The 53,869-nt window shown below is 37.5% G+C and overlaps 2 protein-coding genes across 8 annotated transcripts; both read left to right on the top strand.

The window, feature by feature from the left end:
* Positions 1–5,579: 5,579 nt before the first annotated feature.
* LOC136261420 (probable serine/threonine-protein kinase kinX) lies at positions 5,580–21,992 on the top strand. 3 transcript variants are annotated; one of them, XM_066055423.1, is made up of 5 exons: positions 5,580–5,806; positions 17,800–18,900; positions 19,042–19,323; positions 20,974–21,046; positions 21,726–21,992. In XM_066055423.1, the coding sequence occupies exons 2-5, from the start codon at positions 17,815–17,817 to the stop codon at positions 21,914–21,916; spliced, it is 1,632 nt and encodes a 543-aa protein (XP_065911495.1). In that variant the 5' UTR covers positions 5,580–5,806; positions 17,800–17,814; the 3' UTR covers positions 21,917–21,992. The 3 variants fall into 3 exon arrangements, with proteins under 3 accessions (XP_065911495.1, XP_065911496.1, XP_065911494.1); XM_066055424.1 differs by lacking the exon at positions 5,580–5,806 and adding an exon at positions 8,746–8,867; XM_066055422.1 differs by lacking the exon at positions 5,580–5,806 and adding an exon at positions 14,060–14,215.
* Positions 21,993–30,064: 8,072 nt separating this feature from the next.
* LOC136260852 (uncharacterized membrane protein YttA-like) lies at positions 30,065–51,597 on the top strand. 5 transcript variants are annotated; one of them, XM_066054740.1, is made up of 7 exons: positions 30,065–30,146; positions 30,204–30,262; positions 43,500–43,553; positions 49,438–49,512; positions 49,574–49,645; positions 50,668–50,721; positions 51,316–51,597. In XM_066054740.1, the coding sequence occupies exons 3-7, from the start codon at positions 43,500–43,502 to the stop codon at positions 51,514–51,516; spliced, it is 456 nt and encodes a 151-aa protein (XP_065910812.1). In that variant the 5' UTR covers positions 30,065–30,146; positions 30,204–30,262; the 3' UTR covers positions 51,517–51,597. The 5 variants fall into 5 exon arrangements, with proteins under 5 accessions (XP_065910812.1, XP_065910813.1, XP_065910809.1 ...); XM_066054741.1 differs by lacking the exon at positions 30,204–30,262 and having other exon boundaries at positions 30,079–30,146; XM_066054737.1 differs by lacking the exons at positions 30,065–30,146; positions 30,204–30,262 and adding an exon at positions 34,601–34,691.
* Positions 51,598–53,869: the final 2,272 nt, after the last annotated feature.

Raw genomic sequence — 53,869 nt, 5'->3', positions numbered from 1 at the left:
AAATTTACATTCATCAGTACAAATATTACACTGTGACATAGCTACATACCATCAACTGTCATCAAATCACTAATCTTTGCTTCAGGACATTAATCATGTAAAAACATAGTTAGTGTAGCTCATCTTCTCTGCTGTAAATCAACCAAGCCACAGGACATCCTGTGTGAAAAGTATAAATATTTACATAACCAGGCACTAAGAACATTAAGAAGTGTGGTTTGGGTTATGTAAATAATAAAATGTTTATGTAAACTACAAGCACACCACCTTGTAGTATGATTGCTGGTACAAACATACAATTATCAGTTCTATGCTAAGTATATTTCTAATACCTGTATAGCAGTAGAGTACATTTATGGAACTCACAGTCAATGAATGAGGCCAATTTATTCCAAACTCTACCTGTAACAACTGTTACCATATATATGTCACTGATTGTTACACACAGCAAGGAAAGTCATTTTTAAAAATTATGGCATCGTTTAATATTGTAGTAGTTTGACAGGTGGTCAATTACAAATATAGTGTGAAAGTATATGGGGTGCCTTAATTCTATATGTACTTCGTTGTGCATTTTGCAATCTTGTAATTATTGATAATTATAATAACAGAAATTATATTCTGTGCAGTACAATTATAATTTTGTCTTACCATTATGAAATTCATTTGGAACTACCAATGTTATTAACTTTGATTTGCTGGTGCATTGAACCAGGTACACGATCTTGGTTGAAATTTTTTTAAATAGATCCATCTGGAATTCTGTAATGATAGTCAATTAAAACTATCATCAGGTAGTAGATATTGGGCATTAGCAATTCCTTGCTGCTTTTATATTATAATTGGTGATGGTGACTCTTGGTTTAGTTCATTGACAAGACAATCTACTGAAATTGCATCATCTGTATGATAAATTCATTTAATTTTCTTTGTATGTTTCTGCAATCTTGGTGAGAAATTAAGTGCTTTCCAGTTGAAGTTTCTATGAAGTATTTCTCTTTTCATGACTTCCTATCCTACCATGGATGGCTGTATGATTGAAAGTAACTCATGTAGAATAGTATCTAATCAAAAACAGCCAAGCTGTAAAAAAAGGAGTGCGGCCCTTGAAAAGGTTATGGTGAAAAAAGATGTGAAATCCAAGGTGGCGGCCAAGACATGGCTGTGATGGTAGGCTAATGGTAAAAATTTTAATAATGACAATTCAGGTGAATTTGGTGCCGCTTGGTCTTGGGCACAAAATTCACCTGAATTGTCATTATTAAAATTTTTACCATTAACCTACCATCACAACCATTTCTTGGCCGCCACCTTGGATTTGGCAAGAAGTGGGGAACTTAAAAATTCTTGGCAGCGTTGTCACTGATGGGTCTCATTTGTTGTATTACCATAAAAAGAAACTGTTTGTTCTCAGTGATTTGAAGAAGTACTACAACATGATGGGATGATATGTAACTGTGCTTGATCTTCAAAATGATAAATTCAGATACCTTGATTCACAAGTAAGGAGGTTCTGCCCATTTAAAGGTGGCTTTCTTGCACTTGAGCATGATGTTAAATCACCAGGAACAACTTTCAACAGTTTTGATGCATCTGGTTTTAAGTGGGTCCACTCTTCAATTCCACCTCTTCTGAATTGTGATGTCAAATATCCAGTGCTTCAGAGCATGATGATAATGTGGTTCCCATGCATAATAAATTTGATGATTATTATAACTCCTAGGTCACCAGGGGCGGATTTAGGATTTATGAAAGGGGGGGGGGTTAACTCAAGGTACTAATCTCTTGGGTAGAGGGGGGTCTGGGGGCATGCCCCCCCCAGGAAAAGTTTGAAACATAGATGCTAAAATACTGCAATTTGGAGATATTTTCACATAAAATTCATAATAATTATTTTCTGCCTGTAGATATTTTATATACTACCTTTAGATTATAGGTATGGCTCTCTGAAGCATTTTGCTAATGGAAAAGTTTAGGTAGGTACAGACAACCAAGTACATGATGCACCCCTCTCACAATTGCACAACACTGAATATGTGCATGTTAGAATAATACTGTTGAAAGTGGAAAATTTTGAAATTTGAACTACAAGATTAAATCTGAGAGCATTTTCAATGAAAATTGTGTACTTGAATTAAATATTGCCATACACATTAACTACACAAGTAGATGAATGAAGCCCTTTAAACAGACCAATGCACTTCATTGTATGTATAGGTGCAGGCAGATTTGGAAAAATTCCATAACAGAACAGTGGCGGATCCAGGATGGGGCATTTGGGGCAAATGCCCCCCCCCCCTCTTCAAGAAATTGCATACAAGATCGAGATACTCTAATAGAGCAGTCAATTACTCTAATAAAGCAGTCACAATGTTCATGAGGCAGTGTAGCTTACCTATGAAGCTATAAATAGGATTTTATTTTACATAACAGACGTATATAGTTGGTAAGGATAACTAGCTATTATTGTCGCGACTTTTTTTTTTTTTTTTTTTGGTCTTCAACTGGTTTTCAGCAAGTTTTTTTGGTCTTCAACTGTTTTTCAGAAAGGTGCCCCCCCTCTTTCCAAACTCTGGATCCGCCCCTGCAGAACCAACTACATGTTTCCAGTGAATATTCTATTAGAGTAGTTAGCTGACTGCTCTATTAGAGTTTCTTGATCTTGTACACCTCCAATGCTGATCCGGGTCCTTGTTGCATAAACTTTAGCATAAATCCACTGATAATACCTTGGAAAGATGTTTATAAGGTGGTTTTATGAGTATTTGTATTATTAGTGATCATATAATTATGCTAAGACAAAATTTCATTGTAATCCTCAGCATATTGATCAAGTAAAGCCTAAATATGAAGGGGGGGCGTCATCCCCCAAAGCCCCCCCCCCCCCCCCCCCCCCCTGGATCCGCCCCTGGTCACAATGAGTTCTGTTTAAGGTATGACAGCAGTTCCAATGGAATAGGATGTTGTAATGGTGGATTTAAAGGACATGAATAGGAGTTTACTTAGACTAAACAAGAGATTTGGTCTTACACTCCAATTGTAAAGTGGAATCAAGGTCATATTGAAGTTTGATTCTGATCAGATGCATCACAAATAGATTTATAACACACTTTTTCGAACACTTTTTATCATCTGTAATAAAGTTGAGAGCAGATCTTGGTCAGGGAAGTCATTAATATAAGTAAAAAAATTGGAGTGGTCCTATAGTATACTACCTTGAGGAATTTCTGACAGGACAGGAAGTAGGTCCAAATACTGATTATTGACTTTAACACATTGTTATTAGTTTAAGAGGCAGAACTCAAAACACAGATTTCTTGAAATTCCAACTGCCTCTAATTTCGCTTCGATTCGCAAAAATCTAAGTATAGCACATCTGTTTATTTATTTATTTTATTAAGGATTTACAGCACAAGTGCTGAAGGCCTGTATATTGTCAAAAAGATAAGTAACTGCTGAACAACTGACTGATGTTTTAGAAATCCAAACTGCAGTGGAGAGATTACTTTGGGTAATTTTATTGTAGATTAGTCGCTCGAATATTTTAAATGAATTACATATAGTAGCAATATTGGTCTATAGTTTGTAACAAGTGCTTTTAGAAACTGGTAGCTATGATGCAATGAACACACCCTTCCAGTGGTAAAGTATTGCACTTGTCAATTTCATGCCCCACCCCTAATACAGGGGATTTGGGCGTGGTGTCAAATTCCCCACTGCTGGGGCAAAATCGGCTGTCAAATCCCCACTATGTTTCCCCCCCCCCCCCCCCCCCCCCTTAATAGGGGATTTGACAACACCTCAAGGATGACTAAGCGCATACTTCATGCATGCGACTAGTAGTAAACCTGCCCTGTAGCTAGTAAAATTATAGCAAGTGCGATTTTATTGTTTAGAAATGCAACTACCGAAAATCGGTCAGTGAATTGGACAACTGTCAATTGCCCCAGGGGTGGGGACAAGAAGCAATGTCAAATCCCCACCTGGGATGTGGGGACGCCCGGGACAAGTGCATATGTTTACGGAGAATAAGTGAGTATAAGTAGTGAAGAGGTTGCTGCTGCACAATATTCTAATATTTTAGGTCCAATTCCATCGTAGCCTTATTAGGATCCACTGATTGCGTTGATACCACCCGGCAAACTTGTGCTAGGTCACGTGATTCACCGGACGAGGTGTCGGATGATCATGCTCGCATTGTTGTAACTGACTGAGATTTAGACTGGAAAACGATTATAGAGTGTTTGTAACTTGGCGTAGGTGTATAATTTTGTACAGAGGTTTCGTTACCTTTATACACAAGCTAGCTACCGGCGTCGATTCTTCGTGAGATACTGAGTAACCTGAACCGAGGGGTCACCAACTCACGAAAAAGTGGTACGGATTTCAAAATCTTGAACAAATTTCTCAAGATTTCACGGGTTTCAAAAGATTTCACAAAATCGAACGAGAGCTGCAAAATCTGATTTTAAATTACAGGTTGGTGTAGAGTGATAAGTTCTGAAATCACCAAAAAGTAGTGAGAGAAAGAAACAGAAGTTCAGCAGGCATGTAAGAGCAAGCCTCACGAAATTGAGAGGAATTGTGAAGCCATATAAAACCAGGAGTAAAGCCTTGGCGTAACTATTAAATGAAACCTTACAAAACCAGAGCAACTCGCAGCTGAAGCCCTATAAACCAGGAAAAGGCCAATCATTCAGGGGAAATCCCGTGCGAAACCCCTCAAAACCAGGAGCAACTGTTAAAGCTCTATCTGGTGTGAAACCCCACAAAACCAGGAGCATCTCAGTGTATGCTTAAGTTGCTTTTGTAGTTGGTGTGTTGCTAAGTTTATGAAGTTTTGCTAAGTTTATGTTGCTAAGTTTGCAGTTTGCTAAGTAAATCCATTCTTACTTTTGTGCAGGAGCAGTTTGCATGAATTCCCCAGGTTTTGTTTGGCTTCTTTCCCAAGCTCCTGGTTTTGTTTGGCTTCCACAACTCGCTTAATGCAAATCTGAAACGGAGAGGAACATCGGATTTCATTCTCAATTTGATTCTCTCCTGGTTTTGGATGGCTTCTTTCCCACAGCTCCTGGTTTTGTTTGGCTTCCACAGCTCGCTTAATACAAATCCAAAATGGAGCGGAACATCGGATTTCATTCTCAATTCGATTCTCTCCTGGTTTTGTATGGCTTCTTTCTCACAGCTCCTGGTTTTGTTTGGCTTCCACAACTTGCTTGATACAAATCCGAGGCGAAGCGGAACATCGGATTTCATTCTTACGTTTGTGCAGGAGCAATCTGCATAGATTCTCCTGGTTTGTGTGGCTTCTTTCCCACCGCTCCTGGTTTTGTTTGGCTTCCACAACTCGCTTAATACAAATTCGAAACGGAGCGGAACATCGGATTTTATCGATATACTTTTGGACATTTGGACAGTTTGCATGGATTCTCTCCTGGTTTATGTGGCTTCTTTCCCACAACTCCTGGTTTTATTTGGCTTCCAGAACTCGCTTAATAATATAAATCCGAAACGGAGCGGAAAATCGGATTTCATTTTCTCCTGGTTTGTGCGGCTTTTTTCCCACAGCTCCTGGTTTTGTGCGGCTTCCACAACTTGATTATACAAATCCGAAGCGGAGTGGAACATCGGATTTCATTCTTACTTTTGTGCAGGAGCAGTTGAGTGTAAGCTACGGTACCAGAACGAGTATAGAATCAGAATCACGATAACAACATAAGATTTCGTACTTCAGGCAGGATTTTACTGGAGGTGTACGAGATTTCGAAGCAGTTGGTGACCCCTCGACCTGAACCCTCCGCCAAGAGTAAGTCAGTGACTTGATCGGTGCATGGTATTAGCTAAACCAATATGAGCATTATGAAACACCTGTAATACACAGAAAGCCGAATTTTGTACATGATAGGTATTAACATAGCTAGCTACATGAACCAGCCTCCCCTGTACCTTTTGTTTGTTATTTGTTCGGGAAAACTGATTTGGTCGGTCTAATTTGTCATTTTCCCGACCAAATGACAAAAGAAAAATACAGGCTGGCTGGCGAGACATGCCTCGCTACATCTTTGAAGCGGACAACACTGACATATTCAAATCTCTGCTATATAACTATTATTTTGCAATCAATAGCTAACATTATTTATTATATTATATCTGTGTATATTCTTCTGTTTGTGAAGTTCTCACAGCAAAATTAAATAATAATGCCTCAGTGTTAATCATGACCTAAATCATGACTAGCTAAATATTGTAAGACTTAAATTTAAAACTGGTATAGCTAGCTATGGTATTATTAAAGACAAATAGGCAATACTGCATGAGTGACTGAATGCTAGGGATGATGTATGTAGCTAGCTATGTATGTAGTTACATATTGCAGGACATGTGAGCGATCACGCATGGACAACTTTATAAGTATGCAAGTGTAATGGACGAGTATAGCTAGTTTCCTAACACTAAATCAATCCATAACTTGTGACAAGGCAATTGAAACAGAAGTTACATAGCTACAACTGAAGTCATGCTGTTTATTAATGCAGAGGGACTTCTGGACACTGTGCGTGGTTTCTTACCAGGTGCACTTGAATTATTCTGTTAAGATTATGACTCCCCACTATGCAGGCCTCTTTCAGTGTTCTTGTAGGTACTAGAGGCTACATAGCTACAACTGAAGTCATGCTGTTTAATAATGCAGAAGGACTTCTGGACACTGCATGGTTTCTTACCAGTGCACTTGTTAAGATTATGACTCCCCACTATGCAGGCCTCTTTCAGTGTTCTTGTAGGTCACTAGTGAGATAGTTTTTTAATAAACAGTAATATAATTAGACTTAAAAGGCACAATTCACTGTATAATGGTGATACACTAGGCTGCAATTAGAAGAAACAGTTTAATTCATTACATTGTCGTCATATGTATTATTGTGTAAATGCTATCCCACTAGAGACCTGTCAGAAGGCTTAAAGCTTGCATGAATACAGGGGGTCAGACACATGTAACTAAAATGTGAAGAATGCAGAAAAAAATCCCTGACCCAGTGGTCTCCAGCAGCATGCAGTCTGTATTATAGGCATGTGCCAAAAAAGCCAGTTCTACTAAGTATTTGGGTGTATATTTTGATCGGCATCTCACTTGGCAGGTTCATGTGGATTATGTTCTTGGTAGAGTTAGAAGGAAACTTTTTGCTATGAATCGGGTTAGGCCGGCTTCCTCTAGAGTTCTGCAGTTGCTATATCAAGCTTATATTTTACCGGTGTTGGATTATTGTGATACTGTGTGGTTACCATCAAATTCTAGTAGTACTCGTCATTTGGAAAGACTCCATTCTAAGTTTACATCATCTTTCCATTCCTCTGATAACTTTAACTTCCGATCATCTTTAACTGAAAAGCGTACTTTTCACACAGCTGTACAGGTTTTTAAAATTCTCAAAAAGATTTCCCCTCCTTATTTACATGGGATTTTTTCATATGCTGTGGATGTTACTGGTCGCTCTGGTAGAAATTTACACCGATTATTTGTTCCAAGTGTTAGAACTAATTATGGAAAACAGTCTTTGGCGTACAGGGGGACGGCCATATGGAACAGATTACCTAAAGCACTATACAGTGCTAAAACTGTGAATGGTTTTAAAACATTATTTTGTACAATGTAATTCTGTTTTGTTGTGTATGTATGTACTTATATTGTATTGTATTTTTTTTTTGTTGCGCTCTTAGGGCATAGCTGAAAAACAGCCTTCTTTGGCTGATGCTATTTTCCCTGATTAAATATCTTTTTTTTTTTAAATAAAAAAAAAAGAGCCACAGCTGTTATCTGAGATATTGTCTGCTTTCAACCTGTACTTAAACATCAACTTCTTGCCAGTAAATTTTTTTTGTGCATACATAGTGATCTTAAAACATAGCTAAAAGCAGCCTCTATGACTGTTTCCTGACAAACACAATTAACAAGTCATAGTATTCATGGCATATCTGGAATTTTTCTAATGGCTACTTTAATGTGTAGATCACCACTTTCTCAATAAAATGCAAACTCACAGTATTTACATATAGTGGATCACAAAGCTGCAGGAGAGGCAGATTAAAAGATATTATGTTGTCATCGTATATATAACTTTTTGCATGTAATGATGTCAAGGCAAAGCTGAAAGTAGCCAACATGATAACTGAAAGTGTCATAACTATTTATTCATGACATATTTGGCATTTCATGTGTAGGTTGTGTAAGGAACAGATTATCAACAGTGTATTTGGAGTAACATATCAAACAGTTCTATGCACCCCCCCCCCCCCCCTCCCTTAATAGGGGATTTGACAACACCTCAAGGATGACTAAGCGCATATATAGCTATACTTCATGCATGCGACTAGTAGTAAACCTGCCCTGTAGCTAGCTAGTAAAATTATAACTAGTGCGATTTTATTGTTTAGAAATGCAACTATCGAAAATCGGTCAGTGAATTGGACAACTGTCAATTTCCCCAGGGGTGGGGACAAGAAGCAATGTCAAATCCCCACCTGGGGTGTGGGGACGCCCGGGACAAGTACATATGTTTACGGAGAATAAGTGAGTATAAGTAGTGAAGAGGTTGCTGCTGCACAATATTCTAATATTTTAGGTCCAATTCCATCGTAGCCTTATTAGGATCCACTGAGTAGTATATGTTTCGTGCGTTGGTACCACCCGGAAAACTTGTGCTAGGTCACGTGATTCACCGGACGAGGTGTCGTCGCATTGTTGTGGAAAATGATTATAGAGTGTTTGTAACTTGGCGTAGGTGTATAATTTTGTACAGAGGTTTCGTTACCTTTATACACAAGCTAGCTACCGGCGTCGATTCTTCGTGAGCCTGAACCCTCCGCCAAGAGTAAGTCAGTGACTTGATCGGTGCATGGTATTAGCTAAACCAATATGAGCATTATGAAACACCTGTAATACACAGAAAGCCGAATTTTGTAAAGGTATTAACATAGCTAGCTACATGAACCAGCCTCCCCTGTATCTTTTTTTGTTATTTGTTCGGGAAAACTGATTTGGTCGGTCTAATTTGTCATTTTCCCGACCAAATGACAAAAGAAAAATACAGGCTGGCTGGCGAGACATGCCTCGCTACATCTTTGAAGAGGAAAACACTGACATATTCAAATCTCTGCTATATAACTATTATTTTGCAATCAATAGCTAACATTATTATATTATATCTGTGTATATTCTTCTGTTTGTGAAGTTCTCACAGCAAAATTAAATAATAATGCCTCAGTGTTAATCATGACCTAAATCATGACTAGCTAAATATTGTAAGACTTAAATTTAAAACTGGTATAGCTAGCTATGGTATTATTAAAGACAAATAGGCAATACTGCATGAGTGAAGAATGCAGAATTATTAATTGTATATATAACTTTTTGCATGTAATGATGTCAAGGCAAAGCTGAAAGTAGCCAACATGATAACTGAAAGTGTCATAACTATTTATTCATGACATATTTGGCATTTCATGTGTAGGTTGTGTAAGGAACAGATTGGCATTTCAGTTGGCATTTCAGAAGGCTTAAAGCTTGCATGAATACAGGGGGTCAGACATATGTAACTAAAATGTGAAGAATGCAGAAAAAAATCCCTGACCCAGTGGTCTCCAGCAGCATGCAGTCTGTATTATAGGTATGTGCCAAAGGAGCCAGTTCTACTAAGTATTTGGGTGTATATTTTGATCGGCATCTCACTTGGCAGGTTCATGTGGATTATGTTCTTGGTAGAGTTAGAAGGAAACTTTTTGCTATGAATCAGGTTAGGCTGGCTTCCTCTAGAGTTCTGCAGTTGCTATATCAAGCTTATATTTTACCGGTGTTGGATTATTGTGATACTGTGTGGTTACCATCAAATTCTAGTAGTACTCGTTGTTTGGAAAGACTCCATTCTAAGTTTACATCATCTTTCCATTCCTCTGATAACTTTAACTTCCGATCATCTTTAACTGAAAGGTGTACCTTTCACACAGCTGTACAGGTTTTTAAAATTCTCAACAAGATCTCCCCTCCTTATTTACATGGGATTTTTTCATATGCTGTGGATGTTACTGGTTGCTCTGGTAGAAATTTACACCCATTATTTGTTCCAAGTGTTAGAACTAATTATGGAAAACAGTCTTTGGCGTACAGGGGTACGGCCATATGGAACAGATTACCTAAAGCACTGTACAGTGCTAAAACAGTGAATGGGTTAAAAACATTATTTTGTACAATGTAATTCTGTTTTGTTGTGTATGTATGTACTTATATTGTATTGTATTTTTTTTGTTGTGCTCTCAGGGCATAGCTGAAAAACAGCCTTCTTTGGCTGACGCTATTTTACCTGATTAAATATCATTTTAAATTTTTTTTTAAAAAAAGAGCCACAGCTGTTATCTGAGATATTGTCTGCTTTCAACCTGTACTTAAACGTCAACTTCTTGCCAGTAAATTTTTTTTTGTGCATACATAGTGATCTTAAAACATAGCTAAAAGCAGCCTCTATGACTGTTTCCTGACAAACACAATTAACAAGTCATCAAAACTGAGTATTCATGGCATATCTGGAATTTTTCTAATGGCTACTTTGATGCGTAGATCACCACTTTCTGCAAACTCACAGTAATTACATATAGTGGATCACAAAGCTGCAGGAGAGGCAGATTAAAAAGATATTATGTTGTCATCGTATATATAACTTTTTGCATGTAATGATGTCAAGGCAAAGCTGAAAGTAGCCAACATGATAACTGAAAGTGTCATAACTATTTATTCATGACATATTTGGCATTTTATGTGTAGGTTGTGTAAGGAACAGATTATCAACAGTGTATTTGGAGTAACATATCAAACAGTTCTACGCATGGCTTCATATTGGTGGGGGGGTTGCTAGAACAGAGACTGATAGTCTCTCTTCCCCAACAAACTACTGAAAAACCATCATTAAAACCAATTATTCATGGCACACTTGAAATTTTTTGTTTGTCCATTTTTTGTGTTTGTCCAACTTTTATTCATGACATAATTGGCATTTTGTACTATGTGGGTAGTGACAGATTATGATGGGTAATTTGTTCTTTGTCTTCAAAGGCTTCTCTGCATGGATAGATATTTTGCACAGGTACAAGTATTCCAGTTCATATTCCCATGCACCAAGTTTGGGGCCTATTGCCACCTTCTTTGCCAGTTTGCTCCAACCTTTCTTGCCCCCTTTCTGCTTGCTAGAGCTCAGTTAGATCCAATTTTATGTAGCTCGAGCCCTATTTTCTTTGTTTCCTTCCATTTTCCCCTTTCTATTTCGCTCTTCTTCAGATTCCTTTAGAATTAATAGCAACACACATCTTGCTAGAATCAGAAATTGAAATTTTGTTGACCAGCATTTGAAACATATTGCTCTAAAATTTAATAGTTCCTAATCCTTGGATATGACTGTAGGAGCTGCTGTAGTATTGTCACTGTTTACTGCTACACATTGCTCTATACCATCAAACTGCTTAGACTGGTCCCCTGTTCCACAGCTTGAACAATGATACATAACAATATGCCATCTTGCATATATCACCACTGCTGCTAATTGTAATTCCGGCATCAACAGTAGCAGTAGGACAGTCTATAGATACCCCATCAATGATCTACTTCATCATATCCTACATCATTTCCCTTAATTCTGAGTCAGCTATGGTATTAAACTGGTGAAGCTATAGGGACATTGGCAAAAGCATATGCAATTATTACAGTTACATCAATAGTCCACATCACTGGTTATGGGACATAAAGACGAGAGGGCTATGATCTGTAAACATGAGGACAGGACATCTTGTGCTATTTAGGTACACACCAAAGTGAGGCAAGAGTCCCTTTTTCAATGATCAAGTAATTTATCCATTGTGGGTTGAATTTACAGGAGTAAAATCACATTGGTGTTAAATCTCTTGGGAATTACGTATATGCATTAGCACTGCTCCAGCGCTGAGGTTACTAGCATCAACCATGAGTAACTTTTCTGAAAATCTGGTGCTGTCAGCAATGACTCTCTATTGCAACAAAGCCTGGTAATTATCATCCCAAACATATACATAGACATACCAAATTCCCTTCTGGCCAGGTTGACAGTAAGATTAGCTTCAGCAAACTTGGTAAGTACTTCAGCTACTTGAGCTATGATAAGTAATCCCTCCAACTAGGGCTGTGGTCTACCACGTCATCAATGTAAGCTTCATAGTCTTCAACTCCACCTAAAAGCTTAGTAATCATCCTTTGGAAGGTAGCAGGTGCATTTTTCATGCAAAAAGGCATGACAGTTAATGGAACCTGCCAATAACCCTTTAAGAGATCAATTTTAGTTACAAAATATATACTTAACTATTCCAACTCTGTCAATACAATCTTCTATCCTTGGAAGTAGAAAGGAGTCTGTTTCAGTCAATACATTGAGTTTGCAGAAATCATTACAGAAGCAAAATGTACTATTGGGCTTAAGCACCTGAAATAGTTACTTTTTGGTTCAATATTGTTGATTTATAGCATGTAATCGATCTACATTTCCACTTGCTCCAATTTAGTAGGATTCATCCAATATAGATGCTGCATGACTGGATCTACATCATCAGAACAAATGTAGTATGACATGGGATGTTACTAAATACATTTCTCAGCTAGAGAAATTGTTGCTCCATCTCTGTTTGCTCTCCAGTGGACAACTCCTGTGGTATAGTTTAGCTTTCAGGTTTAGAGCCAGTTAATCTTGGCACATTATCTGTGTATATCCTTCTCTCCTTCCACAATGGATGCAGGCATTACAGTGCAGGGCTTCCTTTCGTGTTTGATACAGTTTCATGTTCATATCAATTGCTGTTCGTGTATTTATAATATGATGAAATCAACATCATTCAATTTTCTTTTTAATCACATAAGTTCCGAAATAACATTGTCTCAAGAATTTGATGGAACCTCTTAATTGCAACCTGGGACTCTGGGTGAAATGCACTGGATGTGTGTGTGTTGTGTGTGTGTGTGTGTGTGTGTGTGTGTGTGTGTGTGTGTGTGTGTGTGTGTGTGTGTGTGTGTGTGTGTGTGTGTGTGTTATTCAATCCCAGGTTGGTGCATCCCATGCTGGAACAATCCAGCCACAAAATTTGATCCTTGGTCAAACTGTGCATAGTTTTTGGTATATACACCAGCCAAAGTGAAGAATTTGATCAGCAGTTTAACTATGGTATTTACTTTAATGTCTGCCAAGTTAAGATAGTCTGGTATTCCTGCTGCAAGTCCATATGCAAGTATAAGAGGGTTTTTGGAACCCCAGGAAACCCCCTAGATATGCCTCTAAAAATTATGACATATGTGCTACCAATTCTGTTCAGTGATGCAGGCATGCATATTTAGGTTGAGTCTTGTGAGAGGCAAGCAGTACTTTATCACACTCAATTCCTAAGCTTGTTCTATCAGTTTAGGCTGGTAGTGAGGACTGCGCAATCTAAAAGTAAAAGGAGGGGGGCAAATACCAACAGTAATTACAAGAACATTGTGATTCTAATAGCCAGCATCATGCAGCATCAACCCATTTATTATTATACTGAAACTATATGCATTTCCAACTACTGCACTCCATATTCAACCTCAACATTCACAAACAGTGTGATGCACTGGCACAGAAAATTTTGACTTTTGTTGCCACTAAATTAACCTCTCTTAGCAACTAACTACCTTCTGGACATGGGAATCTAAAGCTGTACCTATCTCATCAACGTTATAAATTTAGTTTATCAAGTTGTGACCAGTTAGAACATCATTTGTAGACAGAAAAAAACTGCAATAACTTATTTGGTCATGTATACACTTCACACAAATATTTGCAATGATGTCATCTTATGTACCATGAAACCACCTAACTTCAAAGGCAAATTCCAGGTTACATATCTTATAAACCCTGGCTGGCCATGGTACATTTAAGTTAAACCATGGTTGGCTATGGTACATTTAAAATAAACCATGGCTGGCCATGGTACATTTACTGTACCATGGCCTTGATATCTGATGAGGTAAAGTTGTTTATTTTTATAAGAATCCTGGCAGTATTCGATTGTGGGAGTTTATTACGATACTCAAGTGATGAAAACCATGAACCCGATTTTGCATTTTACAGCACTCATACGAAGGCGATTCGACACCCTTACCACCCTATGAGTTGACAAACGGAAGTTTAAGGTGAGAACTAGTGTCATGGTTAATTTACAATCGCGTGTCCGCGTGTTTGATTACGTACCACGCCCACTTTTCGTGTATCACGAGGTAACCACTCTACAGCGAAGCTTACCCCTCTGGATGTTTAGAAAACATTGTAAACAGTGGTTAAACGATGTAGCAACTTTGAAACACTTGTTAAATCGCAAAATTGAGTGTTTCCGAGGTAGGCATTCCAGACCGATTTTTAAATTTTGGAAAAACGGGCTTTTTATATGCTCAATAGATAGAGTATTGATTGTCGATCTCAGAAATATAGTTTGTTGGGTTGGAATTAGCTACTTTGGCATGCACAGTGCTTAAAAACTGAAAAAAGGTACATTTTTTCTCCAGGGCTCCCCATACATTTTACAAGGAAAAATGGCACAATTGAATCAGGAAGCCATCTAGCAATCTGGACTATCTTGAAACTGCAGTTGCTCCTAGCTGCAAATTTGTACATGTAATGAGAGTAACTTCAGGTCTTATTGGATCTCAGCGATCTTTGTATGCTTTGTGGTGAGCAAATATGTTTCACCTACTGCACACTTCTCAATGCAGTGGTGTATACCCATAGGCAAGTGGCTATCTCAAGTTGGTAAAAACATCAAGTTAGCAACTTATAAAGTAAACAACTAAAGTGGAAGTGCCACAATGATGCAACAATACCTAAGGTGGAGTTGTGGTTTCAATTATGGCATTGTTATGCCGACTCTGAAGTGGTTTATACTTTTGAGCTGATGACACAGCCATCAGAAAATTGCTCTGGAGCTGAAAATCGCTAACCCGAGTGAAGTAACTACACACTTTAAAGTAAGCACCAGTGACTACCTTCCACCCGACAGTACGTTTTTTAAAGTTTTAAAGTATTCTACATACATTACAAGGTTTGAAAAGATTACAAAACAACACAGAACTTACTTATATGTAACGCACACGATAAAACTAAGATTTTCATGATGATCAGCGTGTGGACAAACCCCACAGCGATTTTCATCCTCATTGGAGCTCGGACGACGGAACAATCCCAAGTTAAACACGAGTTGTCATTTTGTGCCAGGGTTCTATTGGGGAATATACGGAGAATTTTTTAATTAAAAAATCTCGGATACTGGAATGCCTATCATAGGATTTTCCCGTTTATGTTAACAAACGTAACTGCAACGTTACTTGCTGCTAACCCATAATCGAATTTTACAAGACTCTATATAATAAATCCAGTGGATTGCCTCGTGTTGGCTTGGGTGATTAGTCGCCCACCACAGTAATAGCATACATGGTACATATCAGTTGTATCACGTGCCCTCGTGATTTGCCTGATATGTACACCCACGCTCTCGGGCAAATCACTCGGGTACATGATACAACTATTACATATACACTGGTACTACCATAGTATACAGGGCCATATCCAGACTTTTGTCTGGGTATGTTCTTTTAGAAGAAAAAATGAGCCTATTTGTATGGTGTGATGCAGGATTACACCAGGGTATGCGAAGCTAGGTTTGCACTTTGCGTGTGGAAACTAGGGGGGTCTGGTGGCATGCCCCCCCCCTCCCCCCAGGAAAACTGATACTAAAAGGTTGGATTTGGTGGCATTTCAGTCAATAAAAATAATACAAAATTTTAGACAGCTAATTCAAGCTCAAGACCAGATATATGGATACAAGGTATCTCTACTACTACTATAGTTATATCATCTGTGTCTAAATGTATTGGAATGTCACAGTGAATATGGATGGGAAAGTCTGAGCGCGCTCTCAGCAAGTGCAGTGAAACGGTCCAAAAAGTGCTTTAAGACAATGACATTTAGCTACACATTGCATGGAGCTGAAGTATGGATGCTATTCATGGTGAAAGCTCTAGTTTATATGATCTCACCATTGTAAATAAATTAAGCAGTTACATACAGCTTTTAAAAGAAAATGTAAAAGTGACTGTTCTATTAGAGCGATTGACTGCTCTATTAAAGTATCTCGATCTTGTGTTACAAACACTAAATAAGCTACTCGGATCACTTAATTTAGCTTGATATTGCTGGTATTTAGTAACAATTTGGACCTGTATACTAGGAATTATGGACCTTTTTGCTAAAATTGTGGACTTTTTCACCGGACTTTAATTAATTTTTACTAACCTTTTTTCCCAGAGGGTATTTCTTCAGAACCCCCTGAACCCCCTAGCTATGGGCCTACATGCACCATTTAAACCAACTTGTGACACTACCACTTTTTCCCTCTTTTCTTTGGCAACAGAAAAATCACTCACAATTTTGTCTCCTTTTCATAATTATCATACTCACTTTAACTAAAACATCAGTTAGCAAATTTGTTCTACTCAATGGCTGACAACAATGGCTGCTGTATTTAATTTACCATAGTTCACTTCTTCAGGAATTTGGTCATGTATATATACCTAGTGTGCATAGATATAGATACTCCATGTTTCTCAGCAATCTTTGAAACCAGCATGTTGTTATCTCTCACATACCTCATTGCATTATCATGAGGTGGTGTAGTTGTCATAATGCTCCAACAATAGTTGACATTGTTGTATGGTGGTCCATTTCAAATGCTAGGACAGCTAAGACCGACAAAAGGAGCTGCACACTTGCTATTATTATAAGCAATTGTTATAATACTACACTGTGTAGTACCACAGTGAATTTAACCCAACAATCATCACCCTTGTACTAACAATCCACAAAATTCATTTGAGGTGTGGCTTAAATTCAGACACTTAACTGTATGAAAATTTTCTTCATGTGTAGTAGCTACTGTGTGTGGATGTTTATCTTAGTGTCTGTATGTACTTGTCCTGTTTGTCTGTCCGTATGTATTTTGTGTTTGTATCACTTGGTGTAATGACAGTAATGTGCATGTGCAGTATGTGTGTACCTATGAGTCATGTTTGTATTATCTACCAACAGTGTTAGTAACGCATTACATAATATTATTAATTTTGTGGTAACTAGGTAATATAACAAAATACACTATAAAAACAGGTAATATAACTCAAGTTACTTTACTTACTAATGTAACGCATTACCTATTATAGTTACTGTAACGAATCTAACATTGTGTAATATTATTACTACAAGTAACGAAGTTACTAATCTTATTAGTAATTCACTGTGTAACGCCTAGCCACAACAAAGTAATGAAGCCTACTGAATGAAGCTTATTCACCAGCTTCTTACTTATAACCACGATTTGCACATTGCCCAACAATGCAATGATGCCGCGTGATAAGGTGGTAGTTTCACATATGACAGCTTAAGGCTGTGGACAAAAAGTAATATAATATGTAATAATATTATAGTTACTTTATTTTTTATGTAACTAACTAAATAGTTCTGTTGCAAGTAATATGTTATATATAACTAGTTACTTATAAAAGTAACTGTCCCAACACTGTCTACCAATGCATGAAAGTTGTAATATCTACAGTAAAGTGAAACCTATCTAATTAAGACACTGCAGTACAATAAAGTCACTTGCTCTAATGGTTTTACTGTAGAACTTATGTTAATTCACATATGTTAATGCATATCTACACAACACCTGCAGCATTATTTAATTGAGATGACTACAAAAGAAGTTAAACTAACACAGTTGGATAGTGTGATAATTTCCAAGGAAGAAATTGGCAAGGGATCGTATGGCCGTGTATTTAAGGCTACCACACTTTGTGCCGTCAAGGAAATACATCCGATGCTGGTGAATGACTGTACTCCAGAAGAATTGGCTGCATTAAAAGAAAAATTTCTTAATGAATGTCTTCACTGTAGTCAGTTGTGTCATCCCAACATAGTCCAGTTCCTAGGTATCTACTACCCCAATAAAGATGTTAAACTACCATGGCTTGTGATGGAGAAAATGGATTGTAGTTTAAAACAGTTCTTAAATACACACAAGCCAACTGAGGTTTCTTTTGAAGTGAGGATGTCTATACTGCACGACATTTCCCTTGGTCTACAATATCTCCATGTTCAAGAAATTATACACAGAGATCTCTCCTCCAATAATGTCCTGCTCACAAAACAGATGGTTGCAAAAATTGGTGACCTAGGAGTGGCTAAAGTCATTGATCCAACTTGTTTTAAGACAGCTACACGAGCTCCTGGAACAGTCACTTTTATGCCTCCTGAAGCACTCTCCCACAACCCAACATATGGTAAACCAGTTGATGTGTTCTCACTGGGATGTGTGACAATTCACATTATGACTCACAAGTGGCCTGTTCCTAAAGATGAAATACACATCGACAAGAGAACAGGGAGAAAATCAGCCCTTTCTGAAATAGAGAGGCGAGAACATTATTTAGGCCTCATTCAGCCTCAGCAGATAACTGATTGTATTAAACAGTGTTTACATGAACTACCAGACAATCGACCCACTGTCAGTGACATTTGCAAAGTGCTTCAAGATTTACAGCCAAAGTTTCAGCTTTCAAAAATACAATCCATTCTATTTAAACATTACGAATCTCACACATCACAGGATAAACCTGAAGCAACACAAAATCAACCTCAAGCATCGCAGGATCAACCTCAAACATCACAGGATCAATCCCAAGTATCACCAGATCAACCTCAAGCATCTCAAGATCAACCTCAAACATTACAGGATCAACCTCAAGTATCACAAGATCAACCTCAAACATCACAGGTATGATTTCTATATGTTATATATATATGTCCATATTATGTTATATCCATTAGCAAAACCCTGAGTGTAATTAGCAGTATTAAGATATACGGTAGTAGCTGATTTCTTTATATATAACTAGTTGGTATATTACCCTAATAGACCATTGATAAACTGCAGCAGGAAAGAGACACTTTGCTTCAAAAATTGAAGAAGCTGTCTCAAGAACAGGGTAGGCTGCTTCATGTGGACAGGGAACTTACACAGGCTAAAAAACACAAAACTGAGTTAACAAAAGTTGTGCAGCAATTGCAGGAAATGAATCAGACAAAGAGTGAGGAACACAAGAAAGGAAAGAAATATGTTGCCCTACAGCAAACAGTAGAGCATTACAAGAAACTCTTGGAAATTGCTTACCAAGATTTGGAGACCAAAGATGATACAGTGAGATATTGTGATGGTTAAATGAATGGTGATGCTAATTTTGTTATACACAGGGACTGAGGTTTCTTGAATAACTGATGAAGTGTTCTGAATTTAACTACAGGCTTTAACCAGTTGCAATTGTTACCAAACTTACGATCATAATTAAATAGAGTGTTTATTGCTGGCACTCATGCACTAGCCATAAGTGTAGGAAGGAACTGGGCAAAATTAAAACTGAAATATTTTTATAGAGCACTCAACTACTCTCATAGAACAACAAAACATTAAAGACTAATGTGTGGGTTGACATCATTTCTCTTTCCTTTTGAATTCTGCATGCATGTACTCTTATCTCACTAAATGAGAGTCGATGCATGGAAGTGCAGTCTTTAATGCTATCACAGTAATACAGCCTATTACATTTTGAAAATATTGATTAATATAGTATTTGTAAATAGAAACACTTAAACCCAAGTGTCAAGTGCATGTGTAGCTTAATGAAGTAAGTGCTTTGGAATCACGTTTTATCTCAAGCCTTCAATTTGTTAACAGATCAGTTAAGTCATAGATTTTTTTCGTTGCTTTGATGTGGCAGGCTGCGTGGTGAGATAACATATAGTACAGTATATGCAGAAGCAAAAAAGAAATACCAGCAGTGACATTTTATAAGATGTTCTATTGGAGTAGTTGAGTGTTCTATAGGAATACTGATTTGCCATTAGGCAGCTTAACAGATCTCAAGTCAAGCTCAGCTCTGCATGGAGCTGCTTGAAGAGGTTACAATAAATATGAGAGACACAATTTGGTACCTAGTCTAGAAATCCAGTCCAGAATCTAGTCCAGAGTCTAGTAGTAACTGGATTGATTGCAGAGGCAGTTTTTGTATACTGTTCTTAATTTGTTTGTAACACTATATAATGGGTGAACATAGCTGAAAACAAAACAGAGTAGTTTTAAGTTATTGGTTATTCTGGAAATCATAATTTCCACAGTTACTGGATTATTTGCAGAGATACTTCTTCTACTGTTCTTTGTTTGTAGCTAATGCTGAATAGCAGGTTAAACATAGCTGAAAAGGAAGTGGAGTGGCCACATTGCTTTTCAGTAATTGATAGTCAGGGCACATGTTCAGTTGCCCATATAGTATGTCTGGTGCCATTTTTACCAGTGATGTGGTATGCATTCGTTTACCAGCATAAATCATGTTACAAAAGAGTAAACAAACCAGTGTAAGGATAATAATGAAATTTACATTTGAGTATATAGTGATCATAGAAATAAAATGAAATGGAACAAGGGAGGTCATCTACACCTGTACACCTGCAGCTATACTAATGCACATATAATTCCTACTTCAATCATGGCTGTATATAACTGAAGTAGGTACACTATACAGTATAGTTGCAGCTGTGCAAGTGAAGATGACCTCCTTTTTTAATTGCCTTTTACTTCAACGATCCCTATATACTGAAATGCAAATTTTTCATTACACTTGTAGAAGTAGACAGTAAGCATGCAAAGAATAATATCTTTGAGGTCTGAGAGTCCATGACTCTTGAAAGAAGCAATGCTTGATACAACACACAACTAATGTTTGGAATTTTATTCTTAAATGCTTGCATGTGTACATGTACTTATGTGAATAATGTTTGATCTCCTAATCTTTAGATTAGTCGATACAAAGCAGAGCGTGATCAATATGAAGCAGAGTGTGAGCAGTTGAATCAAAAATTGCGGAAATGTAAGGACAGAAACGCTTACACACACACACACACACACACACACACACACACACACACACACACACACACACACACACACACACACATACATATACCACATTGTACAATGGCTGTGCTACCATATAGTTCAGCTTACAAAGTTAATCTCAAAAGGTGTCTGGTGTATATTCCTCCTGTAACTGTTGGCTGTGCACTGTGGAGGTAAAATATAAGTCTGATTTATGGCTAACTTTTAATAGCATTTAACTGACCAAAATTAAATTTGATTAGACAAATTAATTTTATCGTACATTTTAAAAGGAAAAGCCAATAATAGCTATACTAAGTGTGGTCTCTATTAGGACATGAGCTTAAGTGCCTACTTTTCTTGCTTGAAATTCATGCATACATGGTCACTATAATTAGATAGCCATTTTTATTGAAGTGATATCTACTTAAAAGAATTAGGTACTATATTGCCACCAAGCAAAGTTGGGGTTTTTAGTAATTTAGTCTTTTTGTTTTTCTGCTGTCACCATTATCAATCAGGTACTTGGTTTTTAGATGTACAAAATACTACATCATCTAATTTATCCCTGCTGTAAGAATAATTTGTATAATTGCAATGTCTATACAATAGCTACATGTGTACCAAAATTAGTTGAGTATTAAGCACCATCAATTTGTTTTCTCTTCTAGATAAAAAAAGGTACAGTACAAGTGGGAAACCAGAGGTAAAACCAAAGCCACCTCCAGTACATCAAAGAGCAAATACATTTAGTCAAGATGATCATAATGGTATGAAATGGATAGAGGAAGATCCAAAGTGTCAATCTCTTCAAGTAAGATCAACTACCCCACCATTGTCATCATCCAGCAGACATACATAGTGTACAAAATAATATATCCATACATTTCCTTTGTGTGATAAAATTTATTTTCCTATAACTTGTGGCAACTCCAAAATGTGATTGAAGCATACAAGCATGACTGAGTTCTAAAAAATTAGTACATACGTATGCAACATGTTGGGATGAAAACAGCTGGGCAACATACATTTACAGCTGATTATAGATTAGGATGATATCCATCCAAACTGTCATTACCTTAAAACACATACGTACTAACAGTATGTGATAACATGTGAGAAAACTATCTAATCTTAAACCTTTTCTTGCATTTCTTCATGTGTAAGTAAATGATGGGCAAATCTAAACTTAGAAACTTAAATGTTGCATGCTGTCACTTCACATGTATTTTTATGCATGATGTAATGTCAAACCAATTTGTCAGTACATGCATGAGAAGCTATGTAATGAACTGTCAAAGTATGGAAATTTGTTTTAATTTTTGCAGAAACAAAAGCATGGTCTAGAGTACTTCATTATTAGCAATATATGGGATAACCTAGCTACTTGATCATTTGATCTGACAAGAGAATTGTAATTGGCTAATTACTGCAGAAAAAGCTGGCAAAAGTGGCTATCCACTAGGCACCAGCCTATTATGCTGGCATAATTTTGAACATAATAGGTGCCTGAAAACATCAAGCATAATGCTAGCACAGTAGGCAGAATAATTGTCATACTGTAAGCAAAAATGCATGCCATAGAAAGAGGTTGACTTACAATAACAGAACAGTCGATGCCACTCATGTGGCATTAGGTAGTTATTATAGTTTACAATGTAGCCTAATTCTTAATGCACAACGAGTACGTTTCAGTTGTTCATAAGCCAAAGTTTATCATTATCCATTAGAAAGTAACAAAACATGGGAACTGTAGCAAAAAGTTTCAGCATAATTATGAGCATAATAGGCAAAACTTTTGAGCACTGCAGCATAGTATAATAGGCAAAATTAAAAGCATAATAGGCTGGTGCCTACTAGCCACTACACTGACAGGTGTGTTATGTGGATTGCGAACAATCATAATGCAGCTATACAGTTGTTAGTAACATATACATATTAATATTTTGTACAGTGGCTTTTGATTCAATTCTACTATACTACTGATAGGTCTTTCTATGATAATTAATCCATCTACTCTTACTGTTAGGTAGTTTGCTTAGTAGGTGTGAAAACTGATGTTTGCATAGCAACTCCAAGGAACACTGTTTGGCATGCCAACTTGCTCTCTGGCAGCATGGTGACATAGACAGCTTGCTACAGGTGGGAAATGTATTCAGGACCATCTTCCTATGTGCTTTTTAGTGCTGAGTCTAAATCCTGCAATCTTGTTTGTCATTTTGATCATCCCATGTCAATGGGTAATGTCTGCAGCCATTACATTCTTTCACAGCAAGCAAAGGGTAATGTTCAATCACTAGGTGCCATGCAGTGTCAACAGCTGTGGCAGTACAATATTCAAGTCAGTAGCTATACAGAATATTTTATCTGATAGCATCCATCAGCAGGGGCGTAGCTAGCCAGAAGGTGATGGAGGGGCAGGCATGCCCCCACGAAACACTCAAAATCATTCATGATTGCAAAAAAGGCTAATGACCCAATGGTGGGCTAGCCAACATACGGTGTTGTATTATTACAGCTGAAATAACTAGCTACGTAACTATTTCAGTACTGACTGCTTCCAATCGAGGTAGCTATATTCGTCGAGCATCATCGCACGTGCCACAACTGTACTCCAACAAATTCATCCACAGTCCCGCAGAGCTAATACTTTAGTGCAAATACAGGTTACTTTACGTTAGCCACAGCCTGTGCTGCAGTCCTAGCACATGCTGACAGGATTACGTATTCACTCACTTCACTCTGCAAAATTCAAATGCCATGTATTGCACCAAATCCCACCTGTCTTGCTAGCAGAACTTGTAAGCTTGACTGATCCACCTGACTGACTGACTGACTGACTGACAAAGTAAAAACAGACCGGACTGCACTGCCATACGTACAAAGGTCCAGTGTGATCGACTCGATAAAATAAACTTGGTACATTATTTAGCTAACACTTTATCATCTCGTAGGCAGTAGGTTCGTAGCGTCATTTGGTCTCCTTTGTCACTTGTGAGTTGTGACTCCTGCCGCGGAGAAGCGGGTCACTCTTTTTAGATTCAAAAATGTTCTATCACGCGAGTAATCTAGGCTAAATATAGAAGTATGTCTCTAATATTTTCGTTCGATGGATTCACGAGCGAGTTGAATGTTGTGTGTGCGCATTCACTAGCAACCCCTGGTGATACCGCGTAGTAGTGTACATAATTTACAGTCATTTGCGTGTCAGTTTAATACTGGTAAACTTGTGACGAAGGTTTAAAAAAAAATCATTTAGTGATGGGGGGGGCAAATGCCCCCCCCTTGCCCCCCCTTAGCTACGCCTCTGTCCATCAGCTCAGCCTTCAGCTGGCTGTGTGTGCTCTGGATGCTGGTGCAGATGCCATGAGGAATTTAATTGAGAAGCTGAGGCTATCTTCATCATTTATGCTGATAATACTTTTAACAGAATTAAATCATCAATCTGATATTAACATCTTTGTCCATCATTTAAAACCATTTTACAAAACACCTATGGTGCATCCACCAGACTGTTTATTCTGGTGAAGAGGAGCTTTCCTCTACTGAGGGCACCACACTAGGTGGCCCTTTTGCCATGTCCATGTATGCATTGGCTGTAACTCCATGATTCAAGCCCTTCATCATTGCCAACCTGACATATTCCAAGTTTGGTTGCCGGTGATGCTACTGTTGCTGGCAATGCACATACTACATTTAGTGCCACTATAAGCGTTTGAGCTTTAACTGGATGACTGCAGGTTTGAGGCTGGTCAAATCCAGTCATGGATTTTTCTCCTTTCTCCACCTTTTCAAATATACTTTATGTAACAACTTTAAAGGACCAGGTGTCCTACAGACCTTCAGCACTTGTGCTGTAAAGCTTTAATAAATAAACTAATGTCCATTCGGGGTACTTACTTTAATAAGTTACTCTCTAAAGTTCCTATGGATACATATACTTGAAATTGACAAGGAGAAAACATCCTGATGCCTGGAAGACTCCTGTAAGCGTTCAAGCATTAATCGGATGGCTGCAAGTTTGAGGCTCCCCAGATCCAGTCATGGATTTTTTCTCCTTTCTCCACCTTTTCAAACATGCTTTATGTAACAACTTTAAACAGGTTGTAGGACCAGGTGTCCTACAGATCTTCAGCACTAAGCCTTATAAAAATCTGTCTTCTGTTGCTAATTCTATTAGGTCTCATCTGGATCCTTTGCTACAGCAGATTGTTGGTTTAAATAGTATGAAGTTTTCTTCCTTGTGGTTGACCACTCTTCCCATTCGGGAACCTGCTAAAACCTGCGTTGTTGTTAAGCTTGTGTTTTGTGATTTTCCAAAGAAGTGGAGTTCAGGTAACCACTGATGGTCAGCATCACCTTGGTGCTGCCATTGGATTTCAGTGTTTTGCTGAAGAGAATGTTGCTGAAAAGTTAAACTGTGGTCAGAAGATATTTGTGCTCTATCCCACTCTGCACATCTGCTATTCATAGTGATGAAACCCGTACAGATGTTCACGCGACTGGATTTTGTGGTAGACTCCAGGACAGCTTTTTGATATAAAGGATTTTCACCCCAATGCACAAAGCTACTCAGCCTGCATCACTTTTCTGAAGGAAAGAGTTAGAAAAGAAGTGGGAATACGGTGATACGGTGATAGGGTTTGCAGTGTGGAGTGTGGTTCATTTACCAGGTGGCCTTGGTAGTGAGGCAACTGTATTCTATAGCCACGTAGCTTATTTACTCTAAGAAGCACAGCACATGCACCTTATATCAAGACATTTTAATTAATGCGATGTTCCATCTCATTCTCCTCACTCTTTTCTGCCATCTTAGGTATTCGGGTGATAGGATTGTCAGACCTGTGGAGCACCCCACTACCTCTCCTGAACTGCGCTTGGCAGCGGTTCACCTTGACTCCTCTGTGTAATGTTTAACCTGTATGTTGATTCTGTACCTTTGTTGAGTTGGTTATAATCTCTTATTGACTGCAAAAATTGTTTATTTATTCACAAAACTTGATCACGCCAGCAAAAATTAGACACCCTTGGTTTTGCTTTTATTTATTAATGATTTTACAATATGTACATATGTACATATATAATTACAAAAAAGACAAAATGCTTTGGTCATTGCTGTGCGTAAGCATTACCAACTCTACACATTTACTTTGCCATATGTTCTGCAGCAGGTATGCTGGTACGGCCTACCAGCACCCAGAGCTTTGCTTTATATCATCTAGCTCCATGTTCTTTATCTTATTTCCTTTCAAACCACCAAAAGGCACTCCTATGATGGCTAATCTATCTTCAAACCAATTTTCAACTTGTTCTTATGTGGTTTACCCTGCCACCATAGGAGTTACAACAAACCGATTTTTCTTTCCACAAATAATTGATCATAATTCCTAAAGTTACACTGACTTTGCACTAAACTTGGTACTAGAATATTCATTTTTGAACCCCTTTAGATGTGCCAAATTTCAGTGTGATCAGATAACATAGTTTTTGCAAAAGATGAAGAAGTAAAACACAAAAAACTAAAAACTTTAGTTGTACGTATCTTGGAAATGACTGGGATAATTTTCTGGTATGTGAACTCCCCTACCAAGCAAGAAACCTTACTGTAAATTTTGTTACTATCAGAAAAGAAATCATATCTGTAAAAACTGCATTTTTCTTTCTTCCTGTCAGTATACCTACAGTGTGGCTTGCTGGATACTTGGACCTCACAACACACTAATCTATCGTGTGTCTTGATTTGTTGCACAACACATCATACACTATCATGCCTCTTGATTTAGAAGTGCGCATTATAATTTTGATGAAGTGAAAAGTTTATGTGTTCTTGTCATTTAGCTAAGTATAATAGCTATGCTAATGATAGTGATTCAGAGTTGAGGTTAAGAATCTGTGGTTATACACCCATTCAATTATCAGTACATACATACATACATACATACATACATACATACATACATACATACATACATACATACATACATACATACATACATACATACATACATACATACATACATACAATTCTTTTTTTGCATCACAGAATCAAGTGTATACAATAGATAGATAGATACAAACAAAACAATATAAACTATAGCCACATACAGTATATTAATCAAATTAGCTAACTGTGAAATGTAAATCTGTCATAAAAATAATTATCTACAGCTGATCTAAAATGAAAAATTTTCTACAATGTCACTTGTGAAATTGTTCCAGTCATTAATCAACCTAGTACCAAAATAGTTATAGGGGCGGATCCAGGGGGATGGGGCACAAACAGGCTAAGTTGTAGGTGCATGGCTGTGGTAAAATGAAGAAGTAAATTACCACCTCTTAGTTGGCCCTGCAGAGTCTTAAAGCTGTTTTAAGGCTATGAATGTCTCAAACACTCCCTGTATTCACAGGCTTTAGTATTCTCACAGCCAGTAGGATAGCATTTAATAAACAAGAAACACCCGCAAAGTATGATTATTTTAGAGGCGCTTAGTGTGGCGAAGGTGCTGGTTGGCAGTTTTGACAGTGATTTTGACTTTGGTTTCAGGTGAGTTTGCAATAATATAGGTATATTTTATCTTGACCTGACATAAGGTTTAGCATTTCAATCAAAAGAAGTAGCTATAATGTTTAGCTAGTTACTCCACAAATTAAAGGGAGGGAGGGGTCATTTGCTCCAAATGTCCCATCCTGGATCTGCCATTGAACTGACTTGAAATGATAGGCATGGGGCTATACAGTAGTTCAAAAGAATGACTTCTGGTTTGTGTTGTGAGAAAGAGTGAATAACATAGCTCAAAATAACTATTTATATTACCAGTTTGAATAGGAATATTAGGTCACCACATCTGTACCTACATGACAGGAATGGTTAATTCAATGTTGACAATCGATCAGTGCATGACTTGCATCTAAAAGATGGTACAAGTTTTGTTGTACACTGTTGCACACCCTCAAGTTTGCAATGATCCAAAACAGTTCTTTTTGTATTGTAGCTAGCAGTCCTCACCAAAATATTAGTGTTGAGGCTCAGACATTGGGAATAACTTGTGTTGGAATGCACGGGAGCTTCTAAAGCATCCAATGTTTTAAAATCAACACTGAATCTGCTGAACAGACACAGCAGGCTAATTTTATAGGGGCAGTAAAATGTGTTGAGATTCCCTGTGCAGAAGGTCCACCTGAACAGTGTAGGTGTCATTTGGTGGGGACATTACCAGCACATTATAAACTATACTATTGTATTCATAAGGTATTGAATAATGTGGAACAGTCTACAGAACACATATTATTGGGTTCATTTATTGGGTTTAGTGCATGGGTCAACCAAAACATCTGGAAAGATTGGTGTTAACAAAGTTTGACATTGAATTTTAACCATTCAGCTGTACTGTGTTCTACAATCACTCTTGCTGCACTCTTAATTAATTTTTTAAACTCGAATTGGCTGGTAATTTGGCTGCCTTTTTTGATAGTCAGTGTAAAGCTATACAAGGTGGGGGACCAACCAATTTAGTGTTAAAGTAAATTAATTTTGGATGCAGCCGCAAGAGTGAATGTAGCTAGAATGATTAAGGTTCAATGTCAAACTTAGCTAGTTAATTGCAATTAGTTGTACAGCTGTATATTAACATTCATTCTTGGTCGCTTCAGATATCAGCTGTTTCAGTTGCCAGTTACTTTTACTTTCATGGGTGCACCTGTGTTACAGCCAAGGCCGGTGTTCTACTTTTCACAATTATATTCAGTGGAACCTGTGTTACGGTCACCAGGATTAAGCGGTCACCTTTGCATAATGGCCACGGTCACCAGGTCCCAAATATTTTCCCATACAAATGTAGCTATGTATTGTGGTCTGCATTAAGGCCACTCCAAATAAATTCTCCGTTTCCCGTCCACCGCCCGCATCTGGTTACTGTCAGCTCTAAAACTTGCATTATTCCGTATTCTTCAATTATTTTCCGGTTATTCTTGCATACTGATAGGCTCCGTAAAAGCCATCTCGAAACGGTGTCAGCTCACGTGTCAGCAGTGCTATCAAGTTGGCCCAGACTTCACGCATGTGTTATTTTTGCAACTTAAAAAGGAAGGATCAAGCTTAAGCATATTATGCAGCTTTTTATGGTTATGCCAGGCAAATAATGGCTTGAAAAGCTGCCAATCTTATAATGAAATAATGGAAATGGACCGCCCGCCCGCATGCAAATATGCTTGAGTCCAGGACGATTTATTTGGAGTGGCCTAAGCGGTCACCTGTCTAACATGTATAACGGCCAACTACGAATTCGCCTATGAATCACCGTATACATAACTTCATCCTTCGTATAGCGGTCGCTTCCTTTTATGGTGGCTTGTTAAGCCAATAGTCTGACACCACGGCACCGTTTCAATTAATGCGCAATTATCACACTTCCTGCTTTTCAATGAATGCTATACAAACTATCAGGCTTCATTACTTAAACGTATTCAATAGCTATAACCAAGATTCATAACAAGCTCACCTTGCCCTTTCTGTATAAAGACTAGTAAAATTATACTCTATTGCGGTTGGCGCGAGCCTCTTAATAATAATTACTCATTTATAACGGTCATGGCCACAAAAATGCTGCACACCACCTTATGTAGGTTTTCTCTATAACAGCCACCTGTACAGATATATCTGGTCCCAAGGTGACCATTATAGACAGATTCCACTGTACATAATGCATAGCTATGTGGTTAGCTACCGGTAGTTGTAGCTATTAATGGTTATCTCTTAAAATAAGCGGGTTACTAGTTACTTTCATGAGGCCTTTCTGAACTGTTTTCACAGGTACTTGTAGTTTCTTGGACGCGCTTTTTTGACAGGTATTTTAGGAATATCATTCCTGGATGCCATTTGTGGTTTGTATTTCACATTACGTATTTGTACCGCGTCACTGTGACATGGCGATCACATGATGAAAGCGGTTGATATCGAAATTAAAATCATTGTAACTTGAAAATTAATACCTTATATGGCCAGTTTGTAATATTGAATAAATGCATCTGATCACTATATTCTTTTGTAACATGGAACGGATATCTATACTGAAGAAAAGTGCTGCCAGATTATTGTAAACATGTTATGAACAGTAATTGTAATTGTAATTGTAATTGTAATATTTAAACAGGGATTCCACTCAGTGAAAAACACTGATTTTCAGGGAACAGGCTAAACCACTAAAGACCAGTAAGTCACCATTGTTCTGTTCGCCAAAGTAGTACTCCTACTGTAAGATAGTCTACTAACAAGTTAGGTAGCTGGTGTGTGACTGCTGAATCTATGAATCGGATATTCATCAGTATGGCTTCATGCAGTCAGTAGTGAACGGACTTCTCTGAGATATTTCAGCATTTAAATATACGTATACTATAGCCCGGTTGTTTGAGAGTAGCTAATACGAAGTTACTGGCTATGTGCTGCTATGGCATGCTGACTCGTGTGCATGAGTATAATCACAGTGAAGCAACGAAACTCTATACGTTGTTGAGGTCATTGCAATTGACTGGAGGCGGCACCATAGATTATATATTAGGGTAGTGAATATATAATCTATGGCGGCACTAAGGTAGGGTCCGCAATCCGAAAAATCAACTTTTACAAATCGATCCCCCTACCATTGTGGGATGTTCATTGTGATATCCCATTGCTAGATCCACAATGAAACTGGAGGCACGATTGTTGTCTTCACAGAAATATCGATTTTAGTATTTCGTGAGATGCAAAAAATATTTTTTAAATTTCGTGCTCCACACGAAGAACAGGATAGAACTTGCTGCTTAGCTAGATATTATCTAGAGTTAATGTAGTTAAAAGGTACGCACAGTAATAAGTAAATGATTCACTGGGTTCCCGGCACAGGGTTGCTTTCTCTCAAAAAGCAGAAAACAAAACACAAATTTTCGAATTCAAACTGCCCTACCAGCCAAGACAAGAAAAGCCAACTCTTCCTCATAGTGATGTGATAAGGTAGGATGCATAGTCTGTCTATGCTGTTGGTCTGGAAAGGATCTGGGGCTTCTCACCATCTGGGTGAAGAACGTCAAAATTTTCGTGCGTCATTTCAAGGGATTCTCTCAATGGTACCAAAGTGCTTTCCAGCACTTCTGATGCCACACTGGTCACTTAATTTTGTTTAGAATGATAATAAATGATGGATCAAAATGTTTGGTAGTAGTGGTAGTTGGTGTTTCTGTGATTTCATATGATGCAGTATACCAATAGCTCACCAGGAGCTCCACCCAGCTCGAATCAAAAATGAAAGATTTTGTGCTTTTTTGGTTTGTATTTGGATGTTTTGCAGCATAATGGTGATGTAGGGTGATCTAGTGGAGATTTGAAGCTGCTGTGAAGCGTGAGAGGTGAAGTCAAATTTGGACGATTTTGCTGCCTCCCTTGATGCATAGCTTAGAGTGAGGCGTGGAAGCCATGGATGAAATAATAATTGATAACCGCTGCTACCAAACGTTCAGGGACATCTTTTGCCATAGTTTTAGGTTATAATTAATAGTTGTTGTGGCTGCAGAAGCGCTGGAAATGGCTAGAAAGTGCGACACAATTCTTAGATGCTGTAGGAAATTTTTACGCTCGTCACTCAGATGGTGAGAAGTCTCAGATCTTTTCCAAACTAACAGCATAGACAGACTATGCACCCAACTGTATCGAAACACTATGAGGAAGAGTTGGCATCTCTTGCCCTGGGTGGTAGGGCAGTTTGAATTCGAAACTTCGTATCTCTTTGTCTGTTTTTTCAAAGAAAGCAACCCTGTGCAGGGCACCCAGCAAATCATTTACTTATTTCTGTGCGTACTTTTCAACTACAACAACTCTGGATACGATTTGGCTAAGTAGTAAGTTTCATCCGGTCCTTTGTGTGGAGTACGAAATTTAAAAAATAAAATTTGCATCTTGCGAGATACTGAAAACAATATTTCTGTGAATACAACAATCGTGCTTCCGGTTTCATGGTGGATCAAGCAATGGGGTACTATAATGAACATCCCACAATGGTAGGGGGATTGATTTGTAGAAGTTGATTTTTCGGATTGCGGACCCTAACTAAGGGACGTTCGATCCGCAAAGCATAAAAACAAATGAATTAGCGTAAGCAACCAGTTGTCGCCATATAGATTACGAAGCGCTATAATTTTGGAAACGAAAATCGCACGGATCTAGCTATATGGATCTCCCGAATCTATGGGATCTCCGACTCAAGTTGGACCATAAATAAACTTACAGGCTCCTCTTATTGCATGCAGTTTATAGGTGCCTAGCATATATCGTTTGGACATAGATAATATCTATGGTTTGGAAGCCAAGGGCGTTTGATTCCAAAACAAGGTTTAACAATTAGCGTTCGATGTAATGCATGAATTATCGTCAGTTTTCACTTCAACGCCTTATAACCTGGTGATAAAACAAGGGGGTATCACCATAGATACTAGAATACATAATGGGTTGGAAACGCAACGGTTACGGGCTCGATACGGTCATGCGATTTATAGCAACGTTACTAAGTGTACAAACTGCAGTTGTTCTTAACACTGAGACTACTATTACAGGTTTTATAAAGCGTTAAATCATTGCTAAATGATTCAGCTATTTATTGGTTTGTGACTGAAGGTTAGTCGTTTCGTGCAACCGAAGGTGTGAAGAAAGGGCTGACTGCTCAGTAAACAATTAAAAAAGAAGGAACGCGAAATTTGTGTTCAAAAACTACTGTGGGGGTTTTAGTGCATAGGGCGTAGCTATTACGTACGAAGTTTTAGAAGTGCTGAACAGTTTCGCCACATAGTAATGAGTGCAAATAATTATTTTTAGCACTGTACAGCAGTTACTTTCCGTAAGCGAAGCGAAGAATGGCTACATGACGGTAGTGGCTGTGGGGGTTTTCCTGGCTTTGTGAAAACGAGTCTAGCGATACATGCTATACTAAAGAAAAGTTCATACCTTCGAGAGTGCTAAAAAAAAGTATGAACGAATTGAACAAGACACCTGTTTTTGAGAAAACTCTGGGCGAATTCGACAAAAATGTATTGTGCCTATTGAAAATGTTGCTGTGCCCCGTAAATGTCATCACGTGACCGTATCGAGCCCGTAACCGTCAAATGTATTGCGTTTCCAATCCATTATGTATTCTAGTATCTATGGTGTCACGTAGGTACGCGCTGTAGGTAGATCTGCGACCGCGGCAAAGTCTTGACCGGCCGAAATTTCGCTTTGACCTGTGACTAAGAGTCTTTTTCGACCTTTGACCGGTGACCTAGCGACGATATTTCAGCACTTTGATTGTGGGTTGGAAGCTTTTACCCTTGACCGTTGAATTGGCACAATTTTGGTGGCCTTGACCTTTGACTTAGATTTTGACCGCAGTCGCAGATCTACCTACAGTGATGCCTGTGTGTCACCCCCTTGTAAAAATTATTTTAAAATACCCCTTTGCTTAGTACACATTCTCAACCATCAATCCAAAAATTTATAGCATTAACACCAAATACCAGGACAGTGTGACTTTTGAAATGAAACAGTTGCATACACAGATATACGCTAAATACAGTTACGGCACACAAAATGGGCACAACAGTTCCCTGCCATATTTATCTACAATGTAAAAATCCTCATGAAGCCATCGCTTGCATACACATTGGACCCACTTTGTGTTTGGTTCATACATTTCGAAGCATACACAGCATTGATTTGCATCTTCAGTCAACTCTTCTGGTGGTGGCTTGAGCGATTCAAGATTAACTCCTGGATCTTCATTGGATAACAATGCTTCTGTGGATGATGATTGTTGTCCAACTTCTATACTATTGTATCTTCTGGTACTTTTCAATCTCGTGCTGGATTTGCTAGCCGACAGTTGATCATCCTTATTAGCCTTCTTTTCTACTCTTTGCCTGCTTGCTTTTTTCCTTTTTTCAGCCTTCCCTTTTGCAGTTACTTCTTTTTCTTGTTTATTTTTTCTCACTCTTTCAGCCTTTCTCTTATAATATATAGCCTTTTCTTCCTGTTCTTTCTTATTCTTCTCTCATTCAGCTAAAATATGTGCACACTCATCACTAGTTAGCACCCTAACACTAGGTGCACACTTGCTAGCAGCAGAGGTTTTCTTAGCTTTCAAAGGAACATATTGTATCAGGCGAGGTGATATATACCTTAATTCTCCCTCATGCTCTGGGGGAGGCACAGCAACTGTACTAGGTGAGGTATCTGTGGTTGAGTTGTTCCTACCTTTAGTTGAATCCTTGCCTCATACCACAGCAGTTGATGATGATGGTTCATCTGAATGCTCTGAAGTAGACCGTGTTCCACAGTTGTTACTAGTGCCAGCTTCATGTGACGATTCACTTTGATTTGCAGGTCCCACTGTACCAGTGCTTTCATCATTGATTATTTCAACCTGCACTAAATCTTCTTGGTTATTTACCACTTGCTGAATGAATTCTTCCAGCTGGCGGTCTTCTCAATGAGCCTTATCCACAATGACGTTTTATGACATCAAGAGAATAAAGATGGCCGCGATAGTTGGGGGACTGTTATACAGGCGCCTATGGAGAAAAATTTTATATTGCTCATATTTCAGCCAGAAAAGAAGATATCGAGCTCTAAACAACAGGTACAGTCAAGTTTTATATAAGATATTACGATAAACAAGTTTTTGTCGCGTTTCAATTTTTTTCTAAATAGCGTACGTTTACAATAGCTTTGTTACTTCATAACCATACCTGTCGGTTAATGGTCGATATCTCCATACCTAGCTGAAATGTGAGCGATCAAAACTTTATCTCCATAGGCGCCTGTATAACAGTCCCCCAACTATCGCAGCCATTTTTATTCTTGTGATGTCATAAAACATCATTGTGGATAAGGCTCATTGAGTTCTGGTGCTCAACATGCACCTGTGGATGATTAATTTCAAGCCACTGAGAATAAACAGGATCATAGATTATATATTCCCTACCCGGGATTGGAAACCAGAGGCATTTCTGTATAAAAGCTGCAAGCCGTCAGCATTGAAATAATCAACACTTTTCCTTTGATTACTATGGTTTCGTCTTACCGATGATGAAGAAGAGGAGAGGAAAAGCAGTTTGCTATCTTACTGGCTGTATTTGAAGGATTTCCAATCATGGTAAATTCAATCCAGTTGTGTTACTGAAGAATGATCGTCAAAAATCCCAGATCAATGCATGCGCCTATCCTTTTTGTTTACTGTATCGCTATTTGTCGTACCCTGAAAGTTTGGAGGTTTTAGAGCTCTGAGGAAGCATCCAAATCCCTTGTAAAGTATCCCAAGTAACAGCTAAATCAGTTTTGCGTCGTTCTGACTAGGTAAGTCCATACAGTGTTCATTTTCAGGTGAAATTACAGCAAAAGACTCTTTCACTTTGTGATTTGCAATGCTGAAGTTTGGAGGTTTTAGGGCATTGTCTGAGAGGTTACTGCTGGATTTGTCATGTATTTGTAAAATTTTTATACTCAGTAGTTGTCTATACACATTTTACTGCAGTATTTCTTTATTTAATGACAGGAAAGTGTGTAGGACAGTCAGCAGGTTGAGTCTTCAAAACAGATTAAGTCTAAGCTGAAGAGATTGGCAGTGTATGTCCATACTAGGAATTTCAGTGGTCACCATCTAGTGTCCATCACTGTCTTGGAACCAGTTGGCTACATTAATGTGTAGAAATCCCCTTGGAAATCTAGCTATATGTGAAGTTATATACTTTCTTTTCAAGCATATTTGAGAAAGGGATCAGTGTGTTTCCAGAACCACCAGCCTATATTATATATAGACTGTGTATCTGAAATAGTTATTAATGCAAATGGATCTACGTTTTGTCTTCCATTTGTACGTACAGGTAGCTCTAAGGTGGCACTGGTATTCTGTAAACACTTGACAGCTCTCTAACGTTTCACTGATATAGCCAGGCTCTGACTGTCATGGTATATGGCAGATATGTATCATGTCAATTGTTTGCTTAAAGACTAGACCAATTTATCATTAATTTAGTCATGACTGTATTTTATGCTTGTCGGGCATGCCAAGTGCTTGGAATAGAGGCAAGGGTATCTAGTCTAACAAAAACCACATGCATCATTCATGCTTATAGTCTCTGCAAAGCATTTTATACACATATTCATAGCATATTGAAGTGCCTTCATATTGTCTGATCATTCCAAGCCACAGATAGATGTCAGTAACTTACTAAGTTGTTGTTAGCAGTTGCACACAAAAGATGCAATGTTTGCAGTGATGTAGCTACCATACATGCAACTCTTTTAAATAGGATAATCCATTGTAAATTGTTCTTTTACCTACAAGGAAAGAAACAATGCTGGCGTATAGTTAAAATAAGATAACATATGTATAAAACCAGATCAGTACAGTAACAAAAGTCCTAAGTCATAATATAGTTTATAGGGAATATAGCTAGCTATTAGGACTCCAGAATGAAGGGCCTAGCTGGTGAGTAATGTAAGTGTCCTGTAGCTACAGCCTTGACTAACATTTTGTACTGTACGCTACTGAACTCTTGACTGGCGAGTGGCAACTCATGGTGGAGCTCAGACAGTAGCTATACGATGTTATGGCAGGCTAGACCAAACTGAAAAATATCAGTATATTACATACACGATGTGCCAATCATAATTATTTTGAATTATGTAGCTAGTGCCATCCATCACTGATAGACTCGAATCAAAGCTCCTCTGCAAAATCTCTTCCACATTGTACTTGATTTACAGAAGCGGAGTTTCATTACACTACGCCGTGACACATTCAACACTGACTGAAACTGTTGATTGGTGTTGATTGCCTTGGTTTCCAATCCCGGGTAGGGATTATATAATCTATGACAGGATCAACCATGTCATAATTCTCTGCATATCTTCATGCAAAAAGAATCTCATGCTCTGGAGTAAATGTAAGAGTGTGGTGCACATGTTGACTGTCAGTTTGATTACTGCTGGCTGGATTTGTGACTTCTCCATAGTCAAGAGCTTCTGGGTTAAAGGGATAGATGCCACTTCTTCTGAAGCCTGAACTGATAACTGTTGGCACCATTGTCTTCCCCCATGCTTCATTTAGAAGTGCAGAGAATGAGTACTTGGTAACAACTTTTCCTGGGTTCTGTTGCATATAACGACTGCAAGCCTCTTGCCAATTCTGCTTTAATGGCTTAAAAACACAGGTGTCTAATGGCTGGCTCTCATGCGTAGTATGGGGTGGCAAACAAAGCAATATAACTCCATTGTCTCTTGCATACTCTATCACTTCTGGCTGGTAATGGAAGCCATGCCCATCTAATATCAATAAAAGTAGTCGGCTGGCAACTGCATGCTCCAGTAGATGTTTCTTGAGCCACTTTTTAAATAAATATGTATCCACCCACACTGTGTCACTTAGTCCACACCTGGTACCAGGTACATCCCCTACAGTCCGGTCATGGTTCAACATCTTAGCATCAAAAATCACAAATGGGGGAATAGCTGACCTGCAGCACTCACACAGGTATCCATATCAAAACTGCCTAGCTGTGAAAAAAGGTGCAGCCCTCCAAAAGGTCAGGGAAATAAAACCATGATCATAATAATTTGGTAGTTATGTCAAGTACCAGTGCATACATAACGATAGACTGAAATATTAAGCCATATAAAGTTGAGCGGGAATTGGGACAATGGACATGGAGGGGAGGAGCAGATACAGGGGAGTGGGGGAACTGGTAGCTACTGGAGGCAGTTTGATAATTGAGTGAAGTTATTATTTCAGTGGGTGTGGGGAAAGGTCAGGGTTGAAATCAAAGGTGGTGGCCAAGAAATGTCTGCAATGCATGATGCTATTGCCAATCATTTTTTATGATGATGGTGTAATCATTAAAAATAATTGGCATTAGCATCATAGCAGCCATTTCTTGGTTTTGGCTGATTTTACAAAGTTTTCACCCTCAATGTATGGGGTAAGTAGAATTCGAGGAAAATGGGAACGGAAAGCAGGAACAGGAACGACCAACGGAAAATACCAGATAAAGGTTATCATTCAATATAGAGGTTGGATATAGGTTGGATTTTATAGTACAATATTTCTTTGCAGCATTATTTGGATTCTTTTGCCGAAATGGTCATAACACTTTAATAGAGCAGTTAGGCCACTCCAAGTCATACCTTAGTTTCTGGTCACTCCCAAGCCTACAAATGGATGCGGGCGGGCGGATGATCAGGACTTCAGGACTATAGACTCTATTGTGACAATATATTGTATTGTATTATTATTTGCTCAATTTAGCAAATTCATGTTGATTTTATACTTAACCAACAACATAAGTAGTTGTGCTTCGGCAAAAAATGCACTAGGAAAGTTGTTGATGGATCATGGCTAGCTATACACTGATGTATAGCATTTAAGTATATATTTATTTATTATTTAGAATATACTATAGGAAATGTTTTGCTCATGTAGCTACTTATGCTTTCCAAGTGAAATAAATGTCTCATTAGCTATGTCAGGAAAGTATTACTATGACTTATAGCTAAGTTGTTCATATGATCATGATACACAATGAAATTTAACTTCTATTTTCACATCAGAAATTCTTCATTCAAATGTGAAGTCTTAGCCCACTAGCTATGTGTTTCCAGCCTTCTATTCAGTAACCTTGAGAAAAGTAACTGTCAAAGTTTTGAGTCATTGAGTGCTCCAGACTACTGTTTTTTAGTGATCATCTGGGAATGTTTAAACTATAAGGGTTTCTACTTGCCAATCTAATTTTAGTTATGGAAAAGTTTAAGTTTAAGCTCACCGAATGTTGCCGGCTTTCCATACCCCTGTAGTGTTCAGTGATAAGGAATTAGACTAATCATTAGAGGACTACATTTGAATTATAAAGTTAAAGCTATGGCCGATCTGCATGGACTAGTAGTTAATGCTACTGAAATTACTTTGGTTACAGAAGTATTAGTAACAGTTATAATCTGAACAGCTATATAATCAAGGACAAAACTAGCTATAGTTAGAAACATTTTATTAGTGTGGCATATATACCTAATATATACCTAATATTAGAGTTAAGAGTAGTGTGACTGCTCTATTGGAATCCCTGAATGCTCTATTAGAGTATATCGATCTTTTGCAGTAAAAAATAAGTGTCTTGCTGGGTCACGTGCACTTAAGCACCTGTAATATTAATAATAGTCCTCATAAACTAGGGTTTCAGGTTTACCATGCGGGCGGGTGACCAGAAACTAAGGTTTGACTTGGTGTGGCCTTAATAATGTTTTGTTAAATATCTCACCAGGGATCCACATTGATAGCATGGGCTATAGCTGTCATAGATTAGCAGTGTTGGGAGTAACGTGTTACATAAGTAACGTGTTACATAAGTAACGTGTTACATAAGTAACGTGTTACATAAGTAACGCGTTACGTAATATTATTACTTTTGTGGCAACTAAGTAATATAACGAAATACGCTATAAAAATGGGTAATATAACTCAAGTTTCTTTACTTACAAATTTAATGTGTTACCTAAGTAATATAGTTACTGTAACGAGTCTATTATTACATAATATTATTACTAGAAGTAACAAAGTTACTAATCTTGTTAGTTATCCTCTCAGCAATGCCTAGCCACAACGAAGTAACGAAGCTTACTAAATGAAACTTATTCACCAGCTTCTTACTTAAAACCAAGATTTGCACATTGTCCAACAACACAATCATGTCACGTGATAAAGTGGTAGTTTCAAACGTGACAGCTTAAGGCTGTGGGCACAAAGTAATGTAATATGTAATATTATTATAGTTACTTTATTTTATGAGTAATATGTAACTGTAACTAAATAGTTCGTAATATGTAATATGTAACTAGTTACTTTTACAAAGTAACTTGCCCAACACTGTAGATTAGGTGCTAAGTCATCAAGTTAGCTACTCTCTTGAAACTATAAAATTTAACTGTTACAGCATGAATAAGTTTACAAAGGATTCTAATTAACTGACAGTGCCTGCAAATAGATGCGGGAAGTTGTACCTAAAACCTCAGAAAAAGCCACATGATAAGTATGTGGTAGCTGCAGGATTTGTAGGTGCATGGCTTCATTGAGAAGACTAAGGACAGTGTTGGGCAAGTTGCTTTTTATTACATATTACATATTACTTGCAACTGAACTATTTAGTTACAGTTACATATTACCCATAAAAAAGTAACTATAATTATATTACATATTATATTACTTTGTGTCCACAGCTTTAAGCTGTCACGTGTGAAACTACCACCTTATCATGTGACATAATTGCATTGTTGAACAATGTGCAAATCTTGGTTATAAGTAAGAAGCTGGTGAATAAGCTTCATTCAGTAGGCTTTATTACTTCTTTGTGGCTAGTCATTACTCAGTGGATTACTAACAAGATTAGTAACTTCGTTACTTATAGTAATACTATTACATAATATTAGATTCGTTACAGTAACTATATTACTTAGGTAACGTGTTACATTTGTAAGTAAAGTAACTTGAGTTATATTACCTGTTTTTATAGCGTATTTCGTTATATTACTTAGTCACCACAAAAGTAATAATATTACGTAATGCGTTACATAAGTAGCACGTTACTCCCAACACTGACTAAGGACAATATGAGCAATCATGCATAGGGACTCCTTTTCTTTTGGTGTCTCTTCAGCTTGACAAGCATACCAGTGCTGCACATCATATGACTTCTTAATTAAGTAGGTGCACTTTCAAAGCCTATAATAGGCACTGTCAGTTAACTAGAGTATTTGTGAATCTCAGTTTTCATCAGTATCAATTTAATGTTTAATTTTGAAATGTTTATGGTTTCAAAAGGAGTAGCTAACTTACAATATTGATGACTTAACTACCTAACCTATGACAGTTATAGTCCATCAATTCATAAGTCATCAATGTGTGTCTCTAGTGGGATAGTTAACAAAACATTCCTAACTGCTCTTATAGAGTATTTCGATTGTTCAAGTGAAAGGATTTGAACAATGATGCTAAACAAATTTTGTGCTGTAAAATCCAACCTGTATATTGTATGATGACCTTTATCTGGCGTTTTCCGTTGGTCGTTCCCTCTTTCTGTTCCCATCCCATTCCCGTTTTCCTCGGATTCTACTTACCCCACTGTATGTGTATGATATATATTGAATAAGTGCAATGACATAATATTATCTAGTATACGTAAAAGCCACAAAGTTCATGCACTCACCTCAGATGAAGCTAGACCTGCAGCTGTTTATATATAAATCTACAAGTAGAGGAAACCATACATTACTAAACTATCTTTGCTCTAAACAGATGCCCTACAATGGACGCAGTCTGACTCAGATGTACCTGGCTGTTTTATTAAAATATTTGATTGTTTCATTTAGACTATCTCAATCAAAATGTATTGGGAGCTTCCCACATTACTACCTTTCTATTCCTATACTTAAGCCATATTTTGGCCTATTATTGTGATAATATGTACTACACATAATTCAAGATATCATATGAAAAATAGCAAATAAAGAATAGTTTTGAGCAATACTGAAGGTCTAACAGCAACATGTGCTGCAGCCTTAGGATTACCTAACCTACAAGGACTTAGACCTAGTGACTTGACTTAGTGACTTGACTTACTGACTGAATAAGGTGTAACAGAAAAGGGGCCAAAGTAAGGAAAAAAATCCCTGCAACCCCAGGATTCGAACTGCAGGTCACCCAATGTCTAGTCAGGGCCACACTCAGTCTTCCTCCAGGAGGGATGGATTTTCTTCCTTGAACTTAAAGTATTTATTATTAAATAAAAATCTAAGCCCAAGATTCCAGTGCTATATATAGTAGTGTTTTTGGTAAAGTATAATTCTGGTCATTTTCAATACATACGATTAGTACCATTCTTGAAGTACTCAGCAGTTAATGTAAAATTTAAATACTGTAACCTCAACAGCAAGATTAAAACCCAGATTAATAATATTGAGTGTTGTATATACACAGCTAGCTAGCTGTGTGTATAGGAACATTATGATCAAACTAAAGAATACAATTTTACATAATTTCTTTGACATTTTCTTCTGATTGTTGTCGCTATACATTCCAAAATCTGTTAAAATGTATAAACCTTTCAGCATTCAAAATTGCAGTGAGAAGAAGTTGGCTAATAGTACTGCTGCTGAAATATTAACTGGTGCGTACTTGCCATTGTCACCTGTCACAAACAATATGTCCACAGACAAGCTGTGTTCTTGTTCAGTACACAATGCAACGCGGTAATCAATGTAAAAGGAATGTCCACATCCTCAAACTGGCCTTCAAACAAATGAGAAAAATCCAAACAGCCACTCAGTACATTTCAACGAATTTCCCAATGTACTGGCACACCGTTAACTAGGATAAGTAAATAATTTAACAGGTGTTTCCAATCCATTAGGAACGTATACATTATCTATGGTTTCACTGTGTCTATGATCCCCAATCAAACTTAGAATTCTTATACTTGTTTGTTTAGTTTTTTGTAACCCCCCTGTAATTATGACTAATGAACCAGCATATACTGTGTCAATAGACAGAATGATTTTGCTACAAAGAGCAATAAAAATTTTTACTAAATTAACAGTTTTGCAGGCCAATATGATTTTACACAGATGACTGATTTTAGGTATAAAGCTCAGACAGATATATCTTAGAGGTAGGTATGTACAGATAAGTGGCAGATCTTTCATAAGTGGTTGAGTTTGTCCTTAAAATTTCACATACAGTAGTTATGATAGAGCAGTTGCTTCATAGCATACTTTATATACCCACCATAATAACTATTACAATGAACTGATTAAACATAAATTGTATATATTTGTTAAATAGAATACATAACTACATACATTATAGGAGATTGAAGTGCATGTGTGACATTAAATGAAAATATATGGAGAGATGGTTAATATGGTACACACAGGATTGAACCAAGTTTTGATGTCAAGATTTCAACTCCATGCATGCATTTAATGGCTTTTAGCTTTCTCACAGGTTCCTAGTGGGATAAAATGTAGATATTCTTGTTTTATTTGGTTTGGAATCTGTTGTCAAACAGGTCACCCACTCTCACTATAATACATGATTGTTCTTAAGGTGATGTAGCTTTCAAATTTCTCAGTATAACTTCAGATGAACTTTGATTGGCTATTTAGATGAAAATATAATGAACAAAAATTTGTGAGCATGTGAGATCTTTGTGGATCCAACTACATAAGCATGTGAGAGTATGTAAGAGCACTCACTATTCATCAATTCCTTATGGTTGTTAAACATAATATGTATTCCTCAGCATTGCAACATTCATAATACTGCAGCTGTGCTGTATATGTATATATAAATCGATTTTTTGTGCACATTGCATGCCATGTAATATTTGCTTTGTATTGTCAGATGGAATTAAAAGAGGCACTAAAGTCACAAAGGAATGTAAACAACAAAATGAAAGTGAGAAATTCATATCAAAATTGCATTAAATTTCTTGTTTAATATAATTATATAGCTATGCTTAGAGTTAATATTTTAAGATGGTAGCTGGCACTACGAGCATATGTAATGCTGTATAGCTTTATCTTGTTTATAACAATAAAGCAAAGTGGTCTACAGATTAAAACTTAAGCTGCTCATAAGTAGTCCTGCATGGCTACCCTCCAAAAGTAGCTTTTTAACTACTCTATAAAAATCCTGTTGGTTCATGTGAGTTTGTTGTACCTCCACAAGACCATGGTAGTGGATATACATATATAAACCAAGGGTCTGGGAGGTGGGGGCATAACTTCCCACAACCTCGAGTTAAAGATATCTAATCCAAAACAGCCAAGCTGTAAAAAAAGAGTGCGGCCCTCAAAAGAGCTATGGTGAAAAAAGATGTGAAATCCAAGGTGGCGGCCAAGAAATGGCTGTGATGGTATGTTAATGGTAAAAATTTTAATAATGACAATTCAGGTGAATTTTGTGCCGCTTAAATTCACCTGAATTGTCATTATTAAATTTTTTACCATTAACCTACCATCACAGCCATTTCTTGGCCGCCACCTTGGATTTCACATCTTTTTCATCATAGCCTTTTTGAGGGCCGCACTCTTTTTTTACAGCTTGGCTGTTTTGGATTAGATTTCACTTCTTTTTGTATTTGTATACCCCAAAGCTGGCCTATGGCCAGCTTTGGGGCTTTTTTAACCTATTCTTTTCCACAGGAAGAAGAAAAGATGAAGCAGATGAATACTTTAAATATTTCTGATTTTATCAATAAATGTACAAATTATATATATATATATATATATATATATATATATATGATGCATATATTTATTACAGAACTCTACATGGTGGTTTCTTTGTAACTGAATACTCTCCAAGGTCTAGCTGATCTCTCTACAGGGTGAATTGTTTGTAACTGAACTGTCTACAAGGTAACTTCTTCTAGCTGATCTCTCTACAGGATGATTTGTTTGTAGCTGAACTCTCTACAAGGTAACTTCTTCTAGCTGATGTCTCTACAGGGTCACTAGTTAGTAGCTGAACTCTCTACAAGGTGACTTTTTCTAGCTGACCTTTCTACAGGGTAATTTGTTTGTAGCTGAACTCTTTACAGGTGATTTGTTTGCAGCTGAACTCTCTACATGATGCTTTCTTTGTAGCTGAACTCTGTACTGGGTAATTTCTTCTAGCTGATTCCTCTACAGGGCAATTTGTTTGTAGCTGAACTCTCTACATGATGGTTTCTTTGTAGCTCAACTCTCTACAAGGTGACTTCTTCTAGCTGAAGTACGTAGTTGAACTCCCTACAAGGTAGCTTCTTCTAGCTGATCTCTCTACAGGGTGAATTGTTTGTAGCTTATCTCACTAGTTCTAGCTGATCTTTTGAATTCTTTTCAGGGTGACTGCTCTATTAAGGTGACTGCTCTATAAGGGTGACTGCTCTATAAGGGTGACTGCTCTATTAGAGTATCTGGATCTCACACTTGCTACACCAAGTTGGATTTCGTATTAGAGTAAGCCACCAATGTTCGACCACCATCGGTCCGGACGCAATTTTTCTTTAAACCCGCAAAGAAAATTTCTGCTCTTGCTATGCTTTTGGAGAGATCTAGGCCGTAAACTCTTGCATGCAAAATTTCAGACCTGCAGCTTTCTTCGTCTGGCTGCAGGAGCTGCAAAAGTGACCTGTCCGAATGTTCTCAATTCTCGGACAAAATATGTATTATCGGTCGAGTGACACTGCTCATAATGCTTGAAGTTGATCAAGTCTTTCTGCGCTTGATATGAAAGAGCAACTCTTATACTCTCCAAATATATGCAGATAATTGGCTTAGTCCTTATTGGCTGTGAATTACAAAGTTCCAAAGTGACCTCTGTCGTACAATCTTAAATTCGGCCACATGTGAAGCTCGTGCAAATCAATTAGTTACCTATATCGAATTCAAAGCTATTTTTATGAACATTGAGAGTATCAGCAACCGTTCAATAGTAAATAGATACATGCACAATGACCGCACTTTGATTTTTGACCGCACCTTGATTTTTGCCCGAATAGCTACATTGCATTTAGGCTTCTCTGACAGTAGTAGCCCAGCTACTACACCCAGTACACATATACGTAATCCAAATCCGCTAAATGGGGTTTTGACTATCTCCTGTCTTAAAAATGTCAAAAATTTTTCTCCAAAATGTCCAGGTCAATAGCCAGATCGAAACACTCTAATAGAACAGTCACCTATTATACAATTGGAGCAGTCAGAAAATCTGAGGGCCACGACCAGGCATATTCACTTCAATAAGACTATTACTATGTGAATTCGTTGATTACAACACTTAAATACTGATTACATGTGATAATACATTGGCTGATCGTTATATTAGAGTAATTGACTGCTCTATTAGAGTATTTCAATCTGGCTAATGTCCTGGACATTTTGAAGAGAAACTTTTGACATTTTTAAGACAGGGGATAGTCAAAACCCCATTTAAGTGGATTTGGATTGTGTATATGTGTGCTGGGTGTAGTAGCTAGGCTGCTACTGTCAGAGAAGCCTAAATACAATGTAGCTATTCGGGCAAAAATCAAGGTGCGGTCATCGTGCATGTATCTATTTACTATTGAACGGTTGCTGATGCTCTCATGTTCATAAAAATAGCTTTGAATTCGATATAGGTAACTATTTGATTTGCACGAACTTCACATGTGGCCGAATTTAAGATTGCACGACAGAGGTCACTTTGGAGCTTTGTAATTCACAGCCAATAAGGACTAAGCCAAATATCTGCATATATTTGGAGAGTATAAGAGTTGCTCTTTCATATCAAGCACAGAAAGACTTGATCAGCTTCAAGCATTACGAGCAGTGCCACTCGACCGATAATACATGTTATTGTCCGAGAATTGAGAACATTCGGACAGGTCACTTTTGCAGCTCCTGCAGCCCGACGAAGAAAGCTGCAGGTCTGAAATTTTGCATGCAAGAGTTTACGGCCTAGACCTCTCCAAAAGCATAGCAAGAGCAGAAAGTTTCTTTGCAGGTTTAAAGAAAAATCGCGTCCGAACCAATGGTGGTCGAACATTGGTGGCTTACTCTATAACTCCGTGGCTTCAAGTCTGAATCTTCTACACCATTGAAGATCCTTTCTAAGATGATTACTCCATCTGTACAGCGAATTTCAAAGCATTACCCCAAGCGGTTCTTCTGGTGGGCGTGGAAAGTAGTCGTTTTTTATTAGTTAATCTCGATTGCATAATTGTTACACACTGTTGGTTTTTTCGTTGTATCTTCCTGGTTTTTAGCTCGATTTCTTTCAAACCACAAAAGGTTTGAGGTTCTATAGTTAACCTATTCACCCACCGATTTTCAGCTTCTTCCCGTAAGCGGTTTACCCTGTAGGCGTGACAACATATTGGTGTTATTTTTCGTGAATAATCACTAATAACTCTTTGCCTGTTTATCATATTCCAGCCAAAGTCGGTACAGAGGTGCGCCTTTATACCCCCTTCTGTGTGCCAAATTTCAAGGCAATCGGATATTGCGTTCACTTTTTAAAGCGGTTTTTGTAAGTGTGCGAAAAGAGGAAGAAAAATAAGAAGAAAAAAAAACAAAGAAACTAAGCCAAATTTTGAAGTCGCATATCTCGGGAACGCTTGAAGCGATTTCGCTCAAACTTGGAATGTGGTGTACTGAAGTTGGAGGGAGTGTCCACAGCAAAAATCGTCTTGTTTTATCGAGGCAGCACAGAGCTACGGAGGTGCGAAAACTGCGTTTTCGTTCTTCCTGTCAATATACTCATGGGTGTTGCATGCCGGCTTCTTGGGCCGCACGACACACTACCGTGCGTCTTGATTTATATGCTTCAGAACTCAAATTTTTGATGTGGAGTAGTTTTGTGTAAATCATAGTAATATCACGTTTTCTATGTGGTCTGCATTGATCAAGAGCTATAGGGGGTCAATGTCAGTCATGAGTTAGTTATGAGCCTGACATATTATGCAAAAGACCAAGTGCATTAATCTGCAAAAAAAGTTCTAGTATATAATAGCTAATGGATTGTTGTTACAAATAGACATTTTCATACTTAGCAGTAACTGTGGAGGATCATAACATGTGGTGACTGTTCTATTAGAGTATCTGACTGATTGCTCTATTAAAGTATCTCAATCTTTTGTATGATTTATACGGAGGTGGGGACATGCACCCTTTATGCCCCCTCTGAATCTGCCATGGGACTGTGTTAGAGTTCTAATTGGTATGTGATAGTTATAAGTATATATTAAATTAGGTGCCAGCCAATGCATTAATTTTACCTATTATGCTATGCTGGCCACCGACAGGGGGGAACAGGGCATTTATCCTTTTGTAAGGGGGCCCAAGGGAGCATCCAGGGGCTTCATACAGTAGTAGCCACACAGCTACTTATCCACACATAGCTACAATAAAACGAACATATAACAGTGTAAATTTTGCTGTAGACTCATAAGAAGCCTCAGTATGAGATGCTATCCAAGTTCAATGAGATCCACAGCAATGCAGTGTAGCAGTGGCAGCAAACCATTACTCGTAATATATTTTATAAGGTGCCTATGTAGACAGTGTGACTTCTACATAAGATCGAAATACTCTAATAGAACAGTCATCCTATTACAGCAACCAGGTAAATATTCATAGTTTAACTGTTAAAATCAGTCTGGCATAGAGTACAAAAAGTTCCTAGGTGGTATGTATGGGAGCTTGCTGCAAAATTCAAACTTGAGATGCCCTTATACAGTAATCACCCTAACACAACAATCCAATAAATTCTAATTATACTGTGATAAATTATTAAAGTCACTCTCATACTTAATCTCAGAGAGTCTAATTTTCAAAATTCTCCTGGGAGCATGCCCCCTGACTTGAAACTGTTAATAAGCTTATCAGTTAGTATCTAGTTTGCTTTTGTGTGTAATCTAGTAGCTAGTTAGCTAAGCTTGTTCTTGTAATGTCCTTTTGTCTGTTTTTCTTTATTGAAAATTATGGGTTATATAGGACTCCACGTTCTAAATTTGCCCTGGCCCCTAAATCCTCTCAGTGGAAGTGGTAAAAAAATTCAGCTATATATTATATACTTCAGCATCTACATTTTGTTTCTAAATTTGCACTTTCTGAATGGATAATGATAGCTTTTAGTATTTGATAAAAATAAACATATTGTTGCATGGCAACACTTATACCAGCATTGCATTTCTCTCAAATAAAATATAGTTGTGTCAAGAGGTAATTAGTGACTGAGCATGTCAATCTTTCTCCATGATATCCTTTTAATGGACCAGGATGTACGGTGTATATGGCGTAATAATTTTGACTATTATGTTATGCTAGCATTGTGTTTGATGCTTCAGGCACCTATTATGCTCACAATTATGTCAGCATAATAGACTGTTGCCTATATCATAGTCTTGGACAGTTGTAGGAGATGAATGCAGCATGACTTTTCAGTCATGCATTTATATTGTAGAAGTAGTGTTTCCACGTGCTGTTGGCTTTTGCATGTGTTTTGGTTTTTCTCAGTTTGTGACATTATCTTTTAGGCCATGTTATTACATGCATATATTGTCAATCAATGTTAAAACTAACACAGATGTACACTAGGTTTAAATGATATTTACAACAAACAATGGATTTAACATAAAGTAATGTTTTGTCAACACTGTTAAAATTCACTGCCTGAGCTACCTTAATTTTGCATCATTTTTTTGTTGAAATGGATAAACGTTTGAAGTGCGTACAATAAACAGAATGTACAATGCACAGATAATCAAACATATTTTGTAAAACAGTGGTTACTCTGTGTTGTATGACACTTGCAGAAAGAACATGTCAATTTTTTTGAAGAGTATGAAAGATTACGAGATGACAAGTTGGGTCTAACAGAACAATTGGTAGTAAGTGTTCTGCTCTAATTCATTGTACGATATATTTCAATTAAATGTTGTATAATTACAGAGTAGTGATGAGGCACAGAATGAATTAAAGAAGGAACTAAAGGCAGTAAAGGAACAAGCTGAAATATTGAGGGTAGGACACAATGCAATAATAAAATGTTTGTTACACATTCCAGTTTTGAAGATAAAATTATATGCATGTTAGAGTTCTCCTCAGAAGGTTTTTATAGGTGCTTTATGTTTGACAATTTTAAACTCAATTAATGCATATACATAGCATCCAACTGCTTAGTAGAATACAGCATATGTGACTGCTCTATTAGAGTAGCTTCAAAAGGTTAGGGGCTCAATCTTTCTGAGGTCCCACCTTCCACCACCTCTGATTTGTGTTGTGCAATTACAATAAACTTCTGTACCATATGAAGTTTCCTAAACTGAACAAAGAAACTGACACAGCATATATCGTATTCACTTGGTTGAATACCATGGTGCTGATTAACCTTAGCTCATGTGGTAAATTTGACCACCACTTGATGCATGAAAACAATGTTTAAGCCCAAATTTTCAAAATCAATTATGACACCACTCAAGTGTGAGACTACTATTGAAGGTACAGTGTTTAGTCAAATAAAAATGCTTGTGTTTCAGTATACAGTACATTTTAACTATATGTATAGATTATTGTACAATTATGTATATATGTGCAATATAAATTCTTTGTGCATACACTACCTACATATGTACTGCATGTATAACATGCATAAAGTATCCATGAGTGCGGTTATACATGATAAATTGGTACTTACTTTGCAAAATAATGTTTTTACTGAATTAAGTACACACTTGCATAGTGCCTTACTCCTTGTGCTGTCCTTTTAATAACCAGTATACCTGTACGTAGCACAATATTATTGGAAATCCATATTAAGGAAACAACACTTAGCCCAGTACATTGTTATGGCTACTTTTTTGTACCTGCTTACTAGACTGCACGTTGCCAGAAAACTGAGTCATTTTTTGGGAAATACTTCTGCACACAGTTTATAGGTTTGAGTAAAGGCCTAGCCTACTCACAAGCCATTATTTGTATAAAAATTGTTATTATGCATTGTAAATAATCTATATAGCTACCATTATAGTGATTGTTTGTGGTAGAGAGAACGTGATGAGCTTCGCAGTGAAAAGGATAGACTAGAGCAACAGTTGAAAGTAAGCAATGCGTTACTGTACATTTGCATCTATAATGAATGGCTGTGAATCCCTTGACATCGAACTAGTGGGATCCCCTTCTAAATTTTAAAGGTTAATGTCACAGCAAAAAATTAAGCAACCCTAAATTTTTTTATTATGTGCACCAACAGCTAAAGGATTAGTTTGATTAAACACTGAAATCATATTATTACAGAAGCATAATGTGTTAACACGACTTTTATCAAAAAATTGAAATTCAAACTGTACACTCCTTGAAAAGTAATAAGCTGCAGATACATATTTGACAGTAAGGTTATTACTTTGTAGATTCTGATCCTTGGCTATAGAAATGTACATAACTTCATAAAGTAAAAATTCATTTATCTAAGCCTTTCTGTTCACCTGTTAAAATAATTATTTTGTCATGGAATACCAGTCTACTAAACATGCCATGATACAATTTAACAATGTCTTGATTATTCAGATACCTTGATGATTTAGAATTACTTTGGGATCTTATACATGTATTATGTCAAATGTCTTCATTCTCAAATGGACATGTTAGCAGTCTCCACTGTAATATTCCTTATCTCATATACTGTCTTACAATAGGAGACTAATGTAGGGAGAAGATTGGAACGTCATTCTAGTACACCAGTAACACTAGGATTACGCTTTCCAGTCCTTCCACCTATACAACGACGTGCACACATGAATCCTCTAGATGAAGTGGACAAAGAATTGCTCAAGCAGCAGCAGGATCCTTATCCTTCAGTCTTTATATGTTCTAAATGTAAACATTCACTATTATAAAAAATTAATATATGGATATACGATATGTGGATGATTGATTGCATATATAGAAATCTGAACTAACAAATGAAACATCCTGGTTTATCCACCAATATCATTTGATTTATAATTTGTTTGCCACTATGGTCTTATAATATATCCCTGCAGAGCTGCAATCCAGTGTTTCAAGTGACATTTATCACAAACCTATAACTACTTGTAGGTGCAATAAATCAGTGTATAGCCAACAGAACACAGTCCATGTGACACACATACTGTTTCATACTTGACAACCATTTAAGCCTAACTCTGTAACGAAATGATGAAATTGCAACTTATTACACTATTCATTCTTAATTGTAATAATGTTGACAAAGATCTCCATTTTTACAATCTAAAATGGATGAAAAGAGATCCTTGAGAGTTTAATCATGAGTTCTTGTGCTTTTCCTCAATTAAATCACTTGTATTATTGTCTAAAGGCAAGAAAATGTTTGGTTTTGGGAATGAACAAATCACCGAATTTGTAAGTTAATTACTGTCCCATGCATTGTGAAACTGCTACATGGTCTGATATATCTCCTACAATAAAAAAGTTATGGGTGTGAAATATATCTAAACCAAAACAGCCAAGCTGTAAAAAAGAGTGCGGCCCCCAAAAGGCCAGGATGAAAAAAGATGTGAAATCCAAGGTGGCGGCCAAGAAATGGCTGTGATGGTTGGTTAATGGCAAAAATTTTAATTACAACAATTCAGATGAATTTGCGTTGCCTCCTCCACTATGATTTGGCACCAAATTCACCTGAATTGTCGTAATTAAAATTTTTGCCATTAACCTACCATCACAGCCATTTCTTGGCCGCCACCTTGGATTTCACATCTTTTTTCATCATGGCTTTTTTGGGGCCGCACCCTTTTTTTACAGCTTGGCTATTTTGGTTTAGATATCACTTCTTTTTGTATTGCAAGCCACAAAGCCAGCCATTAACTGGCTTTGGTGCTTCCTTCTAACTTGTATTTTTTTCTTTTCTGCAGGAATACTGGAACAAAGGAAGAAATGTTGTGTACAGTTTTTTGTCTGTTTATATATAAGTATTTGTATATTTAACAATGAAAGATGATTTTGTTTCCAACACATATTGCTACAGGTTGATTTGTTTGTAACTGATCCCTATAAGGTAACATGTATCCAGCTGATATCTCCACAGGGTGATTTGTTTGTAGCTGAACTTTCAACTTGATGGTTTCTTTGTAGCTGAATTCTCTACAAGGTAACTTGTTCTAGCTGATCTTTCTACAGGGTGACTTGTTTGAAGCTGAACTCTCTACATGATGGTTTCTTTGTAGCTGAACTCTCTACAAGGTAACTTCTTCTAGCTGATCTTTCTACAGGGCGATTTATTTGTAGCTGAATTCTCTACAGGGTGGTTTGTTTGCAGCTGAACTCTCTACATGGTGGTTCTTTGTAGCTGAACTCTCTGCAAGGTGACTTCTTATAGCTGAGCTATCTACAGGGTGATTTGTTTGTAGCTGAACTCTCTACAAGATGATTTGTTTCTAGCTGATCTCTCTATGGGGTAACTTGTTTGTAGCTGAACTCTCTACAGGATGGTTTCTTTGTAGCTGATCTCTACAAAGTGACTTCTTCTAGCTGATCTCTCTACAGGGCAATTTGTTTGTAGCTGAATTCTCTACAGGATGATTTGTTTGCAGCTGAACTCTCTACATGATGGTTTCTTTGTAGCTAAACTCTATGCAGGGTGATGTGGTTGTAGCTGAACTCTCTACTGGATGGTTTCGTTGTAGCTGAACTCTCTACAGAATGGTTTCTTTGTAGCTGATGTTGCTATGGGTGACTTGTTTCTAGCTGATCTCTCTACAGGATGGTTTCTTTGTAGCTGAACTCTCTACAGGGTGGTTATTTTCTAGCTGAACTCTCTCTATAGGGTGATCACTTCACAGCTGAACCCTCTACAAGGTGGCTTCTATCTGATCTCTCTACAGTGTGATTTGTTTGTGGCTGAACTCTCTACAAAGTGATGTTTTCTAGCTGAGCTCTCTCTTATTTCTAGCTGATCTCTCTACAGAGTAACTTGTTAGTAAAGCTGAAGTCTTTACATGGTTGATTTTGGTTGTTAAACTCTCTGCATGAAGACTTGTTTGTAGCAGAACTTCTTAAGAGTGAATTGTTTGTAACTGAACTCTCTGCAGAGTGCATGACTTGTTTATAGCTGAACTCTCTTCAGTGTGACTTGTAATGTCTGAATCACTACAGCAATATATTTGTAGCTGAACTCTCTATAGGGTGATTTGCTTGTTGCTGAACTGTCTACAAGATTAATTGCTTGCAGCTGAACTCCCTACAGAATAAATT

The sequence above is a fragment of the Dysidea avara genome, chromosome 7 (assembly GCF_963678975.1).
Source record: "Dysidea avara chromosome 7, odDysAvar1.4, whole genome shotgun sequence".
In the NCBI taxonomy this organism is placed as follows: Eukaryota; Metazoa; Porifera; class Demospongiae; order Dictyoceratida; family Dysideidae; genus Dysidea; species Dysidea avara.
This window is presented reverse-complemented; position numbering and strand designations above follow the sequence as displayed.

What these genes read in the sequence shown, in the direction of transcription:
- LOC136261420 (XM_066055423.1), top strand. Translation starts at nt 17,815, where the DNA reads ATGACTACAAAAGAAGTTAAACTAACACAGTTGGATAGTGTGATAATT. An exon ending in ATCAACCTCAAACATCACAG is followed by an intron (nt 18,901 to 19,041) that starts GTATGATTTCTA and finishes TTACCCTAATAG; the next exon opens with ACCATTGATAAACTGCAGCA. An exon ending in GAATCAAAAATTGCGGAAAT is followed by an intron (nt 21,047 to 21,725) that starts GTAAGGACAGAA and finishes TTTCTCTTCTAG; the next exon opens with ATAAAAAAAGGTACAGTACA.
- LOC136260852 (XM_066054737.1), top strand. Translation starts at nt 34,626, where the DNA reads ATGGAGAAAAATTTTATATTGCTCATATTTCAGCCAGAAAAGAAGATA. An exon ending in ATGTAAACAACAAAATGAAA is followed by an intron (nt 43,554 to 49,437) that starts GTGAGAAATTCA and finishes TGACACTTGCAG; the next exon opens with AAAGAACATGTCAATTTTTT. An exon ending in AACAAGCTGAAATATTGAGG is followed by an intron (nt 49,646 to 50,667) that starts GTAGGACACAAT and finishes TGTTTGTGGTAG; the next exon opens with AGAGAACGTGATGAGCTTCG.